This window comes from Barbatula barbatula, assembly GCF_947034865.1.
Source record: "Barbatula barbatula genome assembly, chromosome: 16".
In the NCBI taxonomy this organism is placed as follows: domain Eukaryota; kingdom Metazoa; phylum Chordata; class Actinopteri; order Cypriniformes; family Nemacheilidae; genus Barbatula; species Barbatula barbatula.
Window position 1 is genome coordinate 9,657,956 of NC_136779.1, and position 72,089 is coordinate 9,730,044.

The 72,089-nt window shown below is 38.1% G+C and overlaps 2 protein-coding genes across 2 annotated transcripts; one reads left to right on the top strand and one right to left on the bottom strand.

The window, feature by feature from the left end:
* Nucleotides 1–21,807: 21,807 nt before the first annotated feature.
* Nucleotides 21,808–28,789, bottom strand: mtpap (mitochondrial poly(A) polymerase). The gene is made up of 9 exons (XM_079475748.1): nt 28,331–28,789; nt 28,024–28,184; nt 27,647–27,868; nt 26,895–27,119; nt 26,537–26,745; nt 24,804–25,030; nt 23,685–23,777; nt 23,492–23,565; nt 21,808–22,766 (listed from the first exon to the last, which is right to left on the bottom strand). The coding sequence occupies exons 1-9, from the start codon at nt 28,503–28,505 to the stop codon at nt 22,395–22,397; spliced, it is 1,758 nt and encodes a 585-aa protein (XP_079331874.1). The 5' UTR covers nt 28,506–28,789; the 3' UTR covers nt 21,808–22,394.
* An 11-nt stretch (nt 28,790–28,800) lies between these two features.
* Nucleotides 28,801–35,925, top strand: map3k8 (mitogen-activated protein kinase kinase kinase 8). Its single transcript, XM_079475749.1, has 8 exons — nt 28,801–28,943; nt 29,581–29,920; nt 30,086–30,256; nt 31,136–31,397; nt 32,416–32,522; nt 33,148–33,300; nt 34,282–34,528; nt 34,617–35,925. Exons 2-8 carry the CDS (start codon nt 29,591–29,593, stop codon nt 34,739–34,741), a joined length of 1,395 nt encoding a protein of 464 aa, XP_079331875.1. The 5' UTR covers nt 28,801–28,943; nt 29,581–29,590; the 3' UTR covers nt 34,742–35,925.
* Nucleotides 35,926–72,089: the final 36,164 nt, after the last annotated feature.

Genomic DNA, 72,089 nt, shown 5'->3' on the forward strand with positions numbered 1-72,089 from the left:
CCGGTGTCCACATTTCGTGGCAGAAAATGTACAATACAAAGGTAAAAACTGCAGACGAGCATATTTTCCATTCATAGGTTTGTGTGGGGAGTTCCCAAATCCTTAATCTGATTGGGCACGTCAAACTGTTCATGGTCTTTACAATTCATGTGACCTCACAAAAATCATTTTTTGTGCACCTGGAAACCATTATAGTCATGGAGACTTATAATAAGGCATGAGATATATCACTAGTATGTCCAATGAAAACAATACCTCAAGATTTGCAGCATAATATGAATATTTCACATCTAACATGATCATGTGAATCACGTCCAATGACATATCAAGGACATTCCATCATCATTCAATATATAAATGAGATGAAATATGGATCCTCTGTATTTCATTAATACATAACTGATAACTAATTGACGTTGATGGGGAGTGTTTTTTAAAGGCATATATGTATGTGCAGTGTGTGTACGAGAGCAGAAGACGCTTGGCAGCCTGAAACAGAACACAAGGTAATGGGCTTTGGAGGACAATCAATCAGTTGTGATAGCTAGCATAGCTCCAGTCCCTTCAGTTCAATCATACGCATACACAACTTGGCGTGGCAAACAGAGAGATTGTCTCTCACTCAAGGTTTCAGTGCCTCTCGGCCAGTGTGCTTCACCTTGGACTGTCTGCTCAGCTCTGATCTGGTTGATTTGGCACTTACAGCCTGTCAACTAGAAACTGTCAACTAGATTTTTTAATTGGCTTCCAGTTAATCTGTAAATAGATCAAGCGGCTCCTTCGTACAAAGCACAATTACCCTTAAACTCGAAACAAAAGCAAATAGACTCGCATCTACATACTTTGCAATATTGTGGCTCTTTCATAAACATCTCATTATTCGGCGAGACAGAACAAAACACCAAAATACAGACTTGTGGTTTTAAGAGGAAAAACGATTGGAGTTGGAAAACATTGCAGGGTTTTGCTAGTTCTTCGCTTGCATAAAATAAGGTTTCCAAACGTGGAGCTGAAGGAATAACCACTAGTGTTCGTAGACGTATTCTTAACATTGACTGAAATCAGCCTTGGGGCTAAAGTGAACCTACAATTTAAAGCGGCTATTTTGGGCTTGTGGTCACTGGATCTGCAACATCTCTGAGCCAAATGCTGTGGAGTTATCCATTCCTCAGACTTATTTAACCGAAACGGTTTAACGGTCTCCACGTTGATTGCAGCTGACACGTAAGTCTGTTTAATAGGAAATAGAGAAACCAGAGAGAACATTTTCGGCATATTTTGGTGTAGTGTCATTTTGAGTAATGACCGATGAATAAAATGTTATTGATCAAACTGATAGAAAAGAACATATGAAAAGGCTTGTTATTATCTGACCGGAAATGTTAATTTAATTGAATTCAGTCGATATGTTTATCCATCAACCAGCAATTATTCACCAACGTCACAAACGCTACATGAATTTTGTTCTTTGAGCAAAATCTGGCAACAGTGAAACTTGTTATGCTGGCTTGTCTATGAAATACATTTTGTTCTACATCTGCTTTGTTGGTCTCGTTTTCCTCAATTCTCTCTGATGTGCTCAATTTTTTTCCACACAAACAAAACCGAGGCTGAATGATGACAGAATGTACATTTTTGTGTGAACTGTCACTTTAAACCATCAGAATATCTCATTTATTATTTGTGTCTGAGAGATCCTTTTCTATATTATATGTGGGGTTTTCTAATCCCTATTTACTTAATTCTTGTGTAGAGCTAAGAAATATATGTTTATAACCCAACAGTTCTGGGTCACTATTGACTACCATAGTAGCAAAACTACTACTAAACTACTATGGTAGTCAATGATGCTCCAAAATTGTTTTTTACCCACATACTTCCAAATATCTTCTTTTGTGTTCAAGAGAACAAAGAAACTAATGCAGGTTTGGTAAACCTTGAGGGTGAGTAAATGATGACAGAATTTTCATAGGGGAACTATCCCTTTTAGGTATATTATATGTAAGCCACAGTATTGGCCAAATATGTAATTTTGACACCAATACCAATCCTTCTTTTACACAAAATGCCTCTTGACAGAACAACCCATGAAGTCAATAAGGTTGGCTCCAACCTGTGTTGACAAAGAGCAATAGGTAGAAAAGTAAAAGCAGTATTAGTTCAGCCACAACGTTGTGGGTGTATTTGTTATCAACGGGGCTGGAGATGGGCGTCGGCATCGGATCAGAGACTAAAGGCGGGGCTTAGTATATGTTTCCACCTCAGCTGGGGCATCTGGATATCATGAGGTAGGACAGACCACTGCTGTGGCAGAAGGGTTGTATTTAACACACAAGAACCATGTAGGACCTACTCACCTCTGAACTGGCTGTGCGAGCAGCTGCCAGCTGTTGATGTTAGGGCTCCTGCTGATCAACTTTGATGTAGGACAAGTCCACAAGCTCGTACTGAGAACTTCTGTTCAAGAGAACTCCATAATGAAACACATCAGGTGCAGAGATGGATTACAGTTTGAGATTATATGAAGAATATATGAAGATTATATGAAGATAAAGTCTTAATTTGAATTTTTAGTTTTAGTGTGATATATGCGTTTTAGTGTGACAAATAGGAGAAACGTCTAAAGCTGACCTAGATCCTCAGCACACTTTGTCATGTCTTGTTAAGTGTTCAGACACATTCAACTGAGAGCTGAGAGACTGATCGAAGTCCTCAGGGACCCGTCATCTGCCAGCGTGAAATTCAGTGCCAGCGCACATTATTACGTAACTGCCATTCTACCGTGCAATCCAAAATTCTCAACTGCTGTCCTTGACTGAACATTGAGGACATGGATGTAAAATGTTACGTACATGTGGAAATCGAACAATAAACTGTCCAATTTTAGACATCATCTTTGTATTCAAGAATGTCAGAACAAACATTTTCCCACAAACTTCCATCTATGTGACAAAAACTTTAAAAAGTCCCATTCGCTTAAGCTAGAGTCGACAGAAAAAGCAATCATCACAGTGGCGAAAGGAATCTGGAATTGGACCAACAGCCACGTGCCAGATTACGAAATACTTCCTGTTTTTTTAGGCTTTGTAATGCTGAGCATCTGACATCAGTTTTTTGGCCTGATGTAAGCATAGATGGTTATCAGACCTCCAGTCTGGCCAGACAACACAGCTCATCTAATATGTCCTGCACATTGTTCATTATAACATTATAGTAAAAGCTATAAAAAGGGAAATTCCCTCATTCACTTAAGATCCCCTCACAAATTAAGTTGAACTTTTTTGAAAGATTTGCCAAATTCGAAAGATAAAGAGAGAAAAGCGAAGAAATATACCGTAGAATTAGAACCTTAAACTCAGCATCGTATCAAGACACATTCTTTTAAAGTTGGGTTTGTTATCTCTGCGGCAAAAGCACAACAGGTACATTTTCCCCTGATTACAATTCACAGGACAAACAGGTAGTCCCAGCCCAAACCTCCAGTCCAGCTCAGTCACTTAGATTAAAGAAGCAGTTTAAAATGCCATTTGATGCTACTGGCAGTATAGAAAGTAAACATTGTCTCATTAAGGGACCGTTCACCCAAAAATAAACATTCTGTCATTTTTCTTCCATCCTGATTTCATGGGAATTCGTAACTATTTTATGAGGTGGCTGATTCGTATGAATTTGTACGTTGTGAATAGTACGAAACCTTACGATAACTAGAAAAAAGCAATACTGAAACCTCACATCTAACCCCGCCCCTAAACCGAACATCACTGGCACAAAAGCAAATTGTCCTAAAATGTTCTAATGAGATCAAACGTGAGATCTATTTTAGCAGTGAGATTGTGTTGTTTATTCACACTTATGATGTTCAAAACCTGAATCTGATTCTTTCATGTGGAACAACACAAAGGAAGATTTATTTGAGAAATGTCTCCATACAATGTAAGTCAATATGATCAAATCTCGAAAACATCTTCTTTTGTGTTCTTCAGAAGGATGTAAGTTATACAGGTTTGAAATGACACAAAGGTGAGCAAATGATAAAAGAATCTTCATGTTTGGGTGAACTATTTTACCCTTTCAGATTTACAAACACTAAACATTTTCTCATGAAACTACGGGCATGTTTCATAGCTTAATTTTACTCTGCATGCAATCCGCATCTCTTTTATGAGATTTTAACAAGGCTTGTGCTGCTTGTGTGTGTGTGTACTCTGACGTGTGGGTGTGGAACACCATCGTGTTTACAATGCAGTCTGAGACCCAATACCACTAAACTGTAAAAAAACACTCAAGGCCTCTCTTCAATTCAGCAGATTATTTACAAAACATAAAGACGCACTTAGCAGGGACTTTCCAGATTTACTGTTTGTTATACATAATTAATTTGCTTAACTATCTATCCGCCTACCCCTAAAACTCTTACAGTGCAGATATTCACAGAGACATTTTTTGTATTTATATCAAGCTGTTTTCATCATGGGGACCGTTAGCTTCTCCCCCACTCCCTTTACCCTCATCCACTTTTAGTAGACTGTGAAATACAAACATTAAGCCCTGAGACTCGATCTGTCTGTGTGTGCTTGACTGTCGTGGATAGGGAACTGTAATGCTATTCATTATTTATGCAACATGTACCCTGCCTTATGTCTCTCTTATTTGTTGGGACAGTACCTGTAGAGAACATTAATGTAAATGTAATGCGGTAAATGTTTAGTGTACTGTAAAACTGACCAAGGCTATTTGGGATTTGAGTGATGTCAGTTCTGTTTCACTCTCTTCCAGAAACGAATAGAATAGAAAAGGGAGTATAGGGGAAAGGAGAAGTTAACTAGATAGGGTAAAGAAGGGAGTGTATTGTGAAGTACTTGCAAGCCAGGAGCCACCATCTGGAGCATAGCAGTCTTTTTTTATCATACAAAACAACAACATTCCATAGTGAAGAGTGAAGAAAAACAAAGAGTGTTACTTTTAAATGTTGAAAACATACAGTTGGAAGACATTTTTGTGTTTTGAGTAAGGTATTACATTTTGAAACGTATGTGGACGGTTTCCCGGACAGGGATTATTTTAAGGCAGGATTAGGCTTTAGTTAAATTAGGACATTTAAGTCGTTTTTTTAAAACATGCTTTACAAAACACCTTACCTGTGTGCATCTTAAGACAAAACAATCGCACTGATATATTTTATGATACATATGTCAGTGTAAGTTGTTGTCGATCAAGACACCTCTAACATTTAAATGAGTCTGGGACAAGATTTAAGCCCTGTCTGGGAAACTGCCCCAAGGAGAGTTCCGGTCCATCCCTCTAAACCCTGTGGCTTTTTATACTCATTCGTATAAATAAAATATCCCAGCACATTCAGAGAAAAAGATGTTGAAATTAAAACAGAGAGAGTAGCAGGTCCAGATCGAACATTAAACATTCACAAAGCACAGATTTGAAATTTAAAAAAGGCATGACACATGCTAAACATACAAGGCATTTTCGAGGCTTCGTGCTTAATTTTCATCTTAATGGAGTTTCCTGGAAGTGATCTAACTGTAATGCTCACCAGTCCACACCCAACCATCCCCTGCATCACACCCCCACATGTCTGACGTATCTGTAGTGTCTGTGTGTGCTTTCCATACACAGTGGGATACTAAAGTAAAACACCGCATCTGGGATCTGATATTTAAACTATTAAGATAAAGGTAAAAAATTCAATATTTTTTTATAAATTATTTTTTTGAAACACAGTAAAATATTTATGACATGGCTAACGTGCAAGGGGCGCATACTAAAAAGATTTTTTTATAATATAAATTGAATACATATTGTAATTCAGAGAAAAGAAAAAAGTTAACTTCCGTTCTGTGTTTGGTTATGATATAACAATTTCTTTTATATTTAATTTAAGCGTCATTTATGTAATAAGTATGCAATTAATGTTATTATAATATTTTCAATAAATACGATATTAATAATTGCAATAAATGCAAGACATTTTTATGTTAATAAATGTAATTTTACGTTTTTTTATTTTATGAAATCTAGTATTATTTTACAGAAATTTCACATATTTTTTAAATATTAAATCAAATTAAAGAAATAGACTGCAAATTCACAAGTCATGTATAAAATAACATGTGGTTTTACTTTACAAAAATATGCTATTAGGGTACCTTTCTGTCTCCCCACATTTTTTTTACAGTATTCAATCAAACACCTTTCAAAACAAAAATAGCCTTCTTCATTCAAAAAGCCACTTCATTCAGGCCAGTATTGGTATTCATCACACAGAAGCAAGTTCATAATGGAATAAAAATAGGCCGTATGGTAAACAGCCCCCCACAGCACTCATCCAGAGAGGCTTTGTGTAGAGATGTACTGCTGACTGAAATATGATGAGTTAGAAAAAGTGTGTGTGGTGGGGGGACATTTGCCTTCTCAAGGACTGTCATAACTCATAACCCTTCTTAGAAGACCATGTCGGACATTCATTTCTCAACGACAGAGTAAAGAACAGCTGTGAGATATTTAGAAAAGGGTGTGTGAGCGAGAGAGGGAGATGCAGGGGAATTCAACCTCCTCAGTGTGATTTTAATCTACAATAATATAATTGCTATAAATCGTCATTGTTTTCAAATCATTCCTTTATTAATTATTTTCAGTAACGCTCTTGACCACACTTTACGCCAGTAAAGTAGATAGTGGATCGGAGCCGTAAGACTATATCCAATATAATCAGCATCGGTGGATTGTTTTGAATATGACTGAGAGGGAGAATATGTTGCTGCTCTGCTTTAGTCCAAGTGCAACACGCTGGTCTGCGGTTTGAAACCTCCTCCAGCTAAGCAAGACAGTGTAAACAATGAGGAAAGACGAAGAGCGAAGAAAGAAAGACAAAGACTGCCACATTACCCCTTCGGCAAAGATATAAAAAGGACAATTTTTGTTTTAAAAAGTCGTGGAACCTTATATTTGGTATGTGTTTAAAAGCCGGCTTAGCATGGCATGAGTGGCATGAGTTTATGGGCTTTTAGAGCAATGTCTGGTTTGGAGGAAAAAAACTCTGACCTACAAACATCCATATATAGCTGCTCCAGTTTAAGTCAGACATATATGAATTTCATTACGTTAGACATAGAGATCCAAACCAAGTGTCAACTGCAAACCAATAATACTAGAGCTTTTACAAAAACATCTTGCTAACATCTTTTTGTAAGCAACTGGTCTCTAGGTAACTTTTACTGAATGTGTCAAGACAGTTCCCCTCATATTTGCCAACCATAAAGTGTCCCAATCTTAATACTAAGTATTAGGACTGTCACAAAATTTTACTACACAATATTGAGGCCAAAAAACTATTATTATAAATTCTGCTATATGACTAAATGTAACATAAATGTTAATTATTGCAAAAAAAGTAATAAGCCCTGTGAAGCCTTGGCTTATAATGATTATAACAGCTAACAGGGGTTAAATGACTTCTTGGGGCTTATTGCTTTTATATACTGTATATTTGTATTTTTACATATAATGCACTGTATATTTAATTTGATATTTTGTTATATAATGACCAAATATAAAGACTTTTGTGCATCTTAAAGTGTGACTTAAGTGTCCAACTTTTGTAGGCCACACAAATGCCCACACATGGACAACTCCTGAAAACAGCACTGTATAAGCACATGCACACGTACATGCACAGGTTACATTGTGGGAATGTGGCTGTTAAAACCAGTGGGATTTGGGGAGACCTTGTAAAATCTAATCTCTCACACGCAGATAACAGTTTAAACCCAACTTAATGCAGCTTTCACATGACACTGACACGCTAAGCAGAAGCATCTTCACAGAAGCCTCAAAGCTCAGGTTCCAGACTGCTGAGCAGCAGCTAAAAGGTGGTCAGCATTATTCTGTGGTTTACTACTGTACGGGATATTTTACACCAAACATCTACTTATACAGTCATTACCCAAGTCTCATCAATGAGCAAAAGTTCATCATGAGATTTACATTAAAATCCGCAAAGTACGAATATTTTTGTTTTTAATATTTATGTTAGCAGGTCGATGCTTTATATGTTGGATGCCAAGATTATATTATAGCTCATGACTCTCTACTCCTTCAGACCCACCTGCTGGGTTGCCCAGACTACACCACAATGAACTCCTGCCAAACTGCAGCAAGACCACCAACAGACAGTCAAGCACCACTCCTGTTTAAAGCTTTTATCCTTTTTTGTCTCTTTTAAAGCTCTTTCAAAGCATTATTTGCAATGGTGTAAATTTCGTAAAGCCAGACTTTTGACTTTGCTCGGGTACACATCGGATTTTATAATGGCCATAAACTCCTGATTTACAAATGATAAAACAAGTCTAATCTGTCATCTTTTGTCAATGATATTTACGTTCATTTTAAATAGATTATTTTACAATAACAGGTCTGTGAAAAAAAATCCACATTTATTACCGTTTACTTAAATTATCAGAACACTTCTGTCAAATATAATCAAGTTAAATTCTGGCCTAAATGTTGCCTTGGAAGCAAAATGAAATATGTTTAAGATGAGGCACTAAAATTACTAATTGGATATAAATTAGAAGAAAATTGTATTTATATAGTAACATATTCAATATTCAGATAAATATTTAGCTGACACAATCACTTTTCATTTTTGCAAAAAAAAAAAATTAAAAGCTGATTCAAAATATTAATAAAACTACATGAACGTTGAAAACATTAATACTTCTGATTATAATTTCTGTTTATCCAAAGTCCATCCATGTATTCCCAAATCTCCGTTTAAAATATAATTCTGATCAATGATACCTTGCTAAAAAGTGCCTTTAAACCTTGAATATCTTTCAAACATTTTGACATCATTAAATCTTCAGAATTTGACTATTGCAGTTATTGGTTGTTCATCACAAGCATCAAGCATGTACTGTTTCAACCTGATACTTCAAATATTACATTCACAACTGATTTATAAAAATCCCATTCGACTGCGAAATTCAAACGATCATTGCAATGTTTGTATGCAATGTGTGTTTGGCAGGCGTGTCTGTCTGAGGCTGGATCAGGATGAAAGTACCACAATGAGATGAGCGTTTTGGAAGGATACAATGCAGCTTTGGATTAAACAATTTACACAGAGATTGATGTGTGTGTGTGACTGCCTGTGTGCACGTGCGTGTGAAAGGGGATGATGGACAAAGAGAGACAGATTGAAAGGGAAGAGAAAAGAACATTAGCGAGAGACCACTTATGGTCAAAATATGTTAAAAAATATGAGGTGGGATTCTCTACATTAACAGCTACAGAGGTTTTCCATTATCTACAGTATGCGCCTTTTTGAGTGTTTCTTCTCAGTCCAGCCCATCTTTCCACTTCGTGAAATGACCTCACAGTAACTCTCCCTCCCATTCTTACTCCCATCCCAACATGCTCGCTGTGGGAATACCAGCCGGTAACTGCCCTAAGTCTGGGAATTCCTCTTTGACAAAGTGTGACCTTTACATAACCGTCAGCTATAATCGCATCCCCCCCAAAAAACTTCCAGAGAATTCCCAGTTTGCCTCCAAGCCACTGTGTTCAAATGTTGCAGCAAGCTTGTTTGCATTCCAACCGATAACAAGCAGGAAAGTGAGATATCAGAATCCTTATCATCAACAGAGATACCAACCAGGAAAAAACAGAAGTCTATAAATAGAGCCAATCAGAAGACAGTGGCATAACTGCTCCTCAGCACTTGACCACTGACACGAAGCAAGAGTTCATTTTAATACGGGAGAAGAAATAAATTGCCCAAAAAGCAATTTTTGCACTTTTAGATATTAGTCTTTTAGGATTGTTATATTCGATTAATCACGATTAATTGATTCCAAAAATAAATGTTGTGTTTTTGTGTGTGTGTGCTGTGTATATTGATATATAAACGCGTACACAAACATATATAGCAAATATTTACATATAATAGGAAGAGTTTATTTCCAAAAAATTATGTTTTTTAATGTTACATTTTTTAATTTTATTTTTTGTTGTTATGGCTTAAATAAACAAAACAAATGCAGTTTGGAATATTAATTGGAATGCAATATTGAAAAACATGATTTTTGTCATTTTGGAAATAAATGTGTTTCATAATTGTCTTAAGACGACACAGATTCTTGAACTTATCATTGACTTTCACAATTTCTTGTGTTTTTTTATTGAAATAGTAAGAAATGCCTTCCCTGCGTATAGAGCAAAGGAATCTAAACATTTTTTAATCATGATTAATTGATTTGACAGCCTCATTTGCAAGTTTGGTTGTAAAAACAATTTCTGCATGCGATCAAAACAGAGATAACATCACAGATGTTGAGATTCATCATTCCTCCCCACCCACTTTTATCTCCATCATCTCTTATCTCTATCGTGTCCTTTTGCATGGATTGTGTCCTTTATCTCTCTGTCCGGGCAGACTTGAAAAGAAGGTTACTCCTAAAATGTTGGTTTTGGCCAAGTCGTGGATCAGTGTGAAATATATGTCATTACTAAAGCATGCAACCTACTGCCCTTAATCAAGCAGGACTCTTCACAAGCCCATACAGAAGAGGTCGCATGACCCTGTGATCTCTGCATTAACCTATGAACCATTGCAGCCTTCATCTCTAACCTCAATGCTTAGGTCAAGGCAAGCTTTGGAGCTAGGCATGATAAAGAGGTTAAATGTTGCCTGGAGACATCACACAGGACTGTCTGAGTAACAGAGAGAAACAGACTGACCCAGGTATTTTCCATTGGAACGAAGCCATGCCTGCAACTGAACCCTCTCAGTTATTTCATCAGAAAAACATTATTATATTTGTTTGTATAAATACACAGGTATGATAAAACAGTGAATGCCAACAAATAAAATTAATAATGTACACATACAACATCCAAGATCTGATATTATAGGATTTTTGCAGGTGTTCCAAATCAAAGACTGCAGCTGCAAATTTCCATTACGGAAACCAGGAAATATCAAGGTCGTTGGTATAATAGCACTTGGGCGAAAATCAACTTGCTTGGATGACTGTCTGACATAAAATATGAACGAAAGCAAACTTTTCAGCAAAAAAAATATAAAGCACAAAGCAAAAATGTATTTCCAGAAGTAAATATGAAGAATAGTAATAAGTTTCAAATAGATTCAGGTTTTAGACGACTGACACCTAAGACAAAAAATTATTGTTAAAGGGCTGTGACGATTTACACCATTTTCACTATAGGACCTCTGTTTATCTAGTTTATCTTCAGAGTGCAAAATAAGATTAGATAATTAAGAAGCCTTAATAATATAAAGTGACGAGGATACTTTTTGTGCGCAAACAAACAAAGATAATGACTATATTCAACAATTTCATAACGTCCATGATAGTTTCCAATGCACATTCACAAGAGCATCTGGGGTCGGATATACTGTCATCGCGTCCTGGTGCTATCGTGAACGCGCGAAGGAAATCAGAAAAATTGTAGAATATAGTCGTTTTCTTTATTTGCTTGTGCACAACAACTATCTACGTTGGCAAAGTAACCCTTTATAGCAAGATTTTAAACAGGTGCAGATTTATTTATGATATTATCATCAGTCATATTTACACAAATTTAATAATCATGGTTTTAATATTACGGTCAGTCGATACCGTCAATGTGACACTTACAAGGAAATAAACAAAGACAATTCAGTACACAAGTCAACATAAGAACAATAACCAATTGAAATTTAATTAGCAAATATTACAATGTATATTTGTTACATTTTTGAACACTGACTGAACATGAAAAACCAATGGGAGATATTTGAACTTCTAAAGCAGTATACGGTATAAGTTTGAATGCAGTCTGTTCTACTGGATTAGGAAGTGTAATATGTAGTGTTGGGGAACAAGTTCTTCAATACAGTGCAAGCACAGCAAATACAGTTAATTCCGTGCATTTTTGATACATTCTCAATACAACTACAACCAAGAATAACTCATAAATATAGCACAATTGACGGTTATAAGTACAAATGCTTTCTGGGAGGTCATTAGAAGCTCCAGAGAGCTGTTCACCGCACTGGACGTGACATTAATCAGATCCATGTGGTTCTGGCTGCACTGAATAGCTTCACCAGCCAAACAAGAAAAAGAAAAAACACTTTCATACTTCCTTATTTCCATGGCACACGCCTATGTTTTGATTCCTTGGTCACTAGTGAGAGAAGGCCGCCCTGAAGACAGCTCTTTTTAGAAGTGGGGCATTTTTGAGATTCTTGTTTCCATAATACATGTTTAATTCAAACTTTATAAATCAGATATAATTTAAATACCTCTCTGCCAACAGAGCAGAATGGCAGCTTAACGCATTATAGATACATCATTATGATAATTATAGCTCATAATTCAAAACAAACCTGAGATATCATAAGACATTGTGTGAAAGTGTGAGAATATTTTAAAGATAAACAACAAAACTAAATATTCACGGTTTACCAGGCCTCTAAACCCGCAATTAACATCATGAAGTTATGAATCAAATATATAGAACATCCGCACAATGTCAACAGCAAATACAGACACATTGTTTTTCCTAGTTACATTAGTGCTAAATTATGATGAAAATGCAATGTCTCAAGTACATCCATCAATAGGGAGGCACTCAAACTTTTTCTTTTAACATAAAAGCCTTTCCAAAGACAGCAGCAGCCATTGCCAGAGAGATTGTATGTTTTCTCTGCATTTCAATGGGGTTGAAAAAACAAGGGAGACCCAGTTACGTCTGCCGTATCGTGCAAATCAAAGTCCACTGTAATTATATTAACTCTAAGGGATTTTCCTCTTCTCAGGATCCATTGAAACACTTCTCTCAAGTTTAAAATCTGATCCAAGACTGCTTTTCTCTGTCACATAAATTCAGGCTTCTTTTTTTACGTCAGAGATCCAGAGATGAATAAAAAAGTAGTAAAAGAGAGACAATAAGACACATGAGACAGACTCTGAAAACATCCAGAGATAATAAGTTTGACAGCCAAGGTGTCAGTTGAGTCTACACTGATCTTTCTGACCTTTTCTCCTATAGGAAATTCTGACAGGACTGCAGATGTGATAATATTAGCACTGTCTGACTAGACTTTGAGACCTCTCACTGACTCCGAAGGGACCTTTGTAAATGGATTGTGTCTGCAAATAAACGCCTTAATGCATCTACTGTAAATTCTTTGGAATCTCATTGCTCGCACGTATGGACTTTCAACACAGCATCACTTGCCCATAATCACCCACATCTCAATCTTCCTTTTCCTTATTGCTTTGGTTGACCTCTCCGCCACCTTCATTTGATGGGCACTCGCTGAACAGACAGTGTTGTTGGAGAAGTGGGGTGGGGGGTCCGTCTGGGCTGCTGGTGGCCCCACACCTCTGCCTCCCTCCCGACGTATGCGGAGATCGGAGGGTGGGTGGAAAATTCCTGAGCTGTAAGCTAGCTGCACTCCTGGGCTCCCTCCCTCCCAAATTAAAGGCATGTGTGGAATCTCTAGCCGAGGTTCTGACGGTAAGGAAAGAAGGAGACGAGGGAAGGCAGAAGGGAACAAGATGATGCACAAAAGCATGGACGACCAGAGAAAGAGGGATGAATAAAACAGCAGTTAAAAGCAGATGAGAATCAGAGAGCGATGTTCTCTGAGGAAAGGAAGTTTGGAGGATGAAAGAGAATGAGAGCGAAAGCCTGAAGAACGAGGAGCGTGAAGGGTGGAGCTGCTCCTTGGGGATAGAGGAGCACATATGCTTCCTATCCAGAAGATCCATGTGTATTTCTTCTATACTCATTTGTACGCCTCCTTCTCTCTGCGTTTGAGCTCGCGGGGTGTGATAAAGCGAGAGGGCTCTAGCGCTCTTAGCACAGATGCCAATCGCACAAATGCCAGTTTAATAAAAAGAAAACAAACTTGTTCAGCTTAACCTACCACACCAGTGGAGGAATCAAAACCCTAGAAGGGGGTTTAAAAAGAAATGTGGAACGATCTCTCTTCTCACTACCCTGAATGGAAAGAAAAAGATCACTAGATATAGTTTTTGCTATGGCAAAACTTGATGTGATTTCAAAGAGCATCGGGGAAATCATTAAAAAATAATCAAGAAATACAAAGAAAAATTGTGAGCTAAAGAAACTGTGCAGAATCCTTAATATTTATTTTTGAACAAAGACTTTATTTAATTATTTACGTACTTATTTATTTACCACTCATGTTTCACAACCTAACACAATAATCCCAATAGAAACTTTGCAAACAAAGATCATTACACACTCAACAATACTTATGACGATGTAAAAAAATGAAATAACAGTAAAAGATATTTTATGAATGTTCTTTCATTTTCGAAACTTTATAGGCACTTTTTACTTATGTTCCACCACTACATTTCTAATATACACACACTTAAATCTGCATTTTTCTTTCTTTATGAATTTCCTAGACTATAGACGGTTTTATCGGATCAACGCCCATGACCTCTGTTTTTGGTTTTTGGCCTGGCTACAGGCTGGTTATATAACAATTGATTTAATATTGAATTTATATCATTTATATTACAATTAAATTCAATTAAATGAAAACTACACAACAGTCAACAGCCAGAAGTTAAGTTTGGCCACATAATGTTTGTTTATGTTGTTGTCCTCTGAAACCGTCTATAAGACCACAGTTCTGCTTGGCCCGTGAGACAGAAAATTATGTAAACTATCATTGATCATTTGTCCACAAGCATCAGAACCAGGGATGAAATGAGCTGCATTCTTGATGCTCTGTATGTGTGGCAACACTTGGATCAAGAATCTTGGGGCTCTAATTTATTTGACGTCATCTGTAAAATGTAATAATGGGTTTAGCTGCAGGTTTAAAAACAAGATGACAATTATGAGACCCCGAAGTACTTCACAACCTTTAAACGGCAATGACATCATCTCGACTCCACGTTCCCCATGGCTACTTATTTATGCAATCAGTGATGTTGTCTAACTATAAATATGGCACATTTTGGTCCAGTGAATTTATTTCCAAGGAACTGTTAATAATCCTGTTACTTTTGCTCCAGTGATTGACAGAAGATGAATTCAGGACACGTTACTTCTTTACCACAAAGGCCGTTTTCTTGGACAGGTGACCTCTGTTGGAGGTGAACTCAAAACGGCTGGAGGGGAAGGATGCAGAGACCAGCTCATCGCCACAGAATAACAGCTCAACAAGTGCCAGGCCTCAGGATGCACGTGCGGAACATGTGTCATGTGACCTCGCAGAGGTCAGCCTCATGGCTTTAAGAGGTGATCTTTGCCCTTTAAAACCATAAAGATTTGACATTAAGGTGTTTGTTTACCTAATCAGGTCAGTTGACATTCTTGTAGTTGTCAGGATCTCTCAAAGGGGAATCTCATTTTTCTAAACTGAACGGGAATGTTTTCACTTAGTGCCTCCTTATGTCTGTCTTTCTATTTTAGTTCATCGCTGACAGTATCAAAGACGTTGCTGTCTGTACGATATCAAGCAGACAGGTTTTTCCATTACTGCATATCAAACAATACAGCAGACAGGTCTTAACAGTTCTAGTTTATTATAAAATGAACTGACCTGTGTATAAAAACACAAGCACTTTCTGATGGTCATCAAAGCGTTCAGTTGATAGTTGCTATAAAGATTGCATCTGCAATACATAATATATGTGATATATATATATATAAAATATACCTAGCTAGACAGTCATTTTGTTTCAGATAGCAATGTGAAGCACAAACAACCACAAACACAAACAAGTTCCAGAGCACAGAGTGAATGCTGGGTCCTTACACGGGGGCGATAGGATAATGCTGCGGATCCCTAACAAAGGCTATTTTGACAGAGCGAGCATTGTCGGTGTCAGCCCACAAATACATCCACTCCAAATGAACTCAGCAGAAATAATGGGACTGGCCATCGAAAAAACACCACTGTTCAGCACATGCAGTTGACCCTTTGTTATTTATCCCAGCCATTTTAATCCCACCATTACTTTCCTGCACATAAAATGTGCACGAACCTGCTATCACAAAGCCTACTTTTCTATCCCTTTAAAGCTGTAATTCGAAACTTTTGCCTGTAATTCGGCATCTATGTTTGAATCAAAATTGCAGGTTACGTCATGTGGTTTTAAGTCAAATGACATCGAACAGATATTTCTCGCGAAATTGTATCAGACAGCTCAAATTACCATTATTTACTGTTTATTGTTGTAAATCCGACGTCCAAACGTGTCTAATCAGATGATAAACACTTGTGGAGTCCTGCCAAAATACTCAAAAGCCCGATTCGAACCTATATCTCCCTAAGATGGACAGACTTTCTTCAACGAATATGAACATTTTAAAAGCCTTGGACACAGAAACAGTATTTCTTTCGTCACAACTTCACAAGCAGAAAATAATGAAAAAGATTTGAACGATGATTTTTTATAATGTACTTTTTGTTCTCTGCTTACTATTTTATCAAAGGGACAGTACACTTAAAAACATGCATGTTTTTTTATCCCATTGTTGAGTCAAATTTCAACCATTGGTTGGGTTTGTCCCTTTTAACCCTACGCTGGGTTTTTTCATAGTGTAATGACATCAAAAGTAATTACATAAATAAAATCTAGTTATACTATTTTGCTCATACTTTTACCCTATTTTGTAATCAGTAGTCGAGCCCGAAAAAGGTCTATTGATCGTATAGCTTTCTCATTTTCTTTCACTCGAACCCCTTCAACATTCACCTAAATCACGTTAGCAGAGAGCACAGTTACTGCCCTGCCAAATATAGACTGATGCCGAGTCTCTCTTAAGACTCAAATTTAATTTCAAACTGACATCAGTTCATTTACCAGCACACAGGGCCACTCCTGTTCCAACTGTATGACAGGATGTTCTATAACTATAAAATGACTGTGGCACAACCTCAAAAATAAGTTTTCGCAATTATGAAGAGACCCGATAAACAATACACGATTGCAGCAAATGAGCAGAAAATGATTAATTACGAACATTATTGTCAACCACGGCCACATTAAAGCATTCAGGTAATATCCGGCTTTAAGTTGTCTTGTGATGGAGTCCAACACCATTTACACTTTCAGATAAATTCTAAGACAGAAGAATGGGAGAAATGTCCCTTTAGTTCCATAAGTGAGGGGTGAAAATGTTGAAAAAATGTTGAAAAGAGGAATAAGATCCTACCGTTGTATTACATTCTTTAAGAAATGAAATAGGAAGGAAAATAGGAGAACTGCTGCGTCTCACTAATAGATTTAACAGAGAACGATCATGGGGTTTATAGTTCCAGGAATGGATGTCATTACATATGGATTCCCCACCACTAAAGAAACCCAAGATGCTTGGAGAGGGTTGAGCTGTAAAATTATAATTTATACAAACCAACTGCAATCTAATCAGTTTTATGCATGTGTTATTTTACATCCTATAATAAGGCATTTCATGAGTAAAACTCACAATGCTAAAACCAAATGACTTAGCGTAAACACACTCAAGGCTAAATAAGCAAATATTTTCCCCACTACTAGCCAGTATCAGCTCTCCCTACTGCACTTATCACAAGCACAAATGTAATCAGGACAGGAGAGAACTCATCTGAACAGCACTCTCCATCCAGCAGTTACTGAACTCAGCACAATCTCTGACAACACTCAATGTCTATTACTCACCCTGCACAGTCAAGCCACAAAACTTCCGAGAGCCGCATGCACAACAGGAGAAAAAGTAACCTCTGCCAAGTAAGACTAAAGTTGTTGAACATACATCTGTAATATTATATCTTATATACAAGGAGAATTAATCAGAGCAAAAAAATACAAATCTCACATCAAAATGTTTCTTGCGGATCAAAACGTAGACAAATATGCACGCAGGCAACTTCTGTGTGAGATATGTGATATGTATCTTAATGTTGAAGGGATAATGTCCACAAACCACTATATATGTCATCATTCGTTCACCCTCATGTCTTTCAAAACCATTATGTGACGCTTTATCCTCTGAAACACACTGGGGTTTGTGTTCATACAATGGAAGTCAATGGGGGCCTGTGTTGTTTAAGAATCCATGTTCTTCAAAATATCTTATTTGGGGGTCTGCAGAAGAAAGTTATACAGGTTTGCAATGACACGAGGGTGAGTAAATGCTGAAATACATTTTCATTTTTCAATACATTTTCGGGTGAAAAAGGTCACATTTGATGTTCTTTAAAACATTGTTAGATCATGATGGCATAATATGGATAATCTTGTAAGCATCTTAAATGCAGAGTGCTGTTATTCAATTATTTATATTAAAGCAAAATAGCATGCATGAGGCAAAAGTACTGAAAAATACATTTACATTTATGCATGGCAGATGCTTTTATCCAAAGTGACTTACAGGGCAGTAATGTTACGCATTTATTTATCAAGTATTATGTGTGTTCCCTAAGAATCAAAGCCATGACCTCTGCATTGCTACACAAGGCTACCAATTGAGTTAGAGGAACACAGCTTCTACAAACGGTGCAGATCTGCAAACACTTATGCAAACTTGTCCCTGAATGCTAAATTGTTAGTTTGTATGTGCATTTGTGCAACATCTAGTTGTTTATTCTCACCACTCACGTTAAAGTGATAGTTCACCCAAAAATGCTCTTTTACTCTTGCCATTTCAAACCTGTATGAGTTCCTTTCTTCCACAGAACACAAAATAAGATATTTAAAATATATAATTCACTTCTATTGTATAGACATAAAACCAATGCAAGTTTATAGGTGGTGGTTACCAATATTCTTCAAAATATCTTCTCTTGTGTTTCTACAGAAGAAAGTCATACAGGCTTGAAATATCAAGAGATGAACTTTACTTTACTTCTAAACTGAAAATATGTTCCAATTGCTGTAAAGGGAGGCCATTCTAGATCCCTGGCCCTCAAAAACCAGTAGAAAGATAGAGAAAGAGAGAGCGAGAGAGAGAGAAATGGCATCTAGACTCAGCTCTGTCATTCCACTGGGGTCGAATCATGGTGCCAGCCTCAATTAAGCTTTGCTGAGGTCGAGAACTAAAACAATGGCAATTGTGGGTGTACACAGAGGCCCATTCTGATAACTGAACCTCAGTGCATGTGCGTGTTTGTAAAACGCTTGCTGAACAACAACAGGGCAGGACTTTCCAGCAGTTTACCGCACTGCTGCTACTGGCTGGCTCAGTGGTTCTGACAGAGAAAACAACTGTGGCGTAAGCTTTCTCACATTGTCATCATTCGAAAGTAGCTTTGGGAAACAGAAATGGCAGTAGGGGGAAAAGCAAAGTGTCCCTTCATTGACAAGGAAAGAACACAAGGGTCGATATGTTTTGGTATTACTGGGCGACTGCTTGGCGAATGTCCAGACTGTGGAGATGGGAACTGCCTACAGCACTTTGGACAATGAAGTTGAGAAGGAAAAGGAAGTTAGATTACGCCTGGTTGTGAATGATACCACATGAGAAACTGAGATCATATGTTTATATAATGACATTAAAAAAAGCATGTGTATATGATGTATCTATGGACACATTAAATAACACACCAGCACATTTAAAGCCACATAGATCACTGCCTGAAAAGGTGTAAAATAATAACAACCTGAGTATTTTATAAATATCAAAGGCTTTAAGATGGTAAATTTCAACAGCAAAATCATCTAAAGAGGCTGTAAAAATGGCAGGTTTTGCCCAAGAATTCCACCAAAACAAAGCCAAGATCAGTTTCATTTCATGTTGTTTTTCCTGCAAATCCCCCCAGTGTTTTTCAAACCCTCAAGCCACCTTCTGAAATTCTTTCAGGCTCCGGAGAGAAGCCTAGAGCCAAGAATAAGTTGGGGTAGAAGGATAGTATACACTCTGTATGTAGTCAAAGCAAGCCCTCATCGCTAATGAGAAAAATGACCAAAGAGATCTGAACTTACATACAAAACACTCCCCATATGACTCCATCATTTAAGGAGATAATCATTGAACAGGGCTTTGCTTATCTTGGAAGCAATGCGAAGAAATATTTGAAGTGTAACCTGAAAACATTAAGTTCAGTGAAAGACTACCAATCAGCTTCCTCAGAGACCAAACAAATATGAAGAAAGTTCAGGACGCTGTGTGCATTTAGGGATGACTTTTGCTTTTAAGACAGCCAGGTATATTTACCTTCTGATCTCATTATTATGGTTAAATCATAATGAGTTTCTAATGTCTTTTGTTGTGTCGCGTCGACACTGTGGAAGATGCAAAAGTGTTCTTGTAGCTCAGCTGGTAGAGAATACTCCTACAGTGTACGTATGATGTGAATGCACTGCAAATCACTTTGTATAAATACATAAATGCTATACAAATAATCATCAGTTAACTAGTCTTTCCTACATTGCTTCTTTGGAGTACAATTAAGAAAACAAATCAAAGGCCAAGTGTATGAAATTTAGCAGCATCTAGTGGTGAGGTTGCACATTGCATCCAACGGCTCACTCCACCCCTGTTTTTGTAAACACACAGACACATTATAAGCTCACAGTGCCCCAAAGCATTTCAGCTGTTTGGACACATCTGCCACGGCTTTGGGTGACATTCCACCTGTGAAAAGGCTTAAGGTTCATTCATGGCACCTCTATATAACTTCCTCTAGCATCCCATCCTTTTCCTGTCTCAGAGACCCCATGACCTTTCTCATTTTCTCATCCAGCATCTGAAGTTCAAGTGAAGTTTTAAAAGTGACAGTTTTGTTCTTCCTCTGATTGAAAGTTGTGAGGTTAAGAGGCAAGGTTTCAACTTTACTCTTTGACCTGTGACCTCATCAAGACAAGTGGTAAAACCTTCATGTACACTCTGACAACTAGCCTGAACTCCCATAAGTATTAACATGCGTTCATCTTCTAGTATCATCTTCCTCCCTTATAGTACTTGTCCTGTGATATGGGCTTGAAGCACATGTACTATTTCCACTCTGTGTGTCAACTGTTCTCTAACTGTTTCCAGCGCTTCTACCCAAACAAACTCACTTGTTTGAAGTTCTGCACTGTTCCCATGTCATCTTCTATCCATCTGAAAGTTTACAAAATAATCCTGTTCCACGAAGGACAGGTGAAATGAATGAAATAATATCACAAATAAAGAAGACAGCACATAAGAACATATTCCAGACACAGTGTAGTCAATTGACCAGAACAGTGAAACGTTTGAGGTGTGAGATATAAAAGAGACCATTATATTGGCAAAAATGTATTAGTTTTGTCAGCCAGCAACCACAATTGGCTAATTGCTAGCTGGTTGCAACTGGGGGAGTTCAAGAGACCATCTGATTGGACAGGAATCTGTTTAGTGCAGGATTAGTCATCAATATTTTTGCTCTGTTTTTCACAAAGGAGACAGTCAGTTTTAAAGGGACAGTTCACCCATAAAATAAACATTCTGTCAACATTTACTTACCCTCTAGTTGTTCTAAATCTGTATAAATGTCTTTGTTCTGATGAACACAGAGAATTATATTTGGAAGAATGCTTGTAACCAAACAGTTCTTAGTTACTGTTACAATAACTAACAGTAACAATTGACTACCATAGTAAGAAAAATTGCAATAGTAGTCAAAAGTGCATCGGAACTTATTGCTTTCCTACATTCTTCAAAATATCTTCTTTTGTGTTCAACAGAACATGAAATTCTACACAGATTAAGAACAAATTGAGTAAATTATGACAGATTTTTCATTTTAGGGTGAACTGTTCCTTTAAATTTAAACAGCCGAATATTAGATGGTCCCAAGGTTAACACATTTTATTTTCATATTTTGTTTGATTAGTTACTGTATGTTCACAGGTTACAGGTAAACTTTTATTCTCCTTTTACTTTTCACTTCACCATCATACACTGATAAAATGTGCCGTGACGTTGTCTTTCATTATGTCTCATTCAGTCATTAGGCCACAGTGTTGGTATGGCAACGTAGAGTGGATGGAGTCTGTGTGTGATAGCACTAAATTAAAACTTCACTTCTGTTCTATGAACGTCATTTACTGTTCAGAGGTTCTGCTCCACTGCTATGATTGCTGTTATCAGCCCAGCACCACAGCCATCAAGCTCCATTTTCAATGACTGCAATAAACCTTTGCCTCCTACGCCATATCATGACATATGATCTGCAAAGTTTCCCTTTCATGTATAACACTAGTGGTATGAAAAACAACGTCTTGATGTTGGACCGTGTGCAAGTTTGAATGTCAGTCACACAGCAATGTAGAAATAAACCACTCATGTTCACCTCTTTAAACATTTTGGTCTTAAGTTCTTCATTGCCGATTCTCAGGATGAAGATCCCTGAGAAACATGATTTACGCACATCACCTCCTATTATTGGCGCTTCCCTTCTTAGCAGCAGTATCTCCACCTTTGATCTTAAGAGAGTCTAACAGGTTTTTTATCCTTGAACTAGCAGGTTCCAGTTTTCTCTTCCTTCGACTTTTCACCCCAGCTCCTGAAGTGACTGAAGGAAGGAGAAGAGCGGCGAACCCCCACGCTGGGACCGAATCCGCTGTTTGGTTAGAACTTCGGTTAAGAACTTCGCCCTGCTGGAGGAGCCACGCGCTTTCACGACAAAGTCCCACAAAACGTTCTAGCTGTGTTGCATTAACATTCTTGCTAATGTTTAGACTGATTTCAAACGGGTTCTGGATGTACAAAGGGGAGGTTTCAGGTTTGATCTCCTCCTTTCCCTGCCAGAAGGGTATAAAGAAAGATATTTAAGCCTCGAGACAGTATACTAACACACTCTGGCCATCTATACACAACAAGTGCCTGCATTCCAGTGATCTTTCTGCAACATACACATGCACGCGTACACAAAACGGTGCATTCGAGAATTTACTACATTTGGAATGTTAAGACGTCATGATGATAAGGCTGGCTTGCACATCTTTCACTTTAGTGGTGCATGCATTGTTTTTCATTTCAGAAAGAAAAACTGATAGTCAGTATGTAAAACAAGACAGGGACAGAAAAATAACAAAAATAAAATGTGTGTGAATTCTACCTTTTCTTTAAACGATTCTTAAATAATCAAAATAGATGAACAGCTAACAAAGGACTTTTTAGCCATGGATGAAATCATGTAAACGTGGTAGGCATTAAAAGTAAAAAAATGCAAGATCAAATGACTCATTTTAAATTATGTAAGAAATAATAAATCACGTACAAGCTCAGAAATTATGGTACAACGTTAAAATCAAATACTTAAAAAAGAATTTGGACAAATGAAAAAACATGTCTGACTGTGAAAGAGACAGGACAGAGATGGATAAAATGATTATGTTTGTGATAATGTTAAATTCAGTTTTAATCGACTACATATCGCTCTCTGGTGGATGTTTGTGGAAGGCCTGTGAATACGTCAGCAGTGTCTGTTGTGCGTGCATGTGTGTGACATCAGCAGATGACTCACCTTCCTAATATTGATTGATGACTTGTTAAAAGGGAAATTGCCATAAAATTCAAAGAACTCCTGCAACAGTTTTACTGTGGATGTGAATAAAAAATGTTTTAATTAATATAAGAAATTAATGTATTACAAAGCATTACATACATGTTTATGTTTGGATAGGAAAAAACCTTTATGTTGAATTATGAGTACTTACATAATGTATCTGTGTTATTCTGCATTGTAATCTTGCTGAGGTCACTGACAATAGTGCAATCATTTCCTTCAATGACACACTTATCTGATGCTCCTACGGGGAACACACACAACATAAATATAATGTAAGTGCCCTTCAATAGAGGGACAAATTCTGTATCACTATTGTGAAGTAAGTCTCCGTGACCCCAGTAGACTAGACAATAATTCTGTGGGTAGCCCTTCGGCTCTAAGGAGTGTCATACACTGATGCATTTCAGGCCAATATACTTTATTGGGGCTGCAGTGGATGAGATAGAATTGTCTCATAAAAGCTCCTCTCTCAGAAACCACTATATATATATATATTTATATATATATATATATATATATATATAAAAAGAGTTAGGTTCCAAAATGAGATAACTCATTTACGAAAATCATGTTTTTATTGTGTTAGTTAGCTGTATATTTGTGGTTGTTATTATGGCTTAAATCAAAACAAACCAACTGCAGTTTGATTAAAATTAATTGAAAAAATAAAAATTGAGTTCGAATTTTTTAACCAAACGCTTCATATATACAGTATATATATACACTGTACATAACCACGAAAAACATAAAATAAAAAGTTGACCTTCAAAATTAAAATTCTGTTTAAACATTCATTTTAAACCTGTGTGATTTTCTTTCTTCTGCAAAACACAAAAGAGGATCTAAATGTTTGTAACAAAAAACCGTTGGTCCCCATTCACTTCAATTGTATGGACACAAAAACAATGCAAGTCAAAGGGGACCAACGTTTCTATGTTAACAACATTTTTCACAAAATCTTCTTTTGTGTTTTGCATAAGAAAGAAAGTCATACAGGTTGAAAATGATAAGAGGGTTTAAACTAATGACAGAACGTTCACTTTTCTTAAATACATGTACAAATATGACTGTTGTATTGCGAAAAAGTTTAAAAATGATTTTATCACAATTTTTATGTTTCTTGTCATGCTGTCAAGTCTTTCACATTGCAGTTGGATGACTTTGTCACTCCTGAGGTTTGATTTTGAAATGTTAAAATTCAACAGACACTGGACTGGAATACACAACGGAGATATGGAGAAGCAAAGCTGTTAAAGATTGTATTTACCTGCCAATTCCTTTAGCTGGTCCAAGGTGGGCAATATTGGAGGACTCCTCTGCTGTAGAAAGAACAGCACCATAACCGTTAAAGAGAAGTTGGTGATCCATGCACCTGGAATACTGCTTGTGATGGCATGAACTCGAGCCCAGCACCGCACGCTGAACACCAGTTGCCGAACACGAGGGTCCAGGGTCCCATACAGGAAAAGCAGCTCTGAGCTCTTCATGGCCACCCTGCACACAGAAGAATGTTCTATTAAATCCTGTTTTGGGTTTTGCTAAACTAATCTGAGTCAAGAAAACAGCAAAAAATAATCATGAGTTCTTGAACACTCTCCTGATCAATACTCCCGTACTCAAACAGACAATATGCGTCACAGCATCGCAGTGTTTATACATTTCAGAGAAATAAAAAAGCCATGCCGTTTCACTGTTAAAGATCTTAAAGGGTAAGTTCATCTAAAATGGATATGTGATTTTTTTCCTCACACACTTGACGTTTAACATGTTTTGAGACCACCAGGCGTCTTCAAAAACAAATAAAGATATTTCGGTGACATCCGAGAGATTTCCAGGCCTCCTAATATACATAATGTTATAGTTTTTGTCAAGGTCCAGAAAAGTACTAAAGACATCATTAAATTGGTCCATCTGCTCATGGTGGCTTGAATATTTTTGAAGCGATGAGAATGCTATATGTGCGAAAAACAAACCAAAATAACAACTTCAATCTATATATTCTCCTCTGTCTTGTCTACGGTGCGCGTGCGTTTTCGGTTTCGGTTTAAGCGTGGGGGAAGACGCCGGAGTTCTGACTGATAAACCCGGAAGCACAACTCTGTCAACGCTCTCAAAACATGTTTAACGTCATGTGGGTGAGTAAAAAAATCAAACAAATTCGATTTTTGGATGAACTTACCCTTTAAAATAGAGAACAATGAGTAATCAAATGTCCTCCACGGGTTCTTTTTTCAAGAAGAACAACATGACATGACATTAACAAATGAGTGTGAAGTGGGATTGCCTGTGAAAATTAGAAGGCAAGATAACTATTTGAGTAAAGGGCAGTAAACACAAACACACAGCCACTTACGGTAGCCTGTGTCTGCTCACAAAGACTTCAGAAAAGAAAACTTTTAAAATTAAATCAAGAAAAATATAATTTTGAGTTACAACATGGACAGACTAAGGAACTGGCAGATGCAAGTCGTCATATTGCCTCGAAAAAGTCTGAATTCTATTAATGTGTAAACACTAAATATTTTAATATTTTATTCAGTATAAAGTTGTTGTTCTTATCCCGAGTATTGCATCTGTCACAATACACTCAGCAAGGACAATTAAGCACTAGGCTTCACACTATATAAACTATATGAACAACTATGAATCCCCCTTTTAACACACAGATCTACCCATAAGAGTTAGAATGACAAAAACACAGCAGGTTTCTGTGCGTTGCTTGTACGTCACGTTCTAAATGGAGGCATGAGGTTGACCTTTGTTTTGAGGAAGTACAGTGTGAGATGAACTTGACTTTCTTTAATGCCCACATCACAACAGTTTAAAAATATATTAACAATTGCTTTCCATCTTAGCTATAAAAATATTTTTCTCTTATTTTAAAATGCAGTTTGAGTGTATAAAAACACCAAATGTAATTCAGCAGATAGATACACAAATACAGAAGACTTTTAGACTTAAATTAAATATATATGTCTTTTGATAAATAAAATCTGTTACCTGTTATTAGCAGTGAGGTCACACTGAAAGCCAGAGGGTTGGTGAGCAAAGCGTACAAGAGGACATCGGGCTTGGAGAATTTTCTGGACCCCCACACATCCAGGGCCAAACTTGTCTACACATTCCCCAATGACTGAGAGGATACTTTGTGTGACAACCCGCTCCGATGCCCCTCTCTTTACCTGGTACTCCAGAGACAGACCTGAGCCCTGCTTAGAATGATTTAATGATACTGTCAAATGTAGCTTTATATTTTTGTGTCCTAAATAACAAAAGGTAAAAGGCAACAAATTATATTAATAAAAAAACACATTCTAAAGGTTGTCTAAAGTGAGACCATCGCTCTACAAAAACTGACCGTTTTTTGGTTTGATGCGTAGATGCCATCGAGGTCCAGAAACATGTCAAGGTCGCAACCCAATTTGCCAAAGCTGTTGACAGTGGAGCCAAAAGGCCTGATAATGCATTCTGGGAAATATGCCCCAGCTATGTCCCTGAGCAGAGAGCAGACCAGGAAGCGCAGGCTGATGTTCTCTTCTGTAAGCTGTAAGACCTTGGTTAGACACTGCATTTGCTCATCTATCTGGGGATGAAATAAGGAAAACGTTGTTATTATCCGCAGTAGTAAAACTACAACCAACAGATATTACAGTGACAGTTAACCCAAAAATAAAGCTTTTGTCATCATTTGCTCTTGTCATTTCAAACCTGTATGACTTACTTTCTCCCGCAGAACACAAAAGAAGATATTTTAAAGACTGTTGTTAACTGGACCCCATTCTCTTGCATTGGTTTTGTGTCCATACCAATAGAAGTGAATGGGGTCCGGTGCTGTTTGGTTACAGACATTCTTCAAAATATCTTCTTTTGTCTTCTGCCTAAGAGAGAAAGTCATAAAGATTTGAAAAGACAAGAGGGTGAGTAAAGGATGAATTTTCATTTTGGGGTGAACCATCACTTTTAAGTCAAGATTAAAGTCTGGACACAACTTCCACTTTGTAGATCTATTAGCCTTTATGAGCCTAACCATACACCTTTAAGAAACCTAATAAGACATGGTTTTAAGAAAAACAAATAGACCCTGTTAGTTACACTGTTAGTTTCACTTACACTGTCCTGTTCAGAGAGCAGTTTGATGAGGTCATTGATGGTTGGTGGGGAATGCTCCTGGAAATTCGGTATAGGATGACTGCCAGACCCCGTTTGTTTGAGTGAAAGCAACCGGGATTTGAAGGGAACGGCAGCTTCATGTTGAACAGCTGGTATGTTTGTGCTCTCCTTCAATGACGCGATGCACTCTCTGCTAGAGAATTCAACAACCGCATATGTTCCCTACAAACAAATTAAACCTACATTATAAGGCGGTACGACTAGTAGCACATACATGAAAGGAAAACATACGTTTCTTTTAAATAGTTATTTTGTGTTAAAAACAACACACGATTGATCTGATTTGGTAACGTTACATTCATTTCGCACCGACTTACGTAGCTGTTGTAGAAGAAGTGCTTGTAGATTGCCCCGTGTCTAGAGAGTTCATCTAAAAACTTATTTTCATTGATTTTAGCCGGGCAGCTGATCAAGACCGACCTTTCCGACTGCTCTCTCCTTTCTTCCTGAATTGCTTGAAACGACTTACTCCCTTTTGCTTTCGGAATGAAGAAAACAAAAGAGGCGCAATGAGGTGGACACTCGGGTTAGTGACAGTAACGTTATCATCATTGTTTTCATTAAATACAGAAATGAAAGAAGCGTTTTAGCCACGCTTGTAAATCAACAGAACTACAATTATACCGGCTGTGGCTGCCTGTTTCACCGTTCTGCCTTTCAATGCCGATGTAGACGTGGCCAATCTTCTTTGTGTTTGAGGTGCCGCTCCATGACAAAGTTTAATAAGCTTCCCCGAACCCCTCATTTGTAACCTATAGACACCGAAGGAGGCCGCCATTGTTGAATCGATCTGGCGCATGCGCAAACATTCACTGTACGGTGGCTGCGAGGAGAGATTGCGTATCAGTTTTGGCTAACCCCAGTAGACTTCGCCTTTCACAAAGCGCCCTTTTAAGAAAGTCTTTAAGCACATATTTAACATTAAGGACAGATTATTATGATATATATAACTGAATGTATAACACTTCCTCTCGCGCAAAAGCATAGTGAAGGTGAAAGCGAATGACAGCTTTCTTATCTTCCATGGAAGATTCTGACAGTGGCAGAAGATACGTGACCCGTGAATGAGAAAATACCTCTCACGAACAGAAAACGAAACCGCGGTTGACGTATGCGCAGTGCGGAGGCGCGCGTCTCACACTACGGAATATGTTTGAGCTCCAGCGCACGAGAGCGTCAGTGGGAACTATGGACAATCGGAGAGCATTCGCCCGGCTGTAATTTCTCTTATTAAAAGGTAAAAACTACTGCCATCATATATTGAATATTAGTTTTTATATGATTACTTTTGGTTGTTTGTTTAAAAGGTGTTTAGTGTCCTTCGCTGTTAAATCAGTTAAGTATTGGGTCTCTAAATCTGTTGCGCTGCTTGCTTGTGTAGTAACGTTATTTAAGGTAGGCGCGCGCTGCGCAGTGTCCGAAACTTTTTGGCTGCGTCATTTTAGCACTACGAAGGTACTAATAAGTACATACTAGTGTGTTTTTATTATTACTGAATAACCGTAAGTTATGAAAAGTTAATCTTTTTTTGTAATTTTCAAAAGTTTTATGTATTTTGCTTGTGACAGCTTTACGGATGAAAAAGTTAATATCCCATTTGTAAGTCAATTCATGCTGGCTCATCTATAAAATGTTTTAGAATAAACAAGGTTCATTTTCTGGTAGATGTTTTGAAGGGAAAAAAAGAACTGCTCATCTAGGGGTTTCCCACCCCCCTAAAACCCCCCTCACTCGCAGGCAAAACAGTGCAAACAAGCTGATCAGGAAGCATACCTGACCACACTTGTAAACACACATATGGCGCATTTTTTGTGAACTTATGCATGCACACTATGGCACAGGTGGTGAAACGGGTGCATATGTCTTTTTTCCAGGATTCAATCAATGATGGAGTACAAGAACGAAAACGATGGAATAGAACTGCTTCTTGCTCACATGAATATTGAAGACTTCATCCAGGAGGCTGAGCATTTTTACTGTGTTGGCGAGGAGGTGGAATCGAGCGTCTCGTTTGACGAAAGTTTCTCGCAAGACGACATGGATGTGGAGACACCTGGCACGGGAGAGTCACATGATCTAATCTCACAAGTGCAAAAACTTGGAAAGGTCTGTTACGGAACGTCATCTGAACTCTTGGACTTTGTGAACATGGTTTCAAATACTCAATCTTCTCTTTTGGACATGGGTGAAGAAGTGGGTGTCCTGCTAAACAAGGTACAAACTTTCGACATATCACTGGATTCTCAAATGAACCAACGGTTCCCGTTGCAATGTGTAGAATTGTTGGCTCAGTTAAAGCAAATTTGATTTCCTTATCATACTTGTTTGACTAGTTGTTCATACTCGAAGTCTTATTAACTCCTTGTTTTGTTCCTGCAGACAGACATGATCATTAAGGAGGGGCATTACCGCATTGACTTGGACGTTCTTCTGTTTCCATGGAAACTGACCTATAAGCCTCCAGGGCCTGGACATGTTCCCAAAGGCTCATTTGGAAAAGTCCATTTGGCCCAAGACATTAAAACTCGTAAACGAATGGCATGCAAACTAGTAAGTCCAGGAATGCAGAAATGTTTATTTTATGAATCGCAACTGTTTTTTTGGCAAGGTGGTTGTTTTCAAAAGTTTTTGTAAGTAAAGGAGGAAAACAGCTTTTGTCCTGCTATGTTGAACATTTTAGGATTTAATATGCGAAGGTGGTAGTAAACATGATCAGAAAAACAAACCCAGTTGACACATGATACTGTAGTTTTTCCTTAATGTCTTGCGACCACTTATGCATCAGCATGTGTTGTTCATCTGAGGCCATAAAGATTCGTGAATAATAAAAAATAGCTAAAAAAAGAGAAATACGTGCAGAACCTAGACTCAATGCTTTCAAAAAGGGGAAGAACGCATTGTGGGAAATAACCCAATTTCTCTAAAATGCTCCGAGGGTCAGTCGGCAGCCTGCAATGTATCAACAGAAACTGAGAATGGTTCTAACGTACACAGGAAACCTGAAAGATACACCCCTGTGGAAACACTGCCCACAGAGACGTAGACTTGGAGCACAGACGTCTAGTGGCACAAGTTATTTCAGACTTGTGGGTAATTTTACAGAATGCCTTTGTATTTGAAAAGAAAAACTCAGTGTGGACTTTTACGTTTTTATTGAGCATATCAAAACATAGAGAGGTTCAAGTGGCCAATGCAATAGAAAAAAACAATTCTAACATACATTACACAGAATTTCTGAATATTAAAATGTATTAAATTGCAGCATTGATTCTATATGCCTTCAAAACCTTTATATATTTCGTAAATGTTTGTAATGTTTTTGCTTTTTACTATGTATTTACTCTGCTGTTCTTGTAGAAAGATGACTTGTTTAGTGACCACATGGTATGTATAAAGCATTGCTTAATATATTGTGTTCTTTGTTTTCAGATTCCTGTAGAGCATTTCAAGCCTGCTGATGTGGAAATCCAAGCCCGGTTCCGTCATGAGAATATAGCGGAGCTCTATGGGGCGCTGCTGTGGGAACAGACTGTGCACTTGTTCATGGAAGCGGGTGAAGGGGGCTCGGTTCTGGAGAAGCTGGAGAGCTGTGGTCCTATGAGAGAGTTCGAGATCATCTGGGTCACTCAGCAGGTTCTGCGTGGCTTGGAATACCTGCACTCTCACAACATTATACACCACGACATCAAACGTAAGGACTCGATAAGATCATAATAAACTTAAAGGAAATAACACTGCAGTTTCCTACCAAAATACCTTTACGTTACCTCATCTGCTCTAAGGTATCAAAACACTTTTAAGTCTTTAACCACCTGTGGGTCAACAGCAGTTCAGGACTTTTTCATTGCAACCACAGCTTTTTAAAACAGCTGACAGGCATATACTAAAACCTCCGTTTATACAACAGAGATGCTCTGAAGGTAAATCAGATAACATGTTTATGTGGTCAAGAAAGGTATTCACCTTATTTACAGAACCTAAAACTAGGTCACAGAGAGGAAGCAGCAGTGTTGCGACTGACAAGTGGCTTTGAGAAGTGTTTTTGGCCATTCAACACTTAAGAACACAATTTAATGTCATGCAGTGAGGTTGTCGCCAATAAAATTCTGTTGCTGTAAAGTCATACCCGAGAGCCAATCGGAACGCAGGATCGCGACTCATGACTTCTCAACTCATGTCTGGAATTTCCAGTCAGGAGAGAGATGCCAAATGCGATTGCTCACATGCATTAGTCAGCAGCCTGACAGTTTAACTACTGGTTTCAGACTCTGTAACATTGACAGGCTTACTTGAAGAAAAGAGAGATAGCACCACGGTTTTGTGAAATGAATGACCGATCACAATGACCTGCCTTGTGGTTCTTATTGGTGGTCATGACATTCGGCTTAAAAAAAAACCGGGTTATTTCTGTGAATTGTAAAATGTGAGGGGAACGGAAGAAAGGGGGTTTAGAGATGAAGATCTGGAGATGGGTTTTAGCCATCTCATGAGTTATGTGCCTACTGTCATTCTAGAAAACAACTTGCAGCACATACAAGAAATCCGCACACTTGGCACTTTATCATTGCCTCAAGATGTAATTTCTTCCTGTGCAGAAATATGGTTACAGTTTTTTAAATTGACTTATGCTTATGACAGCAGATGTGTTTGTGTCTGACTGTAAATTCAGTCCGGAAGGGATAAACTAAACTCTCCTTCTGTTCCTGCAGCCAGTAATATTGTGCTGATGTCTGCCAAAGCTGTGCTGGTAGACTTTGGGCTTACAGTACAGATGAAGGATGACATGTATGTTCCCAGAGACCTACGTGGCACGGAGGTGAGTGTCTATAAAATCACTCTGCAGAAGTTTGCACACTTCAATCTGACCATGACATTTCCTACATTGTGTTTATATAAAGATTTATTGTAAATACAAATGTAGTTCCTGGTTGTGCTGTGGAAATATGCCTTAAGAGGGAATGTCGGTGAATAAATGTCTTACGGTCACATGGGTCACAATGGGCATTAAAACACACGCTGTTAGCCTGTTAGCTCACATTTTTGTCAACTACAAACTCATGCACAGAAGTAGCTTTAGTATTGACTTTTGGCCCATTTGGAAAGTCCAGCATGATTTAACCAGGATTGAAGATTTCCCCTCAGATACAATACTAAAGTTGTTTACTGTGTTGCATTACATGGTGTTAAAAGTGCATTATGGATGGCACCTTTATTTTATGCCTCAATGACCAAAATGAGCTTGGTTTCACATTTATCACTCCACACGGTGTAGCACAGTTCATTGCTAGTGTTCAATGTTTTTATGTGGGGATGTGCAAAATTGCGTTACATGGCGGAAATGTTAAGCCTTCAGAGAATTCAGTGTTATGGTTTCAACATGCATGCCTGCAGCGAGCTGTAATGTTTTTCGTTGCATTTTTTGTCGTTTTTATTCTATATAGATGTACATGAGCCCAGAGTTGGTTCTATGTCGGGGACACAACACAAAGACCGACATCTACAGTCTGGGAACCACGATCATACACATGCTCAGTGGCAGTCCTCCGTGGGTTAGGAGATATCCCCGAACAGCCTACCCCTCTTATCTCTACATAGTGAGTGTGCTTTCTACTTTTTGTTATATTGTTTTAGACGTATAGTATGCTAAGATATATGCAAATAATACTGTAACAGTATTGTCCATGGTTGCAGTGAAACCTTATTATGAGACTGGCTGCAAAACTCAGACATGCCATGTCTTCAATTCATAACATGAATAGTTCTTTTTGTACAGTTTCCTTAATACCCATGGTCGAACTTCAAGGTTGTGTAGCATTAAATTCAATGTAATAGATAACCTGAACTAATACTTAAATGCAACATATACATATATTTCCAAAATTTTAAGTTATGTTTTTTATTTACCTGTATTTATTTAATATATATATAATATAAATAATGCTTAACAAAGTGTTATTCATTGTAAGTTCAGTTTAGTTTTTTCCTCATTTAAAAACCATAAGGCATACATTGACTTGTGAGCAGTCACAAGTTCTCCTTTCTATTACGAGCAATTTCCAAGCGATTTTTCTTTCTCTGACACCAGCATCTTTAGTTTCATGTGTTTTGCACATCATTTAGGGATAGTTCACCCAAATTATTTTATTCACCTGTATCACTTTCTTGGGTTTGCAGTACACAAAGAAGATATTTTGAAGAACATTGGTGACCAAACAACATTGGCTCCATTCTCCTTTATTGCATAGACATAAAATCACATTTTTTTGAAAAGCTCTTCTTTTGTGTTCCACACAAGAAAGTCTCATATACATGTTTTGAATGACATGAGGGTGAATAAATAACGACTTTTTAAGAGTCTCTGATAAAAGCAGAATGTAATCCATGTCCTCAATTGGGGAAATGTTCAACATATTTGTATTGAAGCTCAACCTGGTTTTAGTTCCCTTTCTCACACCACACTTCCTTTTAGTGTAGAAAATTCATACAATGTCTCTTCATTGCAAATGGTGTCTGCATTATAGTGTAAATGCACCTGTGTTTGACTGCTTTTGACATTCTTGTCTCTCTGTACCCAGATCCACAAACAAGCTCCTCCTCTGGAAGACATACCAGAAAGCTGCAGCCTAGCAATGCGCAGGCTTCTGGAGCATGCACTTGACCGGGTACCCACCCGCAGAAGCTCTGCCACCGAATTACTGAATGAGGAGGCCCTCCATCCATCTCGGGAAGACCAGCCACGCTGTTGGAGCCTGGACTCTGCGCTGGAGGATGGCACACACCCGCTGTTACGACAGCTGAGTCAGATTTCAGAGAACACCCAATGTAATTTATACAATACACACACATACACAACATCCATATTATTTCATCAGATTCTTTGAATTGCATGCTTGCGTTTACATTTTTTCAGACTCTTCCCTGTATACCGAGGACTCAGGGCATTCTAAGAAGAAAGGATCCCTCTATATAGGTCTGGGCGCCTTGGCTGGTTACTACAGTCTGGTTAGGGGGCCACCAAGCAACGAGTATGGCTAGATGAGGAAGACTAGAGTATTTCTATCGTTTGCTTTTATAGAAATACTCGCAATGTTGTTGGAGTGGAGGACAACACATCCACAAGATAAATCAGATGCTTCAAAGATCTTCAGTATCGAGGAACTAAGTGAGGAAACTGTATGATGGATAGGACAAAGCAGACAATGACTGGACAATGAGGTGGATGTCTTCTGTAATGCAACAAACATTCAGATCACACCTTGAAATAATTGTCATTGTTGTAATACTTTGTTATTTGGTGCGAGCGCACGATTTCATTTTCCAAAATGTAAAAAAACATAATGACATCATACTGTAACGTGAAATACAACTTATGATGTATGGTTAAGGGTTTTGTTTATGGTATTTAGAGTAATCACTGTAGCAGGGCTACATGAATTTATGCTGAGTGCAGGGCTTGTGATTTAAATTTACATCCTTGAAAATAATCATTGTTCAATGTTTGCCCATAGCAATGCTAGGTGTGATATTAATATAATGTAATATTAATCATAATACAAATCTACTGATATTGGCTGTATTGTATAAGCAAAGATGTTTTGGTATTGTTCAATGTGAGTCTGCCAGAATAACTGCTTTCAGTCATTGCAATTTTGCAAACCCCGTGTTACAGTTCTGAGCCTTTAAATATCTTTAGCTGAGATTCCTGGTCAATCCATCCATTGTAAATATAAGAGGTGCGGAAAAAAGCACACTTTTTCCCAGAAGTTATGGAATAATGCATTTTTCAGACAAAACTGAAAAAATATCAAGTTTTTGTTCCCATGGAATGTGGTTTTGTTGAGTAGTTGCAATGCAAGTCAATGAAACATGCATTTGGACTAAAATTTTCCCATTGCTGGCAATGGAGGTTTAAAGATTAACCTTTATCAAATATATATTAAAGAAGTGTTTATAATAGTGACACACATACATGCACCAACGATATTTTGTTATTACTGAAACTCTTGGCCAGTGGTTCTTTATAGCTCTGTTCTGCTATTTGATGCTTATTTATCTGTTTGAAAGAGCTGATCATCTTTGTATCATACCCTGAATAAGAATAGACAGTGTTCTCATTGGCCTAATAGTGTTTCACTCTCTTTTGTTGTTGTTGTTGTTATAATCCATGTGATTTGTAATCTTTCAATGTTTTTGTTTATAAAGGACACACATAAAAAGTTGTTATGCTGTCTTTGATGGTTTTGTCAACAAAATAATGCTTTCCACTTTTTAAGGTTATGCTGCCAGATAACATGTTAAAATTACACTTATTTGAACAAAAGCTTCTTCAGAAATGTTCAGTGATTCTGGAAAGACCACAGAATACACCCATCAAAAATGATAGTATCACCAATGATGAAGGTTACTCTCTATTTTGTGTGATTCATCGCTGCAAGTGTGAGAAACATGTTTAAACCATGAATAATGTTTTTGAATATGAATGAACAAGTTTTTTAAACATTACAGTAATAATAGTAAAGAATAATTATTTTAACTATTCATACTGTAGCTTGTTTTAAAGCCAGTATACGCAGGTGTAAAATTCCGATTTTGGTAGCTGATTATGATAAAAAATGTGTTTTTTATTTTTTAGCAGGCAGCTTCAATTACAGTTTCCTGTAAGCTTGCTCTGTGATCAGAATGGAGAAGTCTAACGCAACAACAGATTTTCATGTGTTATGCATAACCAAACAAGGAAGTGAGGACATCCTGATGAAAAATAACTCGTGTCATGTCTATAACAGACCATAAGTTTGTATTTGTGCTTTTAAGAATACAATATATCACTAATAACTATAACACTCATGGATTACTTGAAAACAGGCATAATGGTTTCTAGTTAGTGACTGTGCTCATGTGCAAAATGCTAAAAGTTTTCTATAATCTTTAAGCTTAGGGGTTGGGTTAGGGGATAAAATGTACAGTTTGTACAGTATATAAGTCATTATTCCTATGGACTGTCCCCACAGAGATAATAAAACATACATGCGTGTGCGCGTGTGTGAACATGTGTGTGTGTGCGTAAAAGAGAGAGAGAGAGAGAGAGAGAGCACATGGTCAGCAGAGTTTAATAGCCCAGGAAATGGGTTTCCCCCTGCTGATAAGCCTTGGGTTTAGGGGAGTCGTATTCCCTGACCTTTCTAATGCAGGGTTGGAAATGACACATTAAGGGATACGAATTTCTGCCGTGATGCTTGCTTAATACTTGCTAAAATCACTTGTGGACACATATGTGCCGTAACATTGAGAACGATATTGTATTAAAACTAACCATCATACAAACTTGCTGACATTATTAGATATAAAGCATGTGGCTTTATATTAATGGGACAAACTAAATCCGTCTTTTTGAACAATCAAACCTGTAAATACAAAATCATGTGTAAAACAATGAATACTGTGCATCCTAAAATTGAAAAAGTGTGTTAATGCCAGAAGTAGAAAACTAGCAGATAGGAAGATGGGCAGGGCACAAACAAAGGAAGGGGATTTTTCTTTATTTGCAGAATTCATATTTATTTGGACATAACAAAACTACCTCAAAGAACAGCAGGAAAAGAAAACCTCTTTTCTTATATTCAGCTAAATAATTATTTTATACAGTTTGAACTATACTGTTTAGCTAGCAGTTTATTATTAGCCGTTTGAGAGTATTTTCCTTAAAACAAATAAACAAACACCTTGATTTTAATTCTTGGATTTTACTTTTGACTAACATTTTATAGGCTATATACATCTGTTCACTTGTTTTTTTCAGAATAAACAATATAAAAATTATGCGAGAAATATAAAAAAATTGCAATTTAAAGTGTGTTATTGGGTTAAACTAAATCCAGATCAATTAAACTATATAACGAAAAATAAAATACGTTTAATTTGATATAGAACATAAGCTAACTCATATCTCCACAAGGGGTCAGTATAAGACAGTGCTAAGGTGCCTAAACAGGACCATATTTATTTAATTTAGGTGTATGTTTACAGTGTACTCCAGGCCCATTGAATGTAGGGCAAACCAGAACAAAATAAAAATGTGTAATAGGCCTTCATTTAACAACTTTTCTGTTTTTTCATTGAGAATAATTATTGTCTCAAAAATATTTCCATACTTAAAGAGAACCCAATGCTGTTTAATGCATATTACTTGCTAAATCAATTAATTTCAATCAATTGATTTAATTAATTTATAGATTTATATAAAATCAATCGATTGCATTGTAATATTTGGCCTCTGGAACTTTCCCTAACTATTTTATTCAATGGGTTAAAGAGAAATATATCAAGCGAGAGAGAGAGAGAGAGAGAGAGAGAGAGAGAGAGAAAGAACACTCCTCTCTCGCCCATCTACAGGACCCAGACAGATAGCCTCTGGTGTGGCACCACTAATGTTAGTGTTTGCTACTGTGTACAAAAGGCCATTCTTTACAAACACAGCAAAGCAGAGACGCACTGGCCTCTAATCTTCCCATCTCCAGACTGAACAAACATAAGATACTTATTACTTTTCATAATTCATAGTGTTTTTCTCTTGGGACAGAGTACTGTACCCTGCGGTCACTTTGTCTGAAAACATGTGCCTGTAAACATATGCACTTTCACGCCTGTCTAATGAAATGTTAAATAAAATAGCTTTATTTTCCAAAAGAAAATTAGATTAAAATGTCCTGTTCCTGTCGTTGGTTCACATCTCGTTCCAGCTTGTCTTACGTTATTTAGGATTTTGGATTGAGGATACTTTATTCAACTTAACGTTCACCATTCATTATCTTCGTTTATGTGTTGTACGTCTACGGGAAATATGCGAGGTTTATGTGGCGAGCTTGTTGGCATTGTTAAGTTTTGTTGATTTTGTTCTCAGTATGAGTCAGGCTATGACACACTTCGGGCTATGGCACCACTTTATGCCTGGCAATGCCATCATTCCTGGCACTGTATATGTTTGGATAGAAGTTTGTGCGTGGCCAGAAGTTGTTGGTTCCATGTGTTTTCCCTTTTTTCTACCGCCATCCCCATTTCCAACACACAATTCATCTTTTAAACTTGAAAAATTGCTTCCAAGAATACAAGGAAAAACATTTCTGAAAGGGACATTATGTGACAGCATTAAGGTGTGTTGGATGCAATGCAGCTTACAGTTGCAGTGCATGTGTTCAGTACATTTTGGTGACCTTTCTTAAAGGGACAGTTTACCGAGAAATGAAAATGTGTTCATCATCTATTCACTCTTATGGCATTCATATTTCTTGTTTTGAACACAAAAGAAGATAATTCGAGAAATGTTGCTGTGTTTTTTCATCCAATACATACAATGGGTGTCAATGGGGGCCAGTGTTGTTCGGTTTCCAACATGCTCCAAAATATCTTCTTTTGTGTTTTCTTCAGAAGAAACAAAGTCATACAGGTTTAAAACGATATTCAGGTTTTTAAAATCGCTCAGGCACAATTGCTGCAACAAGAACCCTTATCAGGAAAAAGTTTACTATAAACTTTCATTTTTTCAAATTAAGACGTTTTTCCCTGCACCAATATCCTATATCTCAGCTTCCTTGTTTTAATAATGTAAATTAAACAAATAAATTTGCCCCGTATTCAGAGAAACATTTGCATTCATTTACAACGTTAAAAGCTTTTAACAAAAGAGAAGCTCTGCTCATTTGGTTGTTAAGAGCTTTTTGGTAGCCAACCTCCCACACCCACAAAAATGCAGTACATATAACCACCTCGTACCCCGTGTCTGGAGGGATTACAAAACAACAAAACAAACACAGAGAGACTAAACACATTTCACATTGCAATAATTTGATTCTTTGGTGTATTTGGCAAGATCATTTTGAAATATTTCAGATTTTATCTACATTTTCTTTGTTTCTAAGCTCCAAATTTCTCCAAACAAATCCCCTCGGTCCACAAGTACGTCCCCTTTAACATCCCTACAGCCTGACAGGGAGCAGATCCGTGCCATGGTGGTCTTTACAAACACAAGCTAACAGTCAACTGGGTTTCCTCCACATGTATTGACTTAAGCTTACGAGACGTTACAAAACTTCAATCCATCCACTGACATAAAACCCCACCGCAGGATTTTGAGAGAAATGGGATACTCTAAACAGACATTCATCTAGCCCGCTAAGCTAACAGGAATCTTTTACTCTCTCTCTCTCTCTCTCTCTCTCTCTCTCTCTCTCTCTCTCTCTCTCTCTCTCTCTCTCTCTTCACTCATTCACACATGCTTACAGATACATACACACAGAGGCACAAAGGTCTCCTTTCTGTGACGGGCTGAGAGCCGAAGTTTGATGTTTAATAACTGCGGTATTTTAATGCTGTCTGTGCTGACGGTGCAGAGGATGGATAATGGCAGGGCTAAAATGCTACCTGTGGATTCCTGAGGTATTGAGTTCTAAGGCGCCGCTCGAAGGTCCGTTTATACTCCTTCCCTGTGTGTTTCTCACACTTCAAACATCTCAGAGCGAGAAAAGTCCTATACGTTTTTTATCAAATTTCTTTAGATGGGCATCTAAGCAGGATTAGACGGGGAGTCGAGAAGACTGTGGCAACAAGGATCAATACAGAGCACTCTGGGTCTCATTCTTACACAAACAAACCTTTCAGGACTCACTAATATTATTCTGTTTTTATATTTATGTATCCATAAACTGGAAGTCCAATGCTATCCTTGACGTTTATATGAGGTATTAATGTGCTTTTTATATTGACAGGGTTGCAAAAAAGAGGCAGGAAATGAAAGGGGGGACGAGAGATTTAGACACGTTGCAGGCCAGACTCAAACCTCCATCCTCGGAAGAGCTACAATAACAATAAAAATACAAAAAAAGCTATGGAAATAGCTTTAAAAACAGATGTTTATAAGAGTGCCAAATACATAATACCACAAGTTGACATTCATGCATATGCAAACCCATAAGAAAGAAAAACAAAGGTGATATCTATTTAATATCTCAATCACATAGTTTAGACATCAATAATATCAAATTGGGGAAAATAGAAACATTGGACTGAAGGAGCAATGTTGAGATTTTAGCGGCAACTAGTGGCTCACTCCACCCCTCCCTTTCCAAGCACTACGTGGTTGCACAGAACTAAGATGTCGTCATGTTTTAGCTTCTTTGCCGAGGAAGTTAACATATTTACGAAATGTGCTCTGTAGAGCTCACAAACTGAGCTCAGATCTGCTAAGCCTGAAAACTTCCACGTTCTCAAATACTTCTCAAATTGATAAAAACAGATTATTTTACATATACAGCCTAGGCCTACATTAATTTTACACCCACATACTATTGAATGTATTTTAATAATTGTGTCATTTATTTGTATTTTATTTCTCCTAAGCAATTTTAGGAGAAACATCTGAGACTTACGTGTAAATGAAACACAACAGAGAATTCCATCAAATCGTCTGAGTCACAAAAGAGCAACCTTTTCTTATGGTAGGCCTTAATCTTCTAAGGAATTAAAATTTTAGAAGAACAATCAGGGGAATTTAGAAAATCAGACATTTTAAGAAAATACTATTAAAAGTGTCATCAAATGAGCATCTTAAGGCTTAATGACCTTTGATCTCTCAGTAAGGTGGTGGCTTTTCATGCCTGTCAGCTAGCATGTATGCACAATGACCAACCAGTAGGCACCCATTGTGTCTCTGTGTCCTCTGGGTTAATCCCACCAGCCCACCCACAGACCTAAACAAGTGACTACTCCTTTCTAACAAAGCACACAACACTGAATGTGAACCTGCAGCATGATGAAATGTGTTTTATGTTAAATGTGTGGAATGGGATTTTAGACTAATGACATTCCACAGTGGGTGGAGCTGCCCAGAAAGACGCTACAGAAATACAAAACAAGCAACCAATAAAATATCCTGTTAATATAGTCAAGGCTGGTTAGAAAGAAAACTCGGATTTACGTTTGCTTCAACCAGCTGCACCTGAGACAATGTATCTATCGCTCTCTCTTGGACTTCTTTTAACTTTGTCATTAATAATTATTAGGTCAATATTTATCTCTTATTCTGTCTCCATATTTTAAAATAACATTATTTCAAAGACCAGAGCCGTTGAGAGAGAGAAGAGTCGGAAACAACAGATGTTCAAAATTGTCGTGTGTCACGTGATTCATGGAGCCATCAGATAGTTCCAGTAAGTTATGTTCCCCTTCAGTCGGTCTCTCGACGTTGTGTTGAGAGACTGACTGGGGTTTGATCTTGAGAACCTACCTTCTCCGAGATAATTAATTATAAAACGCCAATGGGCTTGGCGAATGGCACGCGCACGCCAGTCTCCGCCCCGTACATACGGGTATAAAGGAAGGTGGCGCCGGTCATTCACTCATCCTTTGTTCTTCGGAACCTGTGTGTTTGGTGATGCTACACGCGATACTCGACTTCGAGAAAACTTTTAACCTGCTGGATTTATGATGCGGAGCAGCGGACTTCCCCTTTCGGTGGACTTCGTTTCGGCAGAAGGCTACAGACCTTAAGAGGTAAGTCCCTCCGGCTACGAGCATGTCTCGTAGCTGTATCCTTGGGTGCGACAGACTCGTCCGGGAGTCTGACGGCCATGATACCAGTGTCACTTGCTTGGGGCTCAAGCTTGCTGAGGCAGGTTTTACTGATGCGGTATGTCCCCTGCTAGAGGTTGTGATATCGGTGCAAGCGCTGGGGCGTTTAGATAGATCCCCAGTCAGTCTCTCAACACAACGTCGAGAGACCGACTGAAGGGGAACGTCTCGGTTACGTCTGTAACCTCCATGCCCCAACGCTGCGCCGAATCACTGCAGTGACCGGGATCTCTCAGGTTCCTCAGTACAAAGAGTGAGTGAATGACCGCCGCCATCTTCCTTTATACCCGTATGTACGGGGCGGAGACTGGCGTGCGCTTGCCATTCGCCAAGCCCATTGGCGTTTTATAATTAATTATCTCGGAGAAGGTAAGTTCTCAAGATCAAACCCCAGTCAGTCTCTCAACACAACGTCTCGTTCCCTCCATCAGGGAACGGAGATTACAGACGTAACCGAGACGTTTTCGTTCTAAATGCTTCATTTCTTAAAATTTTCATTCATTAAATAACTTATGTCTTTAAATGGGTTAAACGTTTATCACAATCAATCTGTCTAGCCACAGCTCCATGCGTTACTAGTAACTTTCGGGAACTATTGAGAGCCTCCATGAACCACCATTGCTGTGAAAAAACTGTTCCATTGGAGTCAACAGAGTTGACGCAACTCTCTCTCTCAATGTCTCTGCTTTAAGACTAACAACACCAGCAGAGAAAGAAAAAATCTTCACCATGAAAAAAGGTCAAGTTTGGCACAGAGCAGGAGACATCGATTTACTACCCAAACGACTTTTGACCTTTCGCTTTTCCTACCATGTTTGCCTACGACTGTGTGTGTGTATGAGTTTGAGGCAGAGGATCTCAGAGCTCTCTATCTCACTTTAACCTGTCCAATCTTTCCAGGTCTGTTTGCTCGGCCTGACATACACAACAGTGCTGGTAACTAATGACTGAATGATAAACGGATGCATGCACGCTGACACCCACAGACACAAAAATGCCTGTGGAAGACCGATGTGAAAAACCACAGCGCAAACACACACGAGTGCAGTCTCTGTGTATCGTCTATTGTCCGGGGGACTTCTGTTTTTCACAGAAGCATGAGAAAGAAGATGGATATGTTTACATTTTTGGCGACAACTTTAAACCCAGCAAATCTGTGTGATAATCTACAAATCTTCATAGATCAGAATATCAAATATTGAGGATATTTCAGTACAAAAGAAAACAAATACAGATCCCAGCTAAGTCCTTATTAAAATTACTAGTAAAGCATACGGTATCATAATTTTTCTTATTAGAAAAATGTATTTATCAAAGGTTTCCACCATACTGATAGATCAGATGTCAATAATTGGTGGTTGAAAAATCCATTTTAAAGTTTTTAAAGCATTTTTGTGTTTGTTTTTAAAGCAGTTTCCATAGTCATGTAAGTGAATTGTCAGGTCCATAACTGTTCATGTTCGTCATAAATGAACACATTAAAAAAAATAAAAATGTATTTTGTGGTCTGTAAAGAACAAGCTCTTCTCTATTTGTTGGGTATTATTGGATCTGGTTTGCACATTTGAATTCACAGAAATCCTACAAAGCATTCTGTCTCTAAAAGACTCTATCATCAGGGGTTTAGTCAAATATAAACAGAAGGTTCAATATAATGGTAATGAATACATTTTCTGAGATTTTATATTTCAGGTTTTGAATGATAATGTCACATCCATAACTCGGAAATTGCCCATCTGCCAAATGCATACATGTCAAGACAAAATGTCAACAATTTTAAATAAAGCTTACAAACACTTATATGTCTTTAGGAAACTTTTCCTGATGTACAGCTGTGTTTGGAAGGAAATGGTTAGGTTCATGGGAAGTTAGCATCTTTAGTTAGGATGACCCTCGGTCCTCTCATCTGAAGATCTGTCCTCTCTTCAACTCACTTATCGAGCCATTGGATATAGATTTTGTCCTCTATTTTTGAATTGTACATGAATAGCGCCTCTGTCATTTAGCGTGGCAGAGAGAGATAGACTGTGTTTACGCCGGGTGTGTATTGAATGGCCGGGGAGATGTTTGTGTGTCAGGACTTTTGAGGGAGTCTGTCAGTCTGGGTGCTAGAAGGGGTTCTGGGATGTCTTCTTCCTGTTGACTTCCTTATCGCCATGGAGATCCCAAATCAATGTCTCTCCGGTGTCTAACTCTGCTCCCAAGGCAGACACAAACTCACAGGGACGCGTATGAGCGCACACACGCAACCCTCGGAGACTTGGGACGGGATGCAGGAAGCTCCTCTCCACCTCTCTTGAATGGTGGCCTCTGGTAAAAGGACTTCCAGAGACTGTATGTGTGTTAAAGTTCTTTGGTGGGGCCCCAGCAGTGAGCTGATCGTTTGTTTTCTCAGCCATTACTATGACAGAATGTTTACTGAGAAGACCAGATTACGGTTGCACTCTACACTGCTGTAAATCCCTCAGTATGAACAACCACACCATCCCGACTTACTGTTGTTAATGGAAAATACCTTCTATCGATCACTCTTTCTCCGTCCCTCTCTAATGTCTTATACATAAAGTTATCATAAGTTATTAAAGACAAAAGTCTTCCATTTTTATTTTATTTTTAAAAGAATTTGCTTTATTTTTTACTGACTGATTTTCCAATTCAAACCTTTTGTGGGAGGATGTCTCTCAATGTCCCCAAAGGAAGCTTTACTCAGATTTGCTATGGTTACCAAGTACACACAAATAGTTCATTATAATGCTCTTGAATTGCCTACATCCTTAATACTCCCACTAGAATACGAGAGATGCTCAATCAAACGAAGGCATTACTCAGATATGGATGCTCTTTAGCTCATCAATATAACATAATAGTTCAATAAAGTAATTTTCCTTTTTAATATGTCTATAAACGATCTGTAGACAATAGACAATAGACAAAAATATTATTTCAAAGTCTGCGCACAACTTCCTCTTTGTTTTCTGCCAGTTGCAGTTTTTCCACAACGGTCGATTATTGCTTTATCTATTTTTTAACTCTTTCTTGCATGATATATGACAACCTCAGTCAGGATGTTTGGAAAAACAAGAAATTTTACTTTTTCACTTGAGCGTTCATCTAAAGATGTAAAGGCATTCAAGATGACCACCCTATGGTGGTTTACGTGCAACTATCCCAGGTTAAAAAAGTGCACTAAAACACACATTCTTCAATTTACACACAGTAATGTGGTACTTTAAGGGACAGTTCACCCAAATTACTAACTTTCCCTCGAGTTTCCAAACCTGTATACATTTATTTCTTCTGCTGAACATTAATACAAAATACAAATATTTTGAAAGGTGTTTGTTACCAAACTGTTATGGGGCAATATAAGCTATCATAGTAGGAAACATTGTACTATAGCCAGTGGTGCCCCAGTTTGGTTTCACACATTCTTCAAAACATCTTCTTTTGTGATTAACAGAATAGAGACATTTGTACAGGTTTAAAACAACTTAAAGGTGAGTAGATGATTACAGAATTATTTTTTGGGGGGCAAACTATCCCTTTAAAAGTACTTTTTAAGATATACTCAAGAAGATCTAAATGTACTCAACTGTGCTATTTCGAGACACCTCCACCGTATTTGGAGTGTGTTATCCAAACTTTGATTGAGGGCGGGCGCCGGATTCAGTTATTTTTGCCTACGCTGATACTACTAACATCAACTTAGGAAACCCAAATGAATCAGTTGTAATTCATCCTTTTAAGGGTATTTAATTAAGGAATATTGAAAATATATAAACAAACCAGAAATAAAAGAATTAGACAAAAGAATAGTTTACAGTTGTGTGCTTATAAAGCATCCAAATATTACACTTTACATGCACAAGAAGTCGAAAGGCGGGATCGGGAAATGTTAACAGCACAGAATCACATTCAGACAGAATATGTAAACCCTAAAATGTATTGTTTTGACCAAATAGGAAATGACAAAAAAATGTTGTTACACAGGTCTTCTCGCTGTTTAACAGTAACCAACATCAACGCGAAACATGAGAATATATTAAATGAAACTCAATGGTTAACCAAGTGGGCCCACTCACACACTCAAAAGCACTCACAAGCACAGGTTTCAAACACGCTTTTTACAGTCTCCTATGTCCCACGGAGAATCAAGCCAAACAAGAGCACAACTTTTAGTTTAAACACGCACCTCAATCCATAAAATGAAAGAGCCGTCTCGTGTAAAGGCAGCAATGTCCTCAGTAGAACGCCAAGGGAACAAACTGTTAACCCATATCTTGAGCTAACTTTATCTTCAAAGTCCAACAAATATATATACAATTTTATACAGAAATAAAATCACGTTTTGCTTACATATTACAAGTTACTTACCCACAAGAAACGTATTGAAGTTTAAATTAATCTCTAAATTAGAGTCTAGTACACAATGCTTATACAGATGACGAAAAAACAGCAAACAAATGGTTCTATGGGGTTACATTAAGTATATTTATATTCATTTAATTAAGTAAAGTGTATTATAGTGGACTATATTTTTTTACCTGGGGTGCCATCAAAACCCATGCATACGCAATAAATGGAGCATGAAAGGGTACACCATTTCTCTCTTAAAAACGTAAAAATGGGTTGCGTTCCATGTCAGTCAATCCATCTCTAAGTGGGCGGTTCTAAAGCTACAATAATATACACAGGTGTATTTAAGAACACTGAAGTGGAGTACAGGCAAACAGTTATATTTTTCTGTTTTTAAAGTGGTCTAGGTTTTTGATGTTTAGATGTTAATTATGACCAAACGCAAGGTCAAAAACGTGCCAAGTGGCTGTTTCAAAACAAACGAGGCAATGTCAAACACATAAGAGAGCAGTGGGAGTACAGGAGAGTGGGAGAGGACGAGGAGAAAATTCTGGAAAGGCAGCGTGGTAGTTTGGTGCCAGACCGGATAGCGTTCCGGATGCCGCTCCACCTGGGAAAGTGACTGAAGTGGAGCAACCCTGGAAAAATAAGGGGGTAAATTAGGACGATAATTAAAACAGAGTGCTGACAGAAGAAGAGAAGTTCAGCCAAGAGTCTGGCACAACAAACACGGAGTGGCCTGAGATATTGGTCCAGTTTCACCAAACCTATGGATAAGACTTCACAAGACTGAGGGTGACACTCGGTGTGGAGAGTGTAAACAAAAATATAAATGTTGCTGGTGTAACAACACTTCAGTTCATTTCTCTGGGCATTTGTTTATGGAAAACAGCTTTTTATTTGACGGGAATGACAACTGCTAGGGACTGGAGTGGTACAGATTTCAAAGTCATGCTTTTGAATCATAATTTATGAGAACATTAACACATCAAATGAGGTACAGAAGGTAATTTGTATATTAAATGCCAGGTGAGGAAGTTTACCCTGCATGAAGTGTAGGAAACGCACACACACACACACACACACACACACACACACCAAACAAATACGTGCAGAAACACAAAGCGTCATATAATTTGCGAACCTCATCCTGACATCGACCCACAACAGCAAAGATGCATATGCATAAAGTGTTTTCAGCAAACAGAGCTGTTCTTTGTTTAGATGGTACACAGCTCTGTATTCAGTCTCCATGTGCGTCTCTGTGGCCCTCCAACTCTTTTCAGGTTTTCGTGTGGAGCAGACACTCCTCAAAGACACCGGCCCACACGCATACACAAACACAATAAACAGTGGCGCCTGTTTTCATCTTCATTTATTCCCTGACCAAAAACACACACACACATGGAGTCACGCACACTTACACACACACACACTCACAGCTTTTCTCTTACAGGCTTGGATGTTAAATAACTTGGTTATTCATGAGCGAGGAGTCCTTGTTTGAGCATTTAAGACAAATGGACAAAGACACTAGGAGAAAGGATGGGCCAGTTACACGTGTCATCACAACTCTTTCCTACATGCAATCCTTTTTTCCATTACCTAGGGATCATGCCTTGAAGGAAGAGAGCCACACTGTTTACCAAGCCATCTGAACCCGGTAGGGAGAGGCGAGAGAGCAGCGCTTACATACAAAGGCCTCGTTGAAGTGAGGCGATAAAATCAGGCGGGAAAGTTGAACTCTGGATAACATGGTGTATTAATGTCGCTTTTGATCACAGGACAGCCTGCCAAAAGCCTGCAGGATGTTTTTAAGGAAATAAATTATCCCACCGCCGTCAATCCACACTGCACTTGGTGTTTTTTCCAGGATCGCTAGATTAAAAGGAATAATTCACAAAAAATTAAATTTCTGTCATCGTTTCTGACACTGTAAAAACACAACAAAGTCTTAGTACCAGTTTCCCCAGCTTTATTTTGTTTACTCATCTCAATCACAAAAAAGTCCCTTAAATCGACCCAGTTGGAGATTTACATTTTATTAAATGTACAAACTTAACTTAAGAGACCAAAACATTGGTCAAGTAACTGCTCAACTAAGCACATCTTAGCAGTAGTGCATTATGCATTAGAACACACAAACTTCAATCATGGTGACAAAAAAGAACTCTAAATACAACAGATAATGAACAGTGACAACTAATCTACAAGTTTTTATTCAGATTACACAGTGTGGCGAGGTAAACTTTTTGACAAAGCCTTTTTTTGTGTTTTGGACTAAAGGTCTTTGCACATACCGTCCGCCGTGCGTTTTTGCACATTTGCCGCTCGTTCGCACGGTGTCTCTGAATTGTCAAAACGCTTCTCAAAATGCTTGCTACGGATGCGAAAAACACAGAAAATCAAACCCAGTCCAAATTTATTTATGATGGACGAAAATATCTGGGGCAATGTGAAAATGTGATTGACACAATGTGAGGTCATATTTATTGTTTGATATGCGGAAATTTTGGACGCAAATTTTGGACACTCAAGCATCTTGTGTTTGGATTGACATCTTCGTCCAAATTGTGACACTGTGTGCTGATCTTTGCAAAGCAACAAAGGAGGCGTAAACTTGAGTCTATAAGTCTTTTTGAAGAGGGTGTGCATACAACTGTGTACAAACTCTACAACTTCCAAACACTAATTAATACAGCCCAACCCTATAGCATGAAGACCAACATGGAATCGACCCTTAACTCAGGCCCTTTTCCCCTGATGGTAACCATGGTAACAGGATGGGCAGATGGGGCACAGAGGAAAAGAAAGTGAGTGCAGAGACAAGGAAAAGAGGTATAAAGATAGAGAGATGGGGTTTGGGGCCGGTAATGAGTTTTAGGAGCGGCAGGAAGCGGACAGGACGAGTGTCTCCAAGAGACTCGTTTAATGCAGAACAGAGGAAGTTTTGTACATGTTTCTGAAGAACGTTTTGGTGTTTCCACTTCCTGTCTCTCTCAGTGAGAAGGTGGCCCGTGATGATTTGGCTCATTGTTCTGCTGTCATTAGAGCTGTTTTATTCCAAATGCATTTCACAGCGGTTACTGCCCGAGAAACACGTAATGAGCATTTCATATGCTCCCGTCACTTTAAATGAACTAAATGTAAATTCATGCTGTATCTTAGACGGTGGAGTTTAAGCGGTCTGAATCAAACTGAAATGAGAGATGAGAAACATTCAAAGAAAAACACTATTCCCATGTCATGGGACACACACACAGAGTTTGGTCAGGAGTGACTCTCGCAGCAGGAAGTTAACTTATTAGATCTACTTTCTTAAGACGCCAGGGGTGAAAATAGATTAAAGCTCACCCTGCTGAGGAAGACAGAGAAGGGAGGAGAGTGTGAGAGTGTGTAAAGGACATTACGCTTTTTCAAGTTTTATATGTACAATAACTATCTGATTTCTGTGTTTCAGATAAAACAACTAAAAACAATTTAGTAAAAAAAATAATAACAACGAAAAACACAATTTATGATATTATGGTAGGTGATGCATGCATGTGCCTAAAACTGATTTACCAATGCCTTTTTAAAGTGTTAGGAAAATCTATTGTCTGTAAAAACTGAATATGCAAATTGAAAAATAATAATGTCTTTACTTCCCAGCACGGCAGAGTCGTGGGGCAACCAGGAATGTTGTCCTAGACACTGTGACGGAAGGGGGTCAATATGGTTCACAGCAAAAAAAGGGACAAAATGCGATGTATTTTAAAAAACGATTTACCTAATCATATTTTTTTATTGTCATGCGGTATATATATGACATTTTTGTAATTTATACTTACAATAAAGTGCCTGGAACATAGCATTTGCAATTTTGTTCCTCAAGCAAGCAGATTTTGTTTTAAAAATGGTTAGATATTTTTACTGGAAAACAAGCCTTTTGGAAAAAAACCTTTTTGCTATTATAGATTTATTGGTAACACTTAACAATAAGGATGTGTTTGTTAACAATTAGGTGAAGGTCCAAGGTGTCATGATCCTGCCTTCTCATGTCTTGATTTGACTTGATCTAGTGGCAGGATCATGACAGGTCCACGTGTTTTGTGTGGAGAGAAACATATTAGTGTCAGTTATGACATAATATGTGTTCTCTCTGGTCTCGTCTCTGGCCCCGCCCCTCTCGTTTCCTTGTTAGCTTCCCCTGAGTGTTTCATTAAATGTTGCGGAATCAAGTGGTGAGGTTGCGAATTGCAACCAATGGCTCACTCCAACGCTTCCCCCATCCTTTTCGAAGCATCACAGTGGCTGACACAGCACTAAGATGTTGTCACATTTTTACTTCTTTACCGAAGGAATTAACGTATTTACGAAATGCACTCTGAAGATCAGTTTGGCTGTTTAGGGCTACTGTAAAAACAACGTGGTGAATTCCATATAAGAGTTCCCGCAGTGTATGTAGATAGAAATAGCTCATTCTAAGGTAATAAAAACATAACGCTTCATTATTTAAGGTCCTTATACACCTCTGAAGACATAGTTATGTATATTATATTACATTTCTGTCAATAGATCCTCAAAAAAATTACACACAGCACCTTTAATGCATTAGCTAACATGAACTACAGAAACAATGAACAATACTGCATTTATTAATCTTTGTTCATATTAATTAGAAAATGTACTAGTCCATATTTAAAATCAAAGTTTGTAACTTTTAACATTAGTTAACGGACCATGAACTGCGTAAATGATTGTATTGACATTAACTAACACTAACAAGGACGAATACATGCTGAAAAACTGCATTAATCATTGCTAGTTACGAATGTTAACAAATACAACCTATAGTGTTACAGATTTACTCCATAATAGTTTACATCCAATAACTCAAAATCATGGCAAACATTTATCCCACGCTGGAGAAATAAATGAAGAGGAGGAAATTAATTGTGTCAGAGAAATGAAAAAGTCTAAAATAAACTGAAAGACAGGGAGGATACGCAATGGTCTCACTGATGCTGCGACACAAATGTGGGTTTTGCTTCATCTATCAAAGGAAAAGGATTCAGTCTGTTGTGTTGATGCATCAGACTGGCACCAGCAGATAAAAGAGATTTTATCCAAATTGTACAAAGAGGATAGAAAGGGCAGTGTGACAATGAGTTGCTGTACTCTTGACTCCATTTACCTATTCATCTATTGATCTATTCATCAGATGCCCTCTCGTTTTTGTTCAGAGCTCAATATGGTCCTCGCTGGCGCACGCTGCCAGATGCTGCATCAGTGCTCTGTAGATGGCCTATAACAGCCCCAGATCTTAGCTGACGTACCCGATCAAAGGAAGGCTGCCAACCGTGAAACAGGACGAAAGGTTTCCCAACACTGTTGACCATCTAGTTCATGATCCCTGGCACTAGGTGAAAGGACAATGCGTTTTATCTACATGTGTTCTATAAACAGACTAAACCCAGAGAAAGAAAGAAACAACAGAAAATAAATGTTAGAACGAAAGATTATTTAAGCATATATTAAGATATAGAAATGAACACCAAAATACATGTTTGAAAGCTTTCTGTCCACATCCCTCTCAGATTTCACTCTTTTTCTTTTCATATACCCCCGCCAGCTTTATCGCTGTTCTCGGGGCAGGATCCAGTCTTTCTTCTTTCTTCTCTTCAAAAGCTCCCGACTGTCCAATCTCTCCAGTTATCTTTCTCTTCCTCTTTCTTTTTTGGTCCCTCACTTCCCCTGGTGGTCTGCGTGTTGGCAGACCGCGGGAGGCAGATGACTCTTCCCTCTTTGAAATGAGAGCGAGAAAACGAGGTTGAGAAAGAGAGAGAGTCAACAGCTTAGACATCAAACGCAGCAAAGTCACGACAAAGGACATTTAGGAAAGAACTTTTGATCTGTCCCACGCTGCACCTCCCTCTGCCCTTTTTAAACTTGCCTATTAAAAGTGTAATTAGAACCAGGTTTGTTGGCACAGGAGGAAACATGTTTGGGCTACGATTACTCCGGTTAGGTCAAAGGTCACTGAATGGGTCTTGTTAGGTACATGGGGACTGTAATGGAGTTTACGCTGTAAATTTTTTAAAAAGACAAACAGACTTGAAGCACATTTGGAACGGCCAAGTTTTTACCTTGTGTATAATTATAAACCTCTGATTAGATTTAGACAGTATGCACAGTTTCTTTACATTCTCTGTGCTTATTTTGGTATAAAATGTGGACTGAATTTAAAGACATGTAAAATGAGTTCATGTCACCATAAAACTTTTTTATAAACAACTTCTAGGACGAAAAAAATAGGGTGGGACTTGTTTTCATTATTTGGGAATTGCCTAGATCAGTGGAAGTTGGAAACCTGGCCCATTGACCCGGTCAAATTACTCCCACCCCCATGCGGGCTAATGGCCAAAGTAAGCTTAACTTTATATGTGTACGTGATGCAAATTTTGTTAGTGCAGGTCAGGTTTTTGTAGCTGCACATATAAAAATATTTTGCACAAATTACTTTATCCAAAGGTGTAGCAACTGTGCTCTGGGGACGTCGATTCACCGTAGAGGCTTTTTTAAAATTCTGCTTCGGATCTATGCCGTAGCCTTTATGCAGTAGGTGATATGCCAGTTTTCGTTTAAACGTGTGTGTTGTTTTTCGCGTTTGTAACGTTGGCAAGTTGCACATTTTTCACTACATTACCCAGAAACCATTGCATTAACTCATTTACTACTGATCATTCACACCTGAGTGTAGTTATCTCGTTACACCTGTCTCTATAAGCCTGGTTAAGTCATTCTGTCATTGCTAAATCTTACATGGATGTTGGATTGCTGGATTGCTGGATTGCTGGATTGCTGGATTGCTGGATTGCTGGATTGCTGGATTGCTGGATTGCTGGATTGCTGGATTGCTGGATTGCTGGATTGCTGGATTGCTGGATTGCTGGATTGCTGGATTGCTGGATTGCTGGATTGCTGGATTGCTGGATTGCTGGATTGCTGGATTGCTGGATTGCTGGATTGCTGGATTGTTGCTCATTTCATGTAGCTCTGCTGTTTGCGCTGACCACTGCATGATCTCTCGTTTATGATTGTTTTCTGCCTGCCAAGACCTCAGCCTGTTCTGTTTTTGGATTAATAAAGCTGCATTTTAGATATACCCTTCTCGCCTCGTAGCAATGCTTGGCAGCGTTGAGTGGCAAGGGTCAACATGTGGCACCGCCACAACAGCTGCATTGCTCAGTATACAAAGTATGTATTTTTCACTCCGTATACCAATGTGGCAATTGTATGACCTTCCCTTAAGTCAGAAGTGACTCCTTTCTTCAGAGAGATAGCCCAGGGGCCCATTTCAATAAGGAGGTTAAACCAACACCAAGTTAAAATGTGAACTCTGAGTTGATTTACAATAAGATACGAAACTGAGTTTTTGGTTTCAGACCAGCTGATTTGAGTTAGTTCAATCAACTCTGGGTTGGATTACCATGAGTGAAGCGCATTAACCACGACGATGCAAAGCCATGATCAATGGAGCTCCGATATTACGATTCACAATGGCAAAAAAAAGCAACATGGCTGCAGAAAGCACTTGAGAGCGAGGCACACTTTCCTCTCAGGAAAGACTTTTGTTCCCTTTTACATCCAACAGCAGCACACCTTTGTTGTTTCTTAGACATTTTTGTTGCTGGCTACATCTGCTCTTGCCTGAAAATGACTGACAGTGTGTCTCTGACGGAAGGTGGAACTATGCACTCATAAGGCGGAGTCTGTGAGAAGTCATGGGCGGGCGTAATCAATGTGACATCATATTTTTCGTGGATCGCCAACAGCATGTTTCGTGTCACTGTTGTGGTTTAAAGGAAATTACAAAAAGAAGAATAGATGGATTTGTGTAATTAAAGGTTGTTTCTACACACACGCTGAGGACTCAATTTCTGGTTGACAAACATTTAAAAGTGCATTTTCTGGGATAGCGGCTGTTTAAGTTTAAACTAGATGAACCAATAATCAATTAAATGAATCAGTAAATGTATGAATGCCAAAAAAAATTATTGTTGCAGTGATAAGTGTGACACATAATGGTGTAGACAGTTGTTAGGGTGTCAGACTGATCGTTGGTTTACACCCTGCTCAGAGCAGATTTGGGTACTTTATTTATACACTTATACACGTAATTTCTCATCCTCCATTGAAAAATTCCATTTGTGAGAAAATGTAAAGGAAAGCTCTGCTCTGATGTAATACACAGCCACAATGGTTGATGTTATTGATGTAAGGATGAATGAGATATGTTTTGATATATCGAATTCACGGTAAAGGAAAATGGCACAGTTATACTAGTAGTGGAAGTCAGCCCACTCTTTAGTGAACTTAACAATGATAAGCTTGCCGAAGAGAGTGATGAAGAGCCCAAACCTACCGTGGATCCTGTAGGAAGTGAAATGGCAAAACTGAATACTAAGATAACAAAGGTTTCGCGAACAGTAAAAGATATACAGAATGATATTAATTCTTTGAAGAACGATTTTCTACTTGCGAATGATCCTCCAAGTATCCCCCCTGCTGCTTATGCCAGACCACCCATTAACTTAGAGTTTCCTGTTTTTCGGGGCGGCTAAGAAGACAAGCGACGTAATGGAGTTTTTTGAAAAGTGTCAGAATTTCCTTACCCTCCGACAGCTAACTGATGCAGAGCTTATGGCAACCCTAAATGCAGTTATTTCTGGGCCAGCTTGATGTTGGTGGATGGCTGAAAACAAGATTCACAACTGACAAGGATTTACATGCTCATTCTTGGGAGCATTCCTTCCATCTGACTACATCACAGAAGTAGAAGAGCGACTCAAATCCAAAATTTCAGGGGCCTGAGCAGTGTATTAGAGACTTTTCCTACGACCATAGAGCTTTATGCTAAGGCTAATCTCCCAGAAGAAGAGATTGTAAGTAGAATTGCGAACAATTGTAACCCTTTGCTAGCAGGAAGCCTGAGAGAAAAAGTCCACACTGTTAGAAATATGGTTGAAAGAGATTGAATGCTAAACGAGAATACTGGGCCAGAATAAATCAGCTTAAATCACAAGATAATGACAAGAAGGAGACTTCTCGTCGTGGTGATGGTTCTCGATCCCATAAGTGGCACTCACGATTTACAATCTAGCTGTGATCCAGCCTAACCCTCCACCACTGCTTAAGGTTTCTGTGAAGGTCAGAGGGCTACAAGTAGATACACTTATAGATACTGGCTCTGCTTTTACATTTATGCAACAGCAGCTATGTAAGTTATTAGTAAACCCGAAAGACCAACTACAACAATTCAGTCAAACATTTATGCTAGCTGATGGCAAGGTGCAAGCAGCAGAAGGGCTGGCACGATTAAGCTATGAATGGCATGGACTGACGTGGGATCTTGACACTTATGTAATGGATGATGATCAACTGGCTTATCCCTTTCTATTGGGACTAGATGGGGTGCTGTTGAATGTGCCTGAGGACTGTTACGGACTTACAGTAAGATCAAAGGGCAGGTGATGTTCTCTCCATTTATCCATCAATCCCTAAAGGGAAAGTTAGATGAGCACATTGTTAATGTACATCTAGCTCTGCCCCTTGCCCCAGAATGGCCTAAAACAAGTGCCAAGCTCAGTAATGCAGGAATTTCAACAACATATGATGACAATATGCAGCAACATCCTGTGGTGTTGCTGCATATTTCCAGTAAGAAGCAAGTCTTATCGTGTTTCTCCTCTGAAGAGATAAATCGAGTGGAAATAGAATGAATGCTCAAAGATGGAATAATATAACCCTCTCAATCTGCATGGGCCTCTCCAGTTGGCGAAATCTGATCAGAGTGACCTTTTCTGTGTTGATTATGGACGACTGAATGCAAAGACACCTCAAGACGCTTATCCTTTGCCCCTCATTCATGGAATCCTGGAATCAATGCATGGTGCAAAATAGTTCAGTACACTTGATCTTAAGTCAGGCTTCTGGCAAGTCCAGATGGAGGATTGGTCTTTTACACTTCTTGACCATGCCCTTTGGTCTGAAGAATGCATGGGTTGTGTTCCAATGCCTTATGGAGTATGTATTGGGTGAATTAAGAGGAAAAGTGTGTTTCGTTTACATCGCTGACATCATTGTGTATTCTCCATCTAAGGAAAAACATCTAAAAGATCTCAAAGCAGTCTTTTTCAAGTTCCAGCATGCTAATCTCACCCTTAACCTAAAGAAATGTAATTTCCCCAAAACTGAGTTGAAATTCCTCAGGTAGGGCTGTGCACGTTTTATCGTGATTTCCACTAAATCCTGCTGAAAAGGTGTGACGTGGATGAGGACTGAGGATGTCAGAGGAGTGTAGAGTAACTAATGATGGCATTACAACAACCCCGGTCATGGCCCAACCTAACCTAAATCTCCATATTCAAGTCCATACAGATGCAAGTACCATTGGATTGGTAGCTGTGCTTACGCAGATGGTGGATGGAGAAGAGAGAGCCATAGTTTATGCCTCCCAGGGCCTGAGAGGAGTAGAACTGAATTACTCAACTTCTGAAAAAGAGTGCCTTGCTGTAGTCTGGGCTGTAGAGAAATGGCATCCCTAACTAGAGGGAGTACCATTTGCGGTGTATAAAGACCATGTTGCTCTGCTGTGGGCATTTAATGCCCCGAAGACTACCTCCAGACTTACTAGATGGACACTGAGGCTACAGTGTTTTCACTTTCAAGTTCAGTATCAAGGAAGAATGAATATAGTCCACGATTCTTTGTCCAGATCGACCCAAAAGCCTGCAAGAAAAATGTATCATTTCTACTTTGAATAAAACATACTTTCGCCCTAAGACATTATTTCATCATAAAAGATTATGAGCACAAGTAATTCGACAAAAATAATGGTTGAATCATTTATGATAAACACTGCAATATTCAACAAAGTAGTAAGAATTGTAATTTCATTGTGACTCAAAATTTAGCTTATAGGAACTAATAGGAATACTACATTCTTGTTTGCAAATTAAAGCACTTTTAAATTAACAAAATATTTAACAAATAAACTAGTCAGATGATATGTGCAAGTTAATGGCGGAATCTGCAATGCTTTCAATAAGGTGCGCACATTTTTAGCGCAGTGGCCGTTCATTCAGCACTGGCCTGCCAGTGAGCTATGAACACATTGAGCTGTACGTGATTTCGTTAAACCAATGTTTTATTAATCTCACAAAACGACCTCTACAGAGTCACTGGCACAGTCGGAGAGATGGAGATGATCGGTGGGAGAGACATGTTGATCTCTTTGATTCTGCCACTGGAGAGAGGGAACAAAGGACAAAGGTCAAAGGTGAAACCTGCAGGCCTCAAAAGAGTATGAGACAAAGCATACAAACACACATACGAACGAACGAACGAACACAAAGCTTAAAACAAACACGTAGGAAAACAAAAGCGCCCACGTAAATGAATGCATGTGTATTTAATTAAGTATAAAATCTGTTTGCAGTTTTTTGAGCTACAGAACGTACTGTACATCATAAGGTTCAAACTGAATAGAGTGAAAAAGGACCAATACTAACTGTTAAGTGAAGCAATTTTTCTATTGAGCCATTTATTTTTTTAACTGATCGATCTTGTTACAAACGTGAATGATTCAATTCTTGAGTTCGTCTTGAGGATTCAATAATCTGATCCACTAGTATAAAACCCATGACCTCTGTGTTGCTAGCATCAAGCTCTACCAACTGGGCTACAGTAATAACTTTTGGATGAACTAACTCTTTAAGCAACTAAGGAGAGTTGAGGGAGTAGAGGAAGTAATTTGTCCATGTATAATTGACATTACTTTATATGACAATGAGGAGCCTTATAAACAAACACAATCAGAGATTAAAGAGACCGATGGCTGATTCAAACCCTGCTAAAAGCCCTGTGAAAGAATGAACCACACCAATAAACGTCATCGCTTTAGGCTGTCACAAACAAACGCTCAAGGACGGTTGGGTTTTGCTTACTTTCCGTGCGTCTTTGTGTGTGTAAGCCTTTATTCTTAAACGTTCAGGGCACATGTCTCTACAGGGTGTGTCACAAGCATGTAATTTTGGGAGAGTGCTCATAAAATGTCCTAAAACCTTTTTAGGGTCAGTGTTTGAGTGGGTCTATATGTTTGTTTAGACTTCTTTGTGTGCGATTTATGCTCTTTGGGGTCTTAGGTGTTATGTAATGTGCTTTCTGCAACTTATTAGGGCTTTTGTTGATGTTTTTGCGTGTGTTCTTGTGTATTTGTCACATAGCAACCTGATGCTTGTGTTCGATTAGGATGGAAATGTACAAATAAGCGACTTTAATGCCTTGGTGAAGTCTTTACTTGACTTTAATACACTGTAAAAAGCCCTTTCCATCACTGGATTTTAAGAGCACTGATAGGGTGAACAGTATGTTTATATTCACATTTACATTTTGCATTCACTTACAAAACAAAGTATATGGGAATGTACACAGGGCAATAAATGAAATGATTTCCAATATATTGGAACCAAGTGCTTGTATATATACTTTTTTTCGTATATTTAAAATGGCAATTCCTTATGGAAGATTCAACATTGCCATATTTTAATAATGAATTATTCTATGTGTTATCATTCTAAATATATCGCTGCTGTCCTTGCTGTACATATTTTTTTAAATTATTATTATTCACCCTTAGTGTTTGTCACTGGGCCAATAAACTATATATAAAATAAAGTAACAATAAAGTATACAAAAGTGACCACTAACAACACAGTATCATGCAATCATTTAAAAGTAGTGTTTTTTGCATGTCCTGAAAAACAGCAAATTTGGACATTTTGTTGATAAGTTTACATCGCTGCACTTATTTTCCTGTTGATAAAATATGAATATCTGGTATAAAAGTGTGTTATTTAGCTGGGGTCACTGGCTAGTTTAGGTAGTCTCAGCCAGACTTTCCAGATCTTCTACACCCCCTCCTGACCACCAGATAACACAGAAGTGCAGCCAACTGTCTGTGTCTGTTAAGATGCATGTGACAATAAAACAAATCTGTTAGATTCTTCACATCTGAGTAAAGAGTTTGTGCTTTATTGAATATGTATTTTGTGCCTGTAGATGTTTTAAATGCACTTACTTTCCCAAACCTATGGGTGGCACAAAGATCACCTGTATGCTGCAGTGAATGCGTGCGTGATTTATGCATGTAAAAGGATAACATTCTCACTCTGGACTTTATCCAGTGCCAAACTCTCTCGGTCAATCACAATCAGACTAATGGCATGAAGTTTATCAAAGAAAGGGTGAACTTTGACCTGTAAACCCTAAACAAGACTCAGGACAAGGTGAGGTAACAGTAACTTAACACATATACATAACACACACGCACTTAATTGAACAGTGAATACAGCAAAGATCAAGAGTGTCACTGCAGAAGAGAATAAAAGCACGGCATGACAAACCACAGAGAAGACAAAGAGAACTCTGAAGCAGGTAAACCAAGACATCTGCTGACACATGGGATGAAACAGCGTCATCCATCTGATATCTCTCTCGCTCTCTGCCTGTCTTGTTCGTTGCTCAGTTTTCTATCTCACTTTCTTTCTGTTATCAAAGCGACATTGCTTTGGCTAATCAGCTACTTCTTTGATCCTTGTCGGTCAGGACCCCTGGGGACTCTACGATGCCCTTTTATCTGCCTGACTACTGGGTCCTTTCAGAGAGACGAGTGATAATCTGATTAACTGTAATGCTTATCCTAGAAAGAGAGAATAAAAGAAAATGGGGAGAGAGACAGACATGAAGAGGGCACAGGAGAGAGAGATTGTTGAGGTGGGTGGTTGAGGACTGTCACACTACTGTATGCATTTTCCATTTCAAAGCCATCCTTAAACAGAAGTTTTGCCCATCGTGCTTTAGTTCTCTGTAGAGGCAAAGACAGCATCAGTGCAGCCTTAACAAAAGTCAACATTATAAAATAAAAACATTTCACAATAGTAAAGAGACAGTATCCATCACTTCCTGAACAAATGAAACCAAGTCAAATAAAAAAGGAAGTAAAATGAAAAATCAAACACATTTGGACAACAGTAAAAGAGACATAACTTCATTATAAAATTAAATTAAAAATGTCAATAAAATAGAGTAAAAACAATGTATTTAATAAAATTCATATTTGGACAATAATAAAAGGGACAGGTCCAACACTTTTTGATAAAATACAATAAAATCAAGCAAAAAAAAATTAAATGAAATGTTTCTCTTTTACATTTGGACAATTGTTAAATAGACTGTACCCATCACTTTTAAAAAAAAGAATCACATGTGTACAATATTAAAGGAGACAGTAGCTGTTTGCACAAAAATAAACATCAAAACAAATAAAAGCATTTCACATTTGGACAACATAGTTAAACAGACAGTATTACTCCCTGAAAAAAGCCCTTTTCAGGTAGGTAGACAAAACTGGGTCAAATAATTTCATATTATAAACACACATAAACACATAGAATGCTTTCGTGATCACACACATGCAGATGGAAATATGCTGAGCCAAACTTCCCCCTGTAGTAAGTATAACAAACTGGCCTACTTTTACTGCTGTTTGTTTTCAGGGTAATTAGTTTGGACGGACAATGATGCTCTACCTACTCCAAACCCCCCAGAAAATCATGACCTTTCCCTGCTTGTGCCAAGAACACCCTCAGACAGCTCTCTCTCTCTGTCTCTCTCAACCAGTGGACAAACCGGGGCAGAAACAAAGTGCAAGAAATTCAAGAAATGGAGAGCAGGGAGATAGAGTGATAAAGAGGAAGAGAGAGAACAGGTCTAGACCTGGCCTGTGTTAAGTCAGCAGATGCAATTAGATACGGCCCTTAACCAGCAGAACATTCGAAACACTCACTTACTTTAAAAGTGCACTTAGATTTTTTATCTTGTGCCGGCTCGGCCGTTGTCTTGTATGTTACTTCCAAGCTGTGTGGATGCAGAATCCAGTAAAAATCGATATGAGGTCAACCACAATTCATTTAATGTCTGAGCAAAAGTCTTTTAAATAGGTAACACAGATTATTTTTTACCTGGTCGTGTGATTTTATAGGGACCGTTCACCCAAAAATGTCAATTCTGTCATCATTTGCTCACCCTCCTGTCATTTCAAACCTGTTTGACTTTGAATCCTCCACAGAAAACAAAAGTAAATGTTTGAAGAATGTGGGTAACCGAGCAGCGATGGCACCCATTTACTTGCATTGGTTTTGATTCCGGGTGCCGCTGCTGTTCAGTTATCAACATTCTTCAAAATATATTTTGTGTTCTGCAGAAGAAAGAAAGTTATACAGGTTTTAAATGACAAGAGGGAGTAAATTGTGATGTTTAATTTTGGGCTGCATTTTGTTGTAGTTTAGTGAACGTGCCTGTAAATAATAATAAGTGTAAATAATAAATAAGGTCCTGGAAGATTACGTTTTTCATTTTTTTACCTCATCTTTTTTAGATAAATAAATCTAAATTAATAATCTACTCTGTTCACGATTATTACAGGGACCTGTTTATGACAATAACCATTTCTCTCCCCACGCCCTTCATTTCCCAAACCTACGGCACTGGCTCAATTTGTTATCTTGATGAAGACAAACAGCTCGAATACTGGTCACAACTCGAGGCCTGTCCTTCACGTTTCAATGGGCTCCGGTAACCACCATGGAAAAAACAGCAAGAGACAGCAACATTATTATCTGATTCATCATCACAGAGATCGTCCCCGCTGATGTCTGCCCATCACAACATTTCTATGAACACGAATTCACAGTACTGTGGTATGAGGAAAAGAAGTGCAGATAAATGTAGTTCCACTGTTTCTGTGTAACGCTATGGGAGATGGTACATTTCTCCAGCATACAAATGGATTAGTTAAAATCACAGTGATTCTTACAGGATTAAGAGTGTTCTGGCATTTCTATTGTGTTAGTGGGCTGGCAGAGTTTGGGGCCATTCATCCAAAAATAACATATAGCTTTAAGAGGAGGAGAAAATGACTTAACCGAGCAGCAAAAATGACAGCAGCACATAGACGGCTTTGTTAGCCAAATAGACACACATAAATACATATGAATGTAAATACACACTATCAAGCTAAATTCTAAATGAATGCAGACAACTTGACCGGTATGCAACTGTATGACAGAGTACAGCCAAGGATAGGTTACACTCATTTCTGCCTGTGAGCTGTAATTGCATGCTTGTGTTTCCCATCAAGCAAACCATTCTCAAACTCAACTCTCATTAAATACAGTGGGAGGAAGTGTTTGCATTTCAATGTGATGTTTATAGGCTATATGCGGATTGATGGCCTCATTCACACAATAACAGGACTGTAACTGGATCTCTGTGATTCTCAGGAAGTTTAGGAGGAAATGCGAGGATCAAGAGGTAGAAAAATAGATATTTACGACTCTTCACGTTGTCATTGCAAATGTTTTCCTGTTGCTCAGATGGTAAACCTTGGTGCTAGTAACGTCAGGGTCAAGGGTTGGTTTTCCAGAGAACAAACTAGAAAAAATCTGAATGCGTTGAATGTTCATCTTCGTCATCTTAACTTAAACATTAGTTTGTAGTGATTCAAAACTATTTATAATAAAAAGCTGGAATACAATATTACCACATTTACCAGCTCCAGGTCACTTGTTTAAGTAATCACAAACCAAGCCCAATGTTTTTCTTTTGTCGCCGCAAACCATCCAGTCTTGCGAGGGAATGGCAGGGTCAGAATACCCCATTATCTGGAGTCTATTTCAATTACTTAGCCCATTATTCCCGGGAAAGACAAAGCGTGCAGGAAATGAGATAAATGTGCTGAAATTACAGCCTGTGATCGGGGCTCCGCTTCCACTACTGACTGCGTCCGAATCCTTTTGAGATTAAATGGTTGTGTTGGGTGATTCAAGTATCAATGCTTTTTAATTGTGTCTGCACTCGGGAGCTGAAAATAGACATTGAGAATGAGGCAGTTGTGTCTGTTCATGTGCAAAAGGGCCTCCCGAAATTTTTAAGTGCCTTTTCAACATAACATTAAGGCCATGCACCCTACCCTGTAATTCAGTGCACTTTAACCTGGTTTCAATTTGAAAGTCTGCAAGTCATCTGCTTTCAGCATGAAGCCAGAAATAATAATGGACAAGCTAACTGTACCGGAGTCCTGTCTCTTTAAAAGCAGTAATTAGCTTCATGCTAATGAGAAAGCATGCTAATGTTAGCAATGTACTAAATCTAGTTAATGAAGGCCTGTCTCCACACTTCTGCAGGTTAAAAAAGAAAGTAGCTTGTTTACATAGACGTTTAATCTTTCCCCATATTTCATTTTCAGGCTAAAATGAGAAGTCCGACCACACTTGAAGAAATTTTATAACCCTCTGGAATCTGGTACCGAAGCAGATCCATGTCAGGCTCAAGACCGCAAAGATCTGTTTCTAAACAAAGAGCTACAAACTGAGGTTGATGGCGTCCAATGATGAAACTTTCAACTTTTAACACGCATTTTTGTAGTTCTACATGTCTACATGTCTTTCTTAAGTACGTAACAGATTTGGTCTTTTTCTTTGGCCTGCCACCCCTTCTGAAATTATTTTTTTAAACCATCACAGTAATTGTTTTGGTTTCCATTAAAATACCATTATGAACCATTAGCATTTGCCATTAAAACCATTGCAAAATTACTTTTTGATGTGTATTTTTGGCATTATTTCAATAGGATTATTCTGCCAGATAACACGCCACCAATAGAATCCATCACATACCAGTAAACACTATAGTTTCGAATAAAAGCAATAAAATTCCCATTATAACCATTAAATCCCATACATTTTCTATTGTAGGAAGGGTCCTAAAATTACATACACTTGTAACAGATATGTTGATGCACCGATATGTTAATTTTGGGTCGATAAAGATAACCGTTTGTTCTTTAGGTGTCAGCTGTGGCCTAATGGTTAGAGAGTTGAGCTTGTGATCAGAAGGTTGCCGGTTCTAATCTCAGTGCCAGCAGGTCATGACTGAAGGGCCCTTGAGCAAGGCACCTTACCCCTGATTGCTCTGCAGTAATGTGCCACTGTATAAAACTACTTGTAAATCGCTTTGGATAAAAGCGTCTGCCAAATGAATAAATGTAAATGTCTTTAAATTTGGTCGATAACAGATATATTGGCCAATATACAGTATCTAAATATTAATATAATTTTTTCTGAGACTGAAAATATTTTTGGTCCCCTGAAAATCATATTCCAAGCCTACGTTACACTAGTTAAAGATTCTTTGACTTTTAAACTTTCTGGTTGAATGTTTATTTAATAAACAAATTAAACATGTTCTTTCAGAGCAACCCAGAAAGGTGTTCTCAATGGCCACAAGTCTAACAGGTCTCTAGACAGAACACATTCAGTGTCATGATTCTGCCTACTCTTGTCTTGATTTTCTGGTCTAGGGGCAGAGTCATGACAGACCCACGTGTTTTATGTGGAGAGAAACATATTATTGTCAATCAGGACATAATATGCGTTCTCTCCAGTCTCGTCATTTGGCCCCGCCCCTCTCGTTCCTAGTATAGCTTTCCTCCTGTGTCTCATTACCACACCTGCCCATCGTTATCTCCTTTGTTAGTCTCCCTATTTAATGCCCTCTTGTCTATTGTCTTGTGCTCGTTCGTTGTTCATGTATCCTGCCCTATTTGGAGTGTTCATGTTTCCTGACGAGCCTATTGAGTATTTGCTAGTCTTGTTGAGTGTTTAGTTTTCAGTTGTGGTATCTTGTTTAGTAGTGTTTTCCCCATCGAGGGTGTTTATGTTTTGTTCCTGTGTTATTATTTATTAAAGTCTGTTCGTTAACCCCTTCATCCCTGTGTCTGCCTGCAATTGGGTTCTTCCCCACACAGTTCTTGACATTCAGACAACAGTCTGATTCAAACAATATGCTCCTGTTGCTATAATATACATGTTCATAAATATCCACATCAACAATGTTTTGCTAATAACAGTATGTGAATGATCATGACAGCAAGACAGTACAGTTCTGGATTTTAACTGTGAGCAGTGTGCAGCTGAAGTGGATCAACCTGAGGAAATTATTCATGATTTATCGTCTATAATGTATCGGCCTAAATTTGATTGTGAAACCGATAACATTCAAAATGTCAATTTGTCGTCTGATAAAAACATCATTTATAATGCTTAAGATTACCTTATTTCAATTATTCAAATTTAAGTTTCAACAAAAAACTATGGAAAATTTATTATTAGCACATTAAGATGCACAACAATTCTTGGGTAAGAGGTCTTCAGTTCATTTGCCCAAGAATCCTGAACGAATTTATGTAGCAATGAATGCATTAATTACACTTGACTCGAGGCAATAGGAAATTAATCCGATTGTGTGTATTACAACTCAACAGCTATGTGTAGTCTTTGGTTTATAAGACATTTTCATTTAAGCCCTCTTAACCAAAAATGAAATTGCCCTTGCTGCTTTTCTTGGACCTGGGAGAGGTAGTCATGTAATTTAGTTTGATTACTGGTAACGGGCTGAGGAAACAGTTTTCACTAATGTCACCGCTCAACCCAAGCCAACCTAAACTATAAGGCATGTGAACCGAAAAGATGCCAGAGTGACCCAGAGTTATTTGTCATTGCCTTCCCCAAAAATCTTCAATCTCCTAAAACACTCGACCACAAATGGTGCCAGTTTGTATTGGCATGAAGGCAGTTTTAAGATTCATTGTAAAAAATATTTTTGTACCGATGCGTCTGTCTACATAAGACTGTTGCCAAATTTGCTAATAATTTATTTCGAGCTATGAATGCTAAACTCATTCATGGAAAAGAAAGATAAAAAACATCAATTTTTCACTACAGCACTGAATTTTCACTTTTGCACCCATCACTACCTCCATATCTCCTTTTCCCTGTTACTTTCTGCCAATTGGACTAGAAGCTACACCATCGGGTGCCAGGGACTTTCTATGTCAAAACAAGCCCAAAGATCAACTGTTTCAGAGATCAACAGGATATAATTAATATCATTCAGTCTAAAACAGCTTTTGTGTGTTAAATATAAAATAATGTGTGTGGGAAGTATCTGTCTTAAAGTGTGTGAACACTCATAGTGTTGTGAATGTATCTTGGCTCCAAGCTCGTCAAGGCTGTGCACTGTGCTATCGCAGAACATTACGATAACACACCTGCCAGACGCCGTGTTGGAAATTTATCTCTCACACACGGCACAGTCCGGACATTTCCACAGATAGTGGATTTAGGGGCTCATTTGTCTCGAATTCTGTAGATAGAAGAGTTCTGGTGAATCAAGCTTATCCCTCATGGTAAAACAACATCGCTTGCTATTATTTTCCTCATCCTATCTGCTCAACCTCGTTTTTCACCATTTCCTTCAATCTATCCTTGTCACTTTTTTCACATTGCTAAATGTTCTTTCCTTTCCAAATTTCCAAAGCGTCTACTATCTGTGACCTCTCTCCGTGAACTTATACTAACAAATGTGTCTTTAGTGTATTTTAATGTTTTTCTAAGGCAAGACATCTTCCTGAAATGATGCACAGCAACATTTTTCCTGAATCTTTATGATCCACAGTATGATCAGGGCACATTTGATGTTTGGACAAAGATATATAAACTTGATCCTTTAGCCTGGTAAAACCAACCATTATTACTTTTTGTATTATTGTATTATTTAAAAATACATTTTCCACAAACTGTAAATTTATTTAAAAAATAAATCCATCAAGGAAGATACCTGCCAATCGAATACCGATTATGACTTTAGAATATAATTTTGTTTATCTTATCATCAAACTTAAGTTCCTGAGACCTGTCAGATAGATACATTCCATTATGAATTATAAATTTACAAAATAAAATACAAAAGTCTTTATTATTAATGTGTCATATTTCTGAATCACAAAAAACTGACATTCTCAACAAAATAAGTAAAAGGTCAATTTTATTTAAAATGTATCCGATTAACCTTGTCAACCGTGCACTTACTAAAAATAAAGTGAAGACAAGGAAAACACCAGAGTAACATTCAACTACTTCAACTGTTCATATTTTTACCCTGCATCATGGGAATGGGGTTTGGTTTAAAGCCTTGGGCCTACAGCAGCAGAGAAATGTGAAAGAAAGTGTAACATGCTGGTCATGTTCTTCACTGTTTGACTTGGCAGGTTGAGAGGAAGTAAACACCTCCACTCATTAAGGCGGAGCAACACTAATTTTAGCTGATGAAGATGAATTGGTGAAAACACCTGAAAAAACCCAAATGTGGATGCTTTCATGTAGAATCCAGGTTGGGTAAAGTTATTCAAACAATGTAATAAAAAATTGAGTTACAGCAAAAATTGTCACAACATAAACTAGACATCAAATTGTCATATGCGGTTCTTCTAAAATTTGACCCAGTATAGCAAAGGTCCTAAATCATTATTTTACTGTTGATGCTGCTTGAACAAAAACAAATTTTTTATGTTATTAACAGTGTTAAAAACACCAAATCACCTTAAAATGTGTGCAACTTTGTTCCATGCCTTGATGCAAATCTGGTAGTGTTTAGTTTACCTCACAGCTTTCAGTTTGGTGGGAATCTAAAGTAGATAAATTGTTATAAAAATGTTGTCTCCGACACAGTTTTCTGTGGCATTGGTGTGTGTTACAGCATTATTTGGACAGAAGAAATGCCCCACTTACATATTAATGAAAATCTACCTTGCAGACACGAAAGACAGGCCATGCCTAGTTCCCAGAATAAACTTCATTCATTCATAAAAGCAGGAGACCGGCAATGAACGGGAACGGAAACTTAAACACAAAACCATATGTCTAGCAGTCAGTCTCACACACAAGCACGCACGCACGCCAACTAAAAAGAACTACACTGCTCAAAGCAATCAAGCCCCACACAGGCTATAATCCCAGCATTCCAGAGCGAGCGTCCAAGCCACGCTGACGTCTGTGCGTCTGAGAGGAGTGCGGCTATTTACCACCACAAACTTCCTTTGCCTTCACATCATTCAGTCAGAAAGACCGAGAGGAAGAAGCAGAGAGAAAAAAACTGAGATGGCGGCATGACTTCTCCCTATTTAGGCAGCCTGCTAAGTCTGCCTGAGAATGCCCCCTGTCTCCACCCTAATTCTGGTGCCAATGCGCCTCGCCACAACGACTAATGGCCGTACGTGTGTGCATGGCTGTTCTGCTATGTGTGTATGTGAAAATTCCTCAGGGGTTCAGGGGTTATTGGACTGCAGGAGAGAGCTGTAATTATTGCAGTAGCAATGAGATCATGGCCCCCTGTCTCTTAATCTAATGAGGACATCAGTGTCAGCACTAATCAGCACATGAAGAGACAGACAGCAACAGCCACGGGGAGAGACGGAACCACTGAGTGATTCAACTGAAAAGATGTCAATAGAAAAAAGGGAAAACAAACTCAAGTGCAGAAGATTTTCTTTACCTTTTAACTGTTTTAACAATACAAACTTTAAAGGTTGTAATTCATGAAGGCTTTGAAGTACGAGACCCTAAAATCGGTCTTATGCAGGAAGACTATTGGAAGATTATTGCTGAATAAAAAAATCACTTGATGGGATAATTTGCTCAAACATGAAAATTCTCACATTATATACTCACCCTTTTGTTATCCCAGTCCTGAATGACTTACTTTCTTCTGCAGAACACAATAGAAGATATTTTAAAGAACGTTGGTATTCGAAAAACATTGAACCCAATGACATCCATTATATGGTCGCAAAACCACTTTCTCAAACTTGAGACATTTCTCAAAAGACCTTCTTTTGTGCTCTCCTGAAAAAAGTTATATACTCCTTTTGAATAACATGACGGTGAATAAAAGATGATAGAATTTGTATCTCTTTGAATAGTAATTGAGAAAGTTATTTTAGATCAATTATTCATTTATATTTGTCACGAACTGGTCAGATTTGACTTTTCCAGTCATATATAGTTTGTCATGAATAGATAGATTTTTATTAGATGCACCGATGTATCCTGTCAAAAAAAGAGGACTGGAAAATGCAATGCATTTGTGCTCTGTAGCCTTTATAGAAGATGTAAAATACATCACCAGCATCACATGTTCAAATGAATAATCATTGTTTGAATTGATAACATTCAGAAAGTTAAGAAATGTTCATGTAATCTTCAGGATCGGAATCGGCAGATATCACTCTGAATAATCGGCTGTCTGTATCGGTGCAGAAATGTTTTATCAAAAAAGTGGGTACTTTAACTCTTACTTGAGTATATGTCTAATAGAAAATATGTACTTTTACTTCGTTACATTGCGTGACGTTCCTTCGTTCCTTCATTTTTAAATATGTATTATAAAATGCGTTGTTTATTTCAAGGTTGTCGTCTATTTTTACGGGCATTCCCGAGTGATTGATTCTTTTGAGTCGATTCTTTTGAAAGCAGTAATTGAACAATGGGCAAAACCGTCTGAATAGGTTTACGAATCAGTTCAAATGACTTGTTTAGTTCGCAGCACGATTTAAAGTGGATATGAATCTATGTCTATCCAATCAAAACTGCCAATGGGTCATATTGTTTGCCAGCAATGACAAAAGCCTGACCTGTTAGACACAGAGACGTGAGCTCGCAGAAATAAACATTTAAAGAACAGAAGGAAGAAAACTTGTTGATGGGCGTGTGGTACACGGTTTACTGTATGTTTACAAGTGGCTTTTCACAACACACACATGTGACACAACATTTGAAAACATTAATTTAGTCTAAGATCAGTTTGTAGCCTATTTCATATAAGAGAGCACTGCAGATGTTTTAGATCATCTTAGGACATGCTCTCATTAGTTCGATGCATTGCAAAACGCAAAACTATATATCTGCTTATGATAATAATAATAATTAAAATATAATATCAAAATATTGGCGTTAATATAAATGTTATGAATATTAGGCGTATACAGTATAATCCGATACAAAGTAACCAAGTAACTAGATACTTGAGTAGTTTTTTCATTGCATAGTTGACTTTTAAGTCATTTTTAAAATAGTGACTTTAACTTTTACTTGAGTAACAATTTCTCTTGTTACTTGTACTTTTACTTGAGTAAAGATTTTGGATACTCTACCCACCTCTGCTCTGGAGTTTTTTCGACCTTGGAAAACTGAGGCGTTTGGAAACACTGAAGGTCATGTTTTAGTTTGTAAACTCCAGGGTTGCGTCTCTGTGGTTGCCCACATTCACTTACTGATTGGGTCGTCTTTGTCGTTGCGTTTGCTCCCCTGATTCGTTAAGCCTCTGTCATACGAGCCATTACGATACCTGAAGGCGACAATGACCAGCCTCATAAACTATGCCAAAGAGAATCGAGACTCATTTGCTTTTAAATAGCTCAGTCAGTACTGCATGCAATGTCTTCCGTCGATCGGTCTGCGTGGCACCAGATAAAGTCAAACAAACCCAATAACATGGATTACCTCATCTGTCCACACGAAGACGTCCTTGCTTTTCCTCGTGTTCCCTCGTGTTCATTTTGTAGTGGCCGGTCTGTGACTAGCAACCAACTGTTATCAACAACCAACTTGTATGTACTGTATGCGCATACAACTTTATACATTTGTGCTCAGTATGCAACAATACGGATCAGCCTAAAGTCTTTCCTAACCCTTTGAAACCTATATGTAAATGATTTTATTCTTTGATGGAATCCTTTCCTTCCTTCTTTCTGTTTTTACTTTGACGAAAGTAAATGGTGACCATGGCTATCAAGCTTTTTTTGACAAAGCTATCATTTGTTTTCAGAAGAATTGTAATATAGTGTACGAGTCATGAGGACATGATGTTTATCTTGCTTCATGGGCGTTTTTTGTTCCGGACAAACCCTGGTAGCCATCCACCTTCACTGTATGAACAAGAACCTTTTTGGGTATTTTTACTTTCAGATTAACAGTTTTAATGTATGGCAATGTTTTTAAATGACATATAAAGAAGAATTGTGTTCTTCTTTATATGTATTTCATAGTGACCACTTGTGTCAAATGTTTTCCAACCACTTTCACTATTCGTGAACACTTGATCCCCATAAGTAGCCATAACCTGTACACACTTACAGTGTAAAAACACATTATTTAAATACTTGAGATAGGTAAGACTGTGCCACTTGTTTATGTTCGTTTCTTTTATTAATAAAGCCCTTTTACACAACTGACCTTTGACCAAAGTGCTTTACAATACCGTATAATAAAACACATTAGACATTCACAACCATAAAAACACAACACTTAAACCAGAAATAAGATAAAAACTGTCAAATAAACCGGAGTTTTTAATACATAGACAGTTTCTCTACCCCTTTATATGCTGATACGAGGAGGAATTCCTTAAG

Excerpts from the sequence above, each read along its gene's own strand:
- mtpap (XM_079475748.1), bottom strand. The coding sequence starts at position 28,505 with ATGCGCCAGATCGATTCAACAATGGCGGCCTCCTTCGGTGTCTATAGG. Across the intron at positions 25,031-26,536 it reads GACCTCACTGCTAATAACAG|GGTGGCCATGAAGAGCTCAG; the intron begins GTAACAGATTTT and ends TTCTGTGTGCAG. Across the intron at positions 23,566-23,684 it reads GAATAACACAGATACATTAT|TAAAACTGTTGCAGGAGTTC; the intron begins GTAAGTACTCAT and ends TCACATCCACAG.
- map3k8 (XM_079475749.1), top strand. The coding sequence starts at position 29,591 with ATGATGGAGTACAAGAACGAAAACGATGGAATAGAACTGCTTCTTGCT. Across the intron at positions 29,921-30,085 it reads TGGGTGTCCTGCTAAACAAG|ACAGACATGATCATTAAGGA; the intron begins GTACAAACTTTC and ends TTGTTCCTGCAG. Across the intron at positions 34,529-34,616 it reads GATTTCAGAGAACACCCAAT|ACTCTTCCCTGTATACCGAG; the intron begins GTAATTTATACA and ends ACATTTTTTCAG.